Source organism: Cyprinus carpio, chromosome B1 (assembly GCF_018340385.1).
Source record: "Cyprinus carpio isolate SPL01 chromosome B1, ASM1834038v1, whole genome shotgun sequence".
Taxonomy (NCBI): domain Eukaryota; kingdom Metazoa; phylum Chordata; class Actinopteri; order Cypriniformes; family Cyprinidae; genus Cyprinus; species Cyprinus carpio.
The window spans coordinates 12,823,680-12,890,066 of NC_056597.1; the positions used below are offsets into that span (position 1 = coordinate 12,823,680).

At 36.8% G+C, this 66,387-nt stretch overlaps 2 protein-coding genes and 3 pseudogenes across 3 annotated transcripts; 4 read left to right on the plus strand and 1 right to left on the minus strand.

Moving 5' to 3' along the window:
* Nucleotides 1-6,849: 6,849 nt before the first annotated feature.
* LOC122136049 lies at nucleotides 6,850-13,692 on the plus strand (annotated as a pseudogene).
* A 606-nt stretch (nucleotides 13,693-14,298) lies between these two features.
* On the minus strand, nucleotides 14,299-17,924 carry LOC109055604. The gene is made up of 4 exons (XM_042717584.1): nucleotides 17,750-17,924; nucleotides 17,268-17,372; nucleotides 16,803-16,913; nucleotides 14,299-16,605 (listed from the first exon to the last, which is right to left on the minus strand). Exons 1-4 carry the CDS (start codon nucleotides 17,922-17,924, stop codon nucleotides 14,456-14,458), a joined length of 2,541 nt encoding a protein of 846 aa, XP_042573518.1. The 3' UTR covers nucleotides 14,299-14,455.
* A 9,735-nt stretch (nucleotides 17,925-27,659) lies between these two features.
* LOC122136050 lies at nucleotides 27,660-30,327 on the plus strand (annotated as a pseudogene).
* Nucleotides 30,328-33,006: 2,679 nt separating this feature from the next.
* LOC109060912 lies at nucleotides 33,007-41,213 on the plus strand. Of its 2 annotated transcripts, XM_019078063.2 has the most exons (7): nucleotides 33,007-33,286; nucleotides 34,701-35,269; nucleotides 37,229-37,306; nucleotides 37,397-37,486; nucleotides 37,599-37,703; nucleotides 39,134-39,305; nucleotides 39,386-39,719. In XM_019078063.2, the coding sequence occupies exons 1-7, from the start codon at nucleotides 33,043-33,045 to the stop codon at nucleotides 39,571-39,573; spliced, it is 1,446 nt and encodes a 481-aa protein (XP_018933608.2). In that variant the 5' UTR covers nucleotides 33,007-33,042; the 3' UTR covers nucleotides 39,574-39,719. The 2 variants fall into 2 exon arrangements, with proteins under 2 accessions (XP_018933608.2, XP_018933609.2); XM_019078064.2 differs by lacking the exons at nucleotides 39,134-39,305; nucleotides 39,386-39,719 and adding an exon at nucleotides 41,081-41,213 and having other exon boundaries at nucleotides 33,008-33,286.
* A 529-nt stretch (nucleotides 41,214-41,742) lies between these two features.
* On the plus strand, nucleotides 41,743-47,326 carry LOC122135868 (annotated as a pseudogene).
* The last annotated feature ends 19,061 nt before the right edge of the window (nucleotides 47,327-66,387 follow it).

Sequence of the window (66,387 nt, forward strand, 5' to 3'; positions counted from 1 at the left end):
TTTTAAGAACATGTTTTTACTCATTAACTATTTGTTAACACTTTTACCTATTGAAAATACATTAAGGACTAAAAACATGAAAAATCTAAACCCCTTATAAATATAAATATACATGTTTCTCTAAAAGGTGTGTCTTTAAGCAACAACACAAATCTGTATGTATGTATACAGTGGTATATATACACAAAAAATTACTAGAACACTAGTATTTTCACCAGCTAAAATGGTTTTAAGTCAGTTATTTCTATCTTTTGCTGTAATTATAATGTATAATACAACAATAAATTCTGATAAGATATTGAATTCATCCACAATATATGTTAACAGTATATAAATATAATTATTCCTCTTGAATGCATCCCTGGCAATCTCAAAATATGTATGCTCTCAATCTTAACCTGTAATGAAAGAAGTCAATAATATTATTGACTAGAACAACCTTACTGAACTTTTCAACGACCTCCGCGTTCGATAAACCGGTAGGGGTCGTATTCGGATTGTAACTTTGTTTCCAAATATTTCGAATACCTGGGCTGGACACATACAGGCATAACGCAAATTAAAATAAAGCAAATGTAGAATATTTTGAGTTGTAAATGGTCAAAGGTGTTTTTGACACAATAAAACTATCTGACATGGCTACATAGACGGAAAAAGTTAGTCTAAACTCATTTTTATTCAGCTCTAGTTTTTATAATGTAAACATATTTGGATGTAGATATTTCACAAGCGATGATGGCTATTGTAGTCTGCTGGCATTCATAATTTTTGTGTGTGTGTGGAGATGTATCAGTAATTTAAAGCAGCCATCTCTTATTATATGTATATCATCCATTGGTGTTTACAATCAATTTGGCATGAGGGTCCTGATTTGCATGACAACTTCTGAACACTGTCAGATCAGACCCATTCTATGTATCTATACTTGTCACATCAGAGACTACAACACATATATCCAGAATTAAGTGGGATACTTACAAAGTCGAGGAACAGAAGCGAGATTGAAAATTGGTATGTAGGGACGTCTTATATGATATTATATTATGAGTATAATGCAAGATCCCAACTATATTTAATGTACAGTAATCATTTTTGAGTGATAGTATTCTGTGTATACTATACTATATATATATACTATATATATACTCCATACATACATACATATATATGGTGTGTGGTGTGTGTGTGTGTAGTGTGACCCTAGGGACCACAACACCAGTCATAATCCCTGGGGTAATATTTTGTAGCATAGCCAACAATACACTGGAGCGGTCAAAAATATTGATTTTTCTTTTATATGACCAAAAATCATTGGGAGATAAATTAAGTAAGATCATTCTCCATGAAGATATTTTGTAGATTCTCCTACCGTAAATATATCAAAAACTTATTTGAGTAATATGTAAAGCTATAGGACTTCAGTTTGGACCACTTTAAAAGTAGCGATTTTCTCAATATTTTTTTTTTTTTTGAACCTTAGATTACATATTTTCAAATAGCTGTATATTGGCCAAATGTTGTCCTATCCTAACAAAGAGACAAATAGCACCCTCGGATAGACTACAAATTGAAAACAACTTTTTATGAAGTTTGTTACTGTGCTCCCACAGAGCGACTCTTCTCCCAGGTGATCTTTTAGGTTTCCTCATTTCCTTTGCTTCTGTGAAATTCTTCTTTGCACTACTTAACTAAAAGTAAATGAGTTGTTCACCAGTTAATTCAGATGATCATGAACGTCAATCAGTGCCCTGGGGATGTGGCCCTTCTCGCACGATGGTTGTCCAGGGTGCCAGGCATTTATTTCAGTTGGGGGTAGCGGAAACACCCATGTGACCATTACTAGAAGTGCTGTACTGGCAAAGATCCGTGAGGTGTGTGAAGCAGTGGCTGAATCAGAAGGAAGAGATTTCACACCCACGGTGAGTTTGTGTACAAGCAGAGGCATAAAACAGCACTACCATGAAAGATGTGCATTTCTTTGGAATACATATAGACAAAGTCATTTTTTAAAATGATGGCACATAATTAATATTCCCACTTTACCCCTCAGTGCCCATCAGAAAGAAGAGCTGCTGCATGCGTGGTCTGGGGCAGAGCCACAGGTGAGGTATCAGGGGCCAAGTTCCGCACAGTCACTGAATCAGATCTACAAGCAGAATGGCCTTGTGGACCATGGACTTCATGAGCAGCGCACCATACACCACTTCAATAATGTATGCCGTTCAAATGGGAGGGACACAACCTTTATCATGTCAGGGGACTGCGGCCATTAAAGCAAAACGCCACACCGACACTTTCAGTCTGCCCGAGAGAACACTGGGACGAGTGTGTCACACAACTGCAGGTGAAGCAAGAGGGAGATAAGTCAGTATCTGTTACTATGACATTGCACAAGGCATATTACCTCAGAATTGCTCAAGTCAAGTCAAATTCGAGCTTTATTGTCATTCCGCGACATTGTGGTGGACATATAGGGGAATGAATGTCGTGTCTCGCAGGAACAACTGCAACTGCATACAATGAACATAAAATATAAAAATAACAACACTAGATTGTAAGAACCGCAATTTTTAGACCTACATAGGCTACTTTCCTGAGCCTGTAATCTAAACTATACATATAGACAACCCCGATTTCCAAAAAAAGTTGGGACAACTGTACAAATTGTGAATAAAAACAAGAATGCAATTGAGTGTAAGTTTTTAAATTTCACTATTTTAATTCAGAAATACAACCACAGATGAACATAACAAATGTTTAAATTGAGAAAATGTATAATTTTAAGGGAAAAATAAGTTTACAATTTTCTAAATTTCATGCATTAACCACCACTTTAAAAAAAAGGTGGGACAAGGCCATGGTTTACCCACTGTGTGGCATCACCTCTTTCTTTTTATCACAGTCTGCAAATGTCTGGGGACTAAGGTAGATAATTTGCTCAGTTTAGGACATTTATGCATGTGGTCCCATTCTTGTCCTAAACAACAGGCTTCTATTTGCTCAACTGGTCCTTAGGTCTTCTTTGTCGCATGCTTCCTCTTTATGAAGCGCCAAATGTTTTCTAATGGTGAAAACTGGACTGCAGGCTGGCCATTTCACAGACCCCCAGATTCCTTCGTCTACGCAGGCCAGGATGTTTGTAATATTGTGCAGGTATGTGGTCTGGGGCATTTGTCTGGGTTGAAAAGTGCAAGGTCTTTTTCCCTGAAAGAGACGACGTCGGGATGGGAGCATATTTTTGTTTCTAGAACTCTCTTGGAGATACCTTTCAGCATTGAGGGTGCCTTTCCAGATGTGTAGCTACCACATGCCACCACACGCACTCATGCAACCCCATACCATCAGAGATGGCAGGCTTCTGAACTGAGCTCTGGATAACACTTGGGTTGTCCTTGTCCTCTTTAATCCGGAGGACAATGGCGTCCCAGTTTTCCCCAAAAAGAACTTCAAATTTTGATTCGTCTGGGCCCAGAACAGTTTTTCCCCTTCCACGTTGCCACAGTCCATTTTTATGCGCCTTGGCCCAGAGAAAACGCCTGCGCGTTCTTGATCATGTTGTAGATATGGCTTCTTTTTTGACCTATAGAGTTTTAGAGCCGCAACGGTGAATGGCACGGTGGGATTGTGGTTCACTGACAATGTTTTCTAGAAGTTTCCCCTGAGCCCATGTGGTGATTTTCCATTACAGTAGCATTCCCTGGGAGAATGATGCAGTGCCGTCTAAGGGCCCGAAGATCCCGGGCTCCAGTATGGTTTCCCGGCCTTGACCTTGACTGCAGAAAAAAAGCAAAGATTGTTCGCAGATTCATTTGAATCTTTTGGTATGATACTTATGCACTGTAGATGAATTCTAACTTCACAACATCTTTGGCAAGTTTCTCTGAGAAACATCCTTGCTGATATTGCTTCCACTATTTTTTCGCCGCAGCCCATTTTGGGGAAGTGGTTGATCTCTGCCCATCTTTACCTCTGGAGCAGACACTGACACTCTGAGAGTACTCTTTTATACCCAATCATGTTGCCAATTGACCTAATAAGTTGCAAATTGGTCCTCCAGCTTGTTCCTTATATGTACATTTGTTAACTTTTCCGGCCTCTTATGTGCTACCTGTCCCAACTTTAATTGGAATGTGTAGCGCCTCATGAAATCCAAAATGATCCAATATTTGGCAATGTACATTTCAAAATGTCTCACTTTTCAACATTTGATATGTTATCTATTAGTCTAAAATTGTGAATTAAAATATAATTTTCAAGAGATTTTTTTAAATTATTCCATTCCTTTTTACCTCACAATGTTGTACAGTGTCCCCAACTTTTTTGGAATCGGGTTTGTATAAATAGTTGACTATACACACATAACCTATAGACAGACTATACAAGGACTTTTTACATAAGAACTGTACATGATTTTGTCAAAAGAGGCATTTACGGTTAAAAACAAGTAGTGCACTATGATTTGTGGTGCTTTTTCACAATAAAAACATTTGTTTTATCTTATAGGTCCTTGTAGACCGTGGAGTGTTTATAAGAAAGTGTCTGGTGCGTATAAAGAGGAAAGTTTTTTTTTGCTTCAGGTGGTTTTGTCCAGCCCACTCAACCTGTGTGTAGCACACTCAGAATTGCACAAGTTTCTTGAAGGTTTTTTTAGACAGTTTTTCATGTGTGTGTTATCAGGTAAGTGGGTGTGGTGCGATGGGGGAAAGAGGATCCTGGTTTCAGGAGCTAGGGCTGTGGATGAGGTTTCAGAGGGGGGTGAGGTGATTGGATTAGAGGGCTCTCACAGCCTGGGGGAAAAAGCTGTTGAGCAGTCTTGCAGTGTGGGCCCTGATGCTCCGGGATTGTCTTCCTGATGCCAAGAGCTGGAAGAGAATGCGGGCGGGAGTGGTGGGGTCCTTTACCGATAACTGGGTAGCTTTAACTGAGCATCGGTGCAAGGAAAATGGTCCAGGTAAGGTCCTTCTGTTATGGGTGCAGCCCCAGGAATTTGGTGCTGCTGGACTCTCGCCACCTAAAGATTAATAGCTGTCGATGGTCATTGGGGGGAGTTCAACAGGATTTTCCTCCTGAAGTCCATCACAACGCTCCTTTGTCTTACTCACATTTAGGTTACAATTTGTTTGCACTAACACCATTCCACCAGTTGTGCCACTTTCCTTTTCTGTAGGGTGTTTCATCATTGTTGACTACCACAGACCTACCACAGTTGTTTCCCATCACAAACCTGATGATGGTGCTTAGAGCTGAACTTGGCATTGCAGTCGTGGGTCAGCAGCGTGAAGAGCAGCGGGCTGAGCGCACAGCCTTGTGGGGCCCTGTGCTCAGGTGTGGTTAGTGCTGGAGGTGTTGTGGCCGACACGACACTACTGACTGAGGTCTTCCGTTTAGAAAGTCCAGCATCCAAGTACAGAGGGAGGTATTTATGCCCAGCAGGTTTTAATTTGTTGATGAGCTGTTGTGGAATTACTGTGTTTAATGCTGAGCTGAAGTCGATGAACAGCATTCTAACATAGGAGTCTTTATTTTCTAAGTGGGTAAGAGCAAGGTGGAGGGTGGAGGAAATGGCATCGTCCGTGGAATGGTTTGGACAGTATGCAAACTGGAGCTGGTCAAGTGTGTTGGGGAGATTGGATTCATCGTTTGTGCATGACTAACCTTTCAAAGCACTCTCATCATGATTGAGGTCAGTGCTATGGGACGATAGTCATTCAGCCAGACAAAGGTGACTTCTTTGGTACTGGGTGTTGGTTGTGGACTTGAGACGTGGGGACAACTGCTTGGCTTAGTGGAGAACAAGAACATGTTTTTTTAAGAACATGTTTTTAACTCATTAACTATTTGTTACACTTTTACCTATTGAAAATACATTAAGGACATAAAAACATGAAAAAATCTAAACCCCTATTAATATAAATATACAGGTTTCTCTAAAAGGTGTGTTCCTTTAAGCAACAACACAAATCTGTATGTATGTATACAGGGATATATACACAAAAAATTACTAGAACACTAGTATTTTCACCAGCTAAAATGGTTTTAAGTCAGTTATTTCTATCTTTTGCTGTAGTGTGTCAGTAGGAATTATCAGTTTACATTTCGAAACATTCATTTTGCCATTAATTGTTATAATCCAGTGAGATTTTTGTTTGCACAAGGAGTCTGATCTCTGATCTATCTGATCTCACCATCATCCAGTCTGTCTGAAATGACATGAAGAAACAGAACAAACTTAGACAGACTAAATCCAGAAGAATTGTGGCAATTTATCCAAGAAGCTTCAGAAACCTACCTGTAAATCTACAGTACTGTTAAAAGATTTAGGCACTTGTGTAAAAATGCTGTAAAATAATGATGATGCCAAAAATAATGTCATAAAACGTCTATTAAATAAATTAAATCAACATTTGGTGTGACTGTGTTTAAAGCAGCTTCTGCTCTAGGTTGCCACAGTTCTTCTGGATTTAGTCTGTCTCAGTTTGTTCTGTTTCTTCATTTCATTTCAGCCAGACTGGATGATGATAAGATCAGATATCTGTGTGAACCACTGGCTGTTGTCAAACAAAAATCTTACTAGATTATTACAATTAATGGCAAATTAAATGTTTGGAAATGCAAACTGATATTTCCTACTAAAACACTAAAACAAAAGATAGAAACAACTGACTTAAAACTATTTTTAGCTGGTGAAAATACTAGTGTTCTAATAATTTTGGCCACCACTGTATGTGTGTGTGTATATAATTTGTAGGGATGAAAGACATATTAATATATAATATATTAATATATAATAAGAAATGTTTTTGCTAATTGTTGTGACCCGTTTCCTTAAAAGGTGTATCTTTAAATGAAAACAAAACAACAACAAAAAATAAAATGTTTATCATTAATGTTATGTTAAGCATTCATTTTAATTCATGTTTTTCCCCCCAGGATTTTTACAGCCACAGTAACTGGGTTGAATTAGGTAACGAAAGTCCATATGCCAACCTCATCAGACCGGATCTCAACATTGAGAAGATTGCAGGTACATAAAGCCAGTGGGTGTGATTTATGAGAGAGACTCATATGTGGAAAAAAAGAGACTAAATTTTATTAGTGTTGACATGGCCAATGTTCATGTGTAATAGCTCTTAATAATCGATGTTTTTAATGAAAACTGGAGATAAGTGAACAGATGACTTGGTGCTTAACTGATAACAGGTTACACACTCTGGAGTACATATCATATTATGTGAGATTTAATCTATGGTTGACTGTTTCCTAAATGGCAAATAAGGTCAATTGAGTGCACTGATTGTGATTTGCCCGAATGTGTATGTGTTAATGTGCAGACATTGCAATGGAAACATGCAGTGACTGTGCAGTGGTACCTGTCCAAACCAGCTGCTTCCTGCCATTCTGAATGGGAAGTACCTCACTTCAGGATATATGGGCTTGTTCTCCCCTGAAAAACCTCAAGGTGAGGAGACCTACCAAGAGACACGGATGAGCAAACATACTGCAAAAAAATTCAAGTTGAACTCAAAATGTATTAGTAACTGCTTAGTTACTTAACTTTACAGTCTTGGTTTTGCAAAACCTTAAATAAGAGTCACTGCTCTTATTAGTCTTTTATGTGTGTATAAAAGGAAAATGTAGCCATGGTGGGGAGACTGATCTCAGCAGTAGCCACAATCCTCGAGGTGGGATCAGTAAAGATGAGAGCCATTCCTATAATGCTAATCTACACAAACATGCTGTAAACCTGGCATCTGAAGCCACAATGGAGCTGCTAGAGGACATCCCGTGGAGCAATAGAAACAATAACTACCTTCGGTATGGAGATAGATTCCTCATATCTTAAGACAAACCTTCTTAAACTTTTAAGAGATTTTATAACTTGCAAAGGTGGGAGTTGTTCTCTTAACAACCTGTTCTCTACACCACTGTTCAAATGCTTCAGGACAGTAAGATTTTTTATATTTTTGAAAGCTATTAATATTTTTAATCAGAAAAGATGCTTTAGATTGATCAAATATAACAGTAGACATTTATATTGTTACAAATATATTTCTATTTCTAATAAATGCTGTTCTTTTCTATTTATCAAAGAAACCTGAAAAAAACAGTTTCAACATTTTTTAACAGCACTGTTTTCAACTGTAATAATAAGAAGAAATGCTTCTTGAGCAGAAGATACATTAAAAAGTCTTATTGCCCACAAACTTCTTAATGGTTTATGTAAATAGAATTTTTTTTTTTCTGTCCAAAATCTGGTTTTGAATCCATTAACCAAAATGTTTCTCTCTTTTTCCTCCTCCATCAGGCTGATGGGCATTGCGCGATCTGCAGTGCTGGCTTTTGTGATTGACACTTAAAGGCAGTATTGCAGACGACATTGCAGAGGCCAAGAGAGTCGCTTCAACATATTATTGACAGTAAAAAAGGAACTCAAGATGAACCATCTGAATACATTCTGGTGCCATTTAATGATCCAGGTGAGTGCAAAAAACATATATGGCATATAGCACATAAAAATATTTGGTAAAAATAATCCATTTTAATTATACTGAATTGTTTTTATTGATGCAATTTATAATATATGTTTATTTATTACCAACATTTGTTCATTATCGTGTTTTTCACCCCCTCAATGTTCCTGTGAAACAAAACAACAACAACAACAACAACAAAAAAAAAACATGGAGTGCTGCCTTAGTATTTGACCAAAAGTTGGTATCTTAGGAGACATAAGCAAAATGAAGCACAATAAAGGCTTTGTGATATGGGGACTTAATATACTGCCTTTGTAGGTAGCTCACTAGGATTTGAAATAGGGCAATGATGTACTTTTTCATTCGTATTATGGCAAAAGTGATCAGATATAGTCTAAATGAATATAAATTAAAAATATTTACAAACACAATATGTATATATTTTGCATGAATTTGTAGAGTTTGGACCACTAATAAGAACCACAGACCCAGATGTTTTGAAGTCAGAGATCTCCAAGATCAGCCCTAATGGAGGAGGAGATATCCCAGAAATGAGCCTATCAGCACTTCAGGTACTGTGTTATGTGGCCTTTCAGACAATCATCTCAATCGTCATTTGTGAATACTACCTATATAGTTCCTAGTTAGCACTAAGAAATATTAGATTACTGAACAAGGAGTCAACCTTCTGTTTCTCCCACAGTTGGCTCTGACAGCAGCTCCTTCCTCTTCATATATATATGTGGTTCACGGATGCTCCACCTAAGGACACACACCTGGAGACAACCATAACTGCCCTCACTAGAAGCACCAAGTCTACGGTAAATCTATCCATCCTTGTTTTCACATGCAGTCCTTGCCATCAAAATGTTCACCAGCCCTCCATCAGTTTCCCACTTTTCCATCTCTTGGCCTTTCTTTTCAGGTATCTTTCTTACTGACACCACAAAGCAGGAGCAGAAGGGCATTGAGTGCGTCGTCACAGTTTCAGATGTATTATGACATGGCCTTGGCCTCTGGTGGTCAAGCCATTGAGGTCTCCAAGTCCAGCATCTCTCAAGCCACTGACATCATTGTCGACACCTCTACTTCAGCCCTGGTATGATCAGCATCTTATAGTTTTTTCACAATTGTAAACATCTCACAAAAAAAACAGTTAATGCTAGCTCACTGACATTGCAAAATACAAAAAAAACTGCATCTTCAAATAACTTTCTATTATGTCTTTTTGTTTGCATACTCTTTCTTTATCTATCAGGTGACAATTCTTCAGTGCTCTAGGGATCCAGGACGTATAGAGAATTTCCCTTTCTTACTGGACAGGTCTGTGTCCAACACTACCATCTACATCACAGGAACTGGCCTCACGTTCAACCTGCGCAGCCCCACAGGTAAATTCAGAGACACCTTGAACTAAATAAATTAAATATATTTTTTTCTAACCAAAATACATTTTCATGATTAAAAGAAAATAAAGAAATAAAAACTAAATAAAAAATGTACAACTATAATAACCCCAACAAGAACTGATTGTATTATATTGTGTTCAGCTTCAATATAAGATATCAAAGTAAGTTCCTTGGAATACACTTGCTTCCAGGAGTGACTCAATCTAACACTGTTGTCAACGGAATTCTGGGAAACAATTCAGAGAGTGGGAAACCTGCAACGAATCCAATTAAATGGAACAGAGACAGGCCTGTGGCACATTGACATGACGACAACACGGCCCTACACCATAAAAGTGATGGGTGAGCCGTCATGTACTTATATGATAAATCAATGCAAAGCCAAACACTAGTTACTGCCAACCAGTTATGAGAAGTTTGTAATATAGTAATATCAATAATAATAATAATAATAATAATAATAATAATAATAACAACAACATTTATATCAATAATAATAGTAACAGTAATAGCAGTAGTAATAATAATAGTAATAACAATAGTAATACTAAATATGGTGGTGATGATGATAATATTTTGTATTGACAGCAATAGTAATATCAATAACAATATAATAACATTAATAACAACAACATTAATAATAATAATAATAATAACAATAGTAATGCTAAAGATGGCGATGATGATAATATTTTGTGATGACGGCAACAGAAACATTTGAATGGATGGTTAGCATTAGCTTGAGTATTTCAGAGTTCCTCCACCTTCCCCAGCTCCACCTGTATAGATCTGCTACATATACTATTTGTGCAGCAGCAGTACGTCTTAAATACAGCACCGTATCGACAGCAATATCAGCAATAATTTAAAACAACAGCAGTAACCAACAACAGCAGCAGCAGCATAGCAGATCTATTCTGCCAAGACCAAATACAATAACACTGTCATATCCATTACCATGATAAAATCTTAAGAGGGTTGTCGTGATAGAAATGTATATTTGTTCTTTATTCTTGTAATATTAAGAGGAAAATGGTTAACGTGGAGTATTGATAAAAAAACATTGTAATTAATAATTAATTAATTAAAAACTATTTAATTAATAATTTTGATATAGTAATAAAAATGCTGTGGCACGCTGAGATGTGTTTTTAGTATTCAGACCCTTTTTTTTGCCTTTCTAATTTTAAACTGTGTTTTACAGGTCAGAGTGCGATTACATTCATCTACGACTTTGTGGAGGAATTCAAAGGACCCCATCCTGGATTTGCTGCCATTGACGGGCGGGGCCGTCAACAGGTTTAAAACCGTCGCCCTGTTCAACTATTAAACAATTCTTATTGAATGATGTGAATGGAAGTGTACAGATATTTTGCTCTCTATTTAGGCTCACCGGCTAAGCTGCTGCTAACACTGACTGGAGAGAAAGGTCCAGAGGCTCTAGAGCTGCAGGAGGTTACTCTCATGGAGGTGTCTGGGGTCAAAGTGTCTAAAGGAACCACTGAGAAAATGGCTAATGGAGATTACCTGGTTACTGTCAACGACGTGCCAGAAGGAGAGTTTGTAGTAATGCTGAAGGGAAAAGATAAGACCTTCACCAGCCTGTTCCAGAGGCAGACCACCACACTGATGTCTCAGTCTAAAGTCATCATCAAGGTACAGACTGCATTCTTAGTGCATTCTTCTTATTAAAACTTGAAATTAAAAATTGATTATATTTGTGGACTGTATTATTTAGCTGATTTAAGTGTTGTGCTGTTAGCTTAGCAACATGCTGACATAAACATCTACTGAAATAACTAACTCGTTGGTCGAGTCTCTTGTATGAAAATCAGTCACTTGTTCCCATGACCATTATACTTCCTTTAGAAGGCACTAGGCAGCTCGCTAGTTGTTTAAACAAATCTAATTTGAATTCTAATGCTATTTTCTCTCCATCTACAGGCAATAGCAGACAGCTCCATGCTACCAGGACAAGAATTTAAACTCAGTTTTACTGTTACAAACCAATGGAACTAGTGGTTACATACACAATTCGTGCAAGGAATGACAAAAACATCCCTATGAAACATCCATCAACGTAATTTCTTCACTTAGTTCTCAAATCACTCAGTAATGATTGACATACAAGCTTTAAACTGCTTTTCTTATCAAGAACAAAACTCAGTGCTACAATTCTGTTTCTTTGCCCTCACAGGCTCAGTCTGAGTGGCGGCAGTGCTCAGGGGACAGTGTCTCTCACTCCGCCTAGTAATACGGTCTCAGGCACAGATGTAACGCTAACCATCGAGGCAGAAAGCCCAGGAGGAAGTGATTCTAACTATGCTGTCCTTCGACTTTCTGTTCTCTCCAAGGTAAAGTCAAGAGGTTTCAGAACGACTGATCAAGCATTCTGCTCTTGTGAAATTTCTGTGGAAAAGAATGTGGGATTGGAAAGAGGCATATTTATATGTGAAATGTTATTTCAGTAATTTCAGATTCTCTGCTGATTTCGCACTAGTGGTGTCCCAGCATAAGAAAATGGACAGTTCAGATTTCTACATGATTTCTATGATCTTCACACAAAACAAATTGTTTGACTTATGTTTAATATATAATACCATTCAAAAGTTTGGGGTCAGTATGATTTTTATTGTAGAAATGAATTATTTCATATAGCAATGATGCATTAAATTGAGCACCATTGTGAAGTGAATGCTTTTACTTAGTTACAAAGGATTTCAGTTTGACATAAATACTGTTCTTTGCTGAATTTCTATTCATCAAAGAATCCTGAAAGAAAATGTATCATGGTTTTTCACAAAATATTAAGCAGCTTGACTGTTTTCAACATTCCAACGTAATTATAATGTTCCTTGAGCCAATTCTATTCTATTTTTAAATAGAAAACAGTTATTTTTAATTATAACAACATTTCACAATGCTATTGTTTTTACTGTCATTTTAATGAAATCTATATACCACATAATTCAACACCAAGCTGTTGTTTCAACTCACCGTTTACTGTTTCATCCAGGTTACTGACTTCACACCTCCAAAATGTGAAATTGTAGATGTACAGGGTAATTGTTACTCCTCCTCTTGCAACTCATCAAACTGGGAACTGTCTGTCAACATCACAGACGGTAATGGCACAGGCATCGAGAGCATTTCCATCCAGCAAGGCAGTGGAAACTTCACCCAGAGGAAAGTGGAAGACGGTGTGATCATGGTGATGGGTCTGTATGAGACCTCATGTTGTTCACCTTCTGTGACTTTGTCTGCAGTTGACAAGGTAGGGAATGTGGGAAGGTGCAGTTACACCATGAAGTCCAGCGCAGGCTCGCGCCTTATCAGCATGTCCCTCCCTCTGTGGGCATCTCTGCTTTTATACAGTTTCCTACGTGACGCCTTCCCTCTGTAGTGAGGAGTTCATCCAGCCAAATACACAGTCATCCCATTCTTTTAAGGCAATATAAACGTAAAGCATTCTTAGAGGTCTGAAATTGCAAAGCATTTCACCCCAAACATTCCTTTACTGGTATTTCCAGCTATGGAGGACTACCATTGAAGAGCTATGCTGCTTATACAGTTATTTTTATTACTTCAAAAGTTATGATTGTCATTTTTGTCACATTCTAGTTTAGTGTAGTATTTGTATGATCAGTACTAACGAATGTTGCAAACACAAATGTTTTCCAATCCACAATATTACATTTTCTGGCCAAATATAAAAAAATATGTTTATTTTAGTATATTTTGTGTAACCATATAAGGTGACAAATATTTTGAATATCAAATGTTAACATAAATTGGAATTTGTACTCAAATATGTCTTTGAGTCTTTTTTTAAGCGAGCTACAACATTCAACGTGCTTGTATGTTTGCCTAAATTTTATTATTTATTTATTTATAATTCTTCACCGTGTATTTCTGCTCCTGTTTTTCTTTTCATCTCTATGGCAATTCATGTAAGTTATTTCAATCTTGAGGTTTATAAATGGTGTGTTAGACAATCTGTGGTATCAGACACTGCCCCCCAGTGGCTGATATGATTTCTTTCTTGTCTGCATCACACTAGTTCATATGAATACATAGAATATGCCTAATACTAATTCAAGATAAACTGTGGAGCAAACAAACTCAGTTTACATAGTATCATTTAACAAAATGACACCTAAGTGTTTTATTGATATTTATAGTAGGATGGACAATTGAAAAACTATTAAAATATATACATTAAAAAATAAAGATGCAGTATATAAGTTTCACACTGACAAAAGAATAGAAAAATCTTCACATTTTATTACTTCACATTTAAAATGTGCTTCATTAAAGCACTTTAAAAAAAGTAAGCATTTGTTTTTTTTGTTGTTTTTTTTGCTTTGCTTGGTATGAGAAAAAGAGCAATGCACAAAATTGATGCAGTAAGCAGTTATTTTTTTACTTTTCTATTTTAAATTGCTTCTTCATAAATTAATTTACATTCGGACCTAATACTGTTTCATTGTTTCATTTTCTGTAACAGAATATTTATCATTAGATCAACTAAATGCTTAATATTGAACAATACATTTTTATTTTTATTTTTTTTTATGTAACATGTTGTGTGTTGACATGTTTCTTGAGATGGGCCGACTGAGTAAAGCGTTTCCCACATTCCTTGCACTCAAACGGTCTTTCCCCTGTGTGGATGAGCTTGTGTCTTTTAAAATTGCCTAGATCCACAAATCCCTTTTCACAGTGGGGGCAGATGTACCGTTTCTCTCCTCTATGCCCCTGCATATGCATATTCAGAGCGACTCTATGTTTAAACTTCTTCCCACACAGAGTGCACGAGAATGGCTTCTCTCCGGTGTGCATTCGCATATGGGTAGCCCGGTCTGCTTTGGCCAAAAACCTCTTTCCACAAACTTTACAAGGAAATGGCCTTTCTCCAGAGTGAATAAGCTGATGTTTAGTAAGGGTAAAGTGGTATACAAAACTCTTCCCACACTCCTCACACTGATACCGCTTCTCCTCTGCATGGACCTTCACATGCCGGTTAAGACCTCGGACACTAGGAAACGCCTTTCCACACTGGGAACAGGTATAAGGTCTTTCGCCAGTATGAAGTCTCATGTGGTTCTCCAAGGCTGATGCATTGCTGAGGACCCTTCCACACTGGGGACACTCTGTATTTCTCTGCAGTGTTTTGCCCCAAGGTTTTGGTAATACTTGACTTCTGTTATTTGAGCCAGAATTTGGTGTTTCACAAATCAAGTCATTCTGCATCTGATCCACCCTCTTATCCTTTACTATAGGTGTGCCATCCTCACCTGCAGGATCTATCTGTCTAGATTTGCAGCATATCTTTCTCTGTTTTCTAAGTCTAGACTGGAGTGTGGGCCTGTCATCTTCTGAAAGGTCTTTGTCATTTCTCTCTGTGCAACATGGTGAGAATGGTACATCTGCTTCGAAGTTGTCAACTGAAGACGTAGAGGTATCTACAGAGGGAATGGGTACTCGCACTAAAACAACGTTGGCGGAAGCGGCAGCGGCAGCTTGTTGCTCCTTCAGTGTTAACAGAGGAGCAAACTTCCCAGATTGCTGAGAATGGTGCATGGGTACCTGCTCCGGGGCATCTTGTGCCGTTATCACGATAGGCGAATGCAAATGCAAAGTATCAAGAGATTCAAGCAAACCTGGCGTATTATCAGGTGGAGGAAAAAACTGGTCTGGAGAAGAGGAGAACTGATCGGATTGTGGTGGGTATTGAGATTGCGTGAGTGGAGGTTGAGGTGGGTTTAAGGAGACTGATCCCTGAACTGCGTTAACTGGAATATGTGGAGAAGAAAATGGAACATTCGTTGGCAGATAAGAAGGTGGCGTCGCCTGAACTGGATTGTGTGGCAGAACCAAAGGGAACTGGAATGATGGACTTGAATTCACGGAATGTGCTGGCATTACCTGTGGTGATGCAAAAACATGAGACTGAGGAGGAACAAGACTGGATGAGGGAATCCGATCCTGGACTGGTGGAAGAGTATTTGGAGCTGCTGCGACAAGAACGTGTCCTGATGGCATGACAGTGTGTACTTGTGGAGTCATCTCTTGGACTGGTGTTTTGATGGATTGTGGGGGAAAGAATGAGGGTTGTGGAAGTTGAGAGGAACATTGGGTTAATAGCTCAGTGGCATGGTTTAGCGAGGCAATGGTTGAAAGAGTTTTCTCAGTATGTGAAACCAATGCCTGAGCTCGCTGTTTGGAGGAATGAGGCTCTGCAACTAAGACTTGGCTTGGAGGTACAGGAGTTAGGTAGGTGTTTTGACAGATATTTGACCCCTCTTTCTGAGGGACTACTGTCTGGTTTGATGTTTGAGGATTTGGGTTTGGTCGACGATGAACTAATGAAGCTGTAGGCTTGGTTTGAGGTACTGATAGAGCGCCAGACAGTTCAATCATTGGCACAGACGAGTTAACATTGGAAGCAGGAGTCTGGGTTGAATTGAGAAGCACTGAAGAAGTTGACGTCTGTGCTGGTGCACTGGCATTCTGTCTTATGTTTTGGGAAGACAAGCCTTCAGTGTTTTTCAATGTTCTTTCAGATGTACCTCGGCTGGGTTGTATAGTCTGATTGGGTTTTTGACCACTGGAATCCACTCTGCGACTACAAGAGGAAGGAATCACTGATGGTGGTGGTGACTTTCTTCTATGGTTGTTATTGGGCCTGGTTATTGTTTGCAATGCTGGTGGGATCACAACTGTGAATAGAGAGGTAAAGATGCAAGAAATGAACTTAAGGAAGATAAAATTTTAATATAAAATTCGCAGCTAAATTAGTAAATGCATATACACACCAACAGTTGAGTCTCTATTGTGGACTTGTGAAAGAACTACATGGCATATATGAGAATTTTTTTCCTCATTGTTCAGTTGAATTTGTGAGTGACTATTGTGCCCCTTTTCACGGTGTCCTTATTTGGCTCTCTGTGCACCAGTATGGGCTCAGCACCCTCTTGCTTTAGCAGAAAGTATCCTGGTGCATAGCTGTTGCATTCAGTCTCTGAGGCTGAAGACACAGAACATAAAATATAATGTATAAAGACGGCTATAGCATTTAAAAATACTATCCACTCCAAAAAGATCAACAATAAACATAAGATTTAAACTCAATCCTAACTGACCTCACCTCACATAGCATTTTCAATCAAGCCTCTAAATATAGAAAACCCTTACAAAGAGGAAATATGACATCAGTCTGTGAACTCTGCTGTTGCTCGCCACATAATTGATGTGCAAAACAAAAAAATGGTGAGGAAGGGAGGAGGGGAAGAGTAAACACTTTCTCTTCTATCATATGACCCGTCATTTCTTACCTCTTTTTTGATGAGGAGCAATGCAAGCTGTCTGTTCCCATCCTCACTGGCACATAGGTCTGTGAGTTTATCACTAGTTATGTCTCCCACATTAAGACTATTTCCCATAAACTGATGAGGGCTGCATCCCCGGTCAACCAAAATGGGCTTTTCTGACAAAAACAACAACAACAAAAACTGTAAACATCTTATGTTTTTAGGAGGGTATACATTACAAATGACAGATTATGAGATCAAATTTATATAAATACACATATGTTAAATATATTTGTAAAAAAAAAAAAAAATTCCATCAGAGAAAGAGGCCCCTTAATTGATTTTTATGTATTTACCCTCTGACTTTGTCTAAGCCGTTAAAAGTCGTTCTAATTTTCCAGGAAGTGTTTAATGCACGCCATGACCCAGGAACACACTGTTGTAAGAAAAAGACCTACCACACTGCACGCCAATATCACGATGTTTGGAGACGTTTCCAGTCCTCTGGCTCCCGGCTTCAGAAAACCTCTTTGTGCTCTGGCTGGATGTTCACCTGTTTTCGTGTTGACTTTCTCTTGTCTCAACTGCACCAATTCAGCTTTCAACCGCTGCAAAGTGCCATCATAAAGTTTTGTCGCTTCCCTGACAGCAGTCTGTAAAATTGTTTCCATGATGTGCGCGAACTGGGTCTGAAACCCGTCATAATCGTCCGCGCTCGCATCCGGCATTGTTTTAAGTTAACTTTATGGGAGAAACCGTTATGATCCCTTTCACATAGTCAACGAGAGTCAAAATGATGCGTCCAGAGGAGGGCGGTATACTTCCGCACTATGGCAAGCCGTTGTAACATTTAATCTATAAACTGCACTAGTATCTAACGTTACTAGTACTTATTTTTTAGATACTAGTATCTGTTTCATTAAGTACTAGTACTTATTCATTAACTACTAGTGCTTATTTTTTAGGTACTAGTGTTTATTCTTTAGCTACTAGTGTCTTTTGTAAAGTTACTAGTAGGCTACTTATTCATTAGATACTAGTACTTAATCATTAGATACTAGTACTTATTCATTAGATACTAGTGCTTATTTATTAGGTACTAGTACTTATTGATTAGATACTAGTACTTATTTATTAGATACTACTACTTAATTCAGTAGTGATTAGTAACTTTTATATTGTTACTATTAACAAATAAATTTTTTTGCTATTGAATTCTACGGGGATCCGTCATTGAGATATCAACTATTCAGTTTTGACTAGTATGTATTCCACTAGTGACTAGTACTTCATTTTTATGTACTAGTAGTTATTCATTGGGTACTAGTATGTATTTTTTAGAAATTAGTACTCATTCATTAGATACTAGTATCTGTTAAATAGACATTAGTACTTATTCATTAGATACTAGTACTTATTATTAGATACTAGTACTTGTCCATTAGATAATAATAATAACAACCTTTATTTAACCAATAAAGACTCTCTGAGATTAAAAATCTCTTTCACGGGAGTGACCTGGCCAAGATGAGCAGCAATACAATAAGTTTCATCACAGACTTACACAATACAAACAAACTAACGTCTGTCTGCCTGTTATTCAGCTACTAGGCTACATCTACAGTGAAAGCTGAATTTCCTGGAACTTCATCAGTGAGTCTCACTTGTGGAGTTTCTGCGTGAGGGCACCCTCCGTCTACGAGTATGAATGAAAAATAAATTACATTAATTGAGTACTCATTATTGCTCACAAAACCCTAATTTGAGTAAAAATTGCTAAAATAATTACGAACTTTGAGGTAAACATTTGCAAATACATAAGTTTTTCTCCAGGGTAAAGAAGTGTGCATTTTTTTTTTATTGCAGCTATATTTATTATTATATTTATTCTTAAATACCCCATTTTGTATATTATAGTGAAATAGTGTTATTACAAAAGTAATATTCCTTATTTTATTTAATGTTTTTATTTAGAAATAATAACCATAATCATTATAAGTTTTATTAATATATAAAAAACAAAAATTTTGGCCAAATTGTGTAGCCCTACAAGTACAGGAAACCTGGTGTTTTATTTATTTATATTTTATTATTATTATTATTATTATTATTATTATTATTATTATTATTATTATTTTAAATTAATACATTTTGGCCTTTTTTTCAAATAAAGAAAATGTTTGTCTGAAAACCACAAGGTTTGGATTTTGGGTGCCCGATACAGATCATTAATGTAAAAACATTCAGTGTCTGCAGCACCAGTGTGCCCTGTACAGTCTGTAGCACCAGTGTGTCCTGTACAGGACATTAATGTAAAAACATTCAGTGTTTGTAGCACCAGTGTGCCCTGTACTGGATACTAATGTAAAACATTCAGTATCTGTAGCACCAGTGTTTCCTGTACAGGATATTAATGTAAAAACATTCAGTGTCTGCAACACCAGTGTGCCCTGTACAGTCTGTAGCACCACTGTGTCCTGTACAGAATGTTAATGTAAAAACATTCAATGTCTGCAGCACCAGTGTGCCCTGTACAGATGTTAATGTAAAAAAACATTCAATGTCTGCAGCACCAGTGTGCCCTGTACAGAATGTTAATGTGTAACATTCAATGTCTTCAGCACTAGTGTGCCCTGTACAGAATGTTAATGTAAAAACATTCAGTGTCTGTAGCACCAGTGTGCCCTGTACAGAATGTTAATGTAAAAACATTCAATGTCTGTAGCACCAGTGCTATATGAAAAAAAAAGTTAACATACAGCCCTGGTATCATATTTATTGATTTTAATGGAGGACAAAAAGGAAAATAACAGCTAATAAAATTGGTGTCTTATCTCCATCCTGCCACTAGAGGTCACTCGATGACCAACGAACACATTAGGCTACTATGTTTACGAAATTAGTGTTTACAAAACTGACAAAAATAAGTTTTCTATGTGCTTGTGTACAAATAATTGTTTCTTTTCTATTTTATTTTTCGTTTTCTCAAAAAAGTACATCCATCTCCTTGTTTCAGTTTTCCTATTTAATCTCTCTCCTATAGATGTTGCTGGCTCATTAATATTCACATATGATTACCATACTGGGCAGAAATGCAAATTTAAAAAGTACTAGTATCTATTAAGTTTCAGGATATCTCTAGTCACTCTTGGAATAAGTTCTAGTATCTAATGATTAAGTACTAGTATCTAATGAATAAGTACTAGTAACTTTACAAAAGACACTCGTACCTAAAGAATAAACACTAGTACCTAAAGAATAAGCTCTAGTACCTAAATAATAAGCACTAGTACCTAATGAATAAGTACTAGTACCATGAAAAAAGATACTAGTACGGCTTATAGATTAAATGTAACAATGGCTTTTCCATAATCCGCAACTGAATGTTAAAAAGTTTTATTTTTAGGATGCAAGTAAAGATAGTAAAAAAAAGGCCTAAGATTGCCTAAATTGATAATGCACTGAGTTCAAAAATAATCAACACAACTTTCAATTACATGCATTAAAAAAAAACAAAAAAAAACACAGAATAACATTTTCCAAATTATAGGCTATAAAACAGGCAGCTATTTATTTTAGCACATTGCTTTTAACTATGCCATCATAACATTAGAAGTGAACTAGCAGTTACTGTAGGAAAGTAGCCTACATTAGAAAAGGGAAGTACATTCAAATTGCATCCTTTCCAATGGCAGGCTTATAGAGAAGAGGTTCTTTTTTTCTTTTTTTTAATGCATGTAATTAATTTTTTATTGATATTTTTGGAACTCAGTGCATATACTGAGTTATAGCTCTGCTACTTCTGCTGTAATAAAATAAGTAAACCACTGATCTATATAATAACCTATGATCTATATATAATGTTCTCTATTATAGATCAGTGAAATTTAAATTATGAAGTCATTTTATGTTTTGTACATCTTCAGTTGTATTGTTGCTTTAAATAGTGTAGTTTTTGTTAGTTTTTATATTTTTTGCTAATTGGGGAAATATATACGTAGTAAATGTTTTGAGAAAGGTAAACTGCTGTACTGCGTAAACGACGATTTCTTTTTTGGTGAACTGTCCCTATAAATTTGTCCCTAACTTCTATCCGTATGTTAGCTTATAATGTCTCTAATATAGACAGTTGAAATTTTTAAATATATGAGTCAGTTTAATGTGTAATTTCATTTGTATTGTGCTTTAAACTAGATGAGTTTTTATTTGTTTTTCTTTTTGTAATGGGGAACTAATATTACTTAAATTTAAATGATTTGAGTAAAAGTAAACAGGGAGGAGAGATCGCAGGCAATCGGGGAGGACGTCAAGAGATATGCGTAATGGCGTTACATTTTAACATACTATACAAAATAATTAAATCAGAATACTACTCCTGCTCACTCACGCAAAAGAACTCCACGCTAAGCTCGCCGTTCTGCAAGATTCACGATGGGCAGTGCACGCCCCAGATGTTAGACGATTACATCTGCAGACAGTCTGCGGACGTCAGCACGTTTAGTTGAGTCTGCCCGCGTCCAGAAAACGGTGACAGTGCTAAAAGTCACGCTAAGAACGGGCTCAATTGTCCTCATTGGAATCCAATGGGTCGCTGGATCCATTTCTTTTTACTGTCCCGCGTAGTACGAGAACATGTTTGGGGATCCGCGGCTGATTCTCCGCGATAATGGTTCTGTTACATGTTTAAAGTGACACCAATAAGATAGCATAAAAAACCGGTTCGGTTAGCGTTCAACTAACAGTAGTAACACAAAGAAACAGTCCTCGACTAGCTTTTGCTAGTCAAGTGTATGGAGTAGCGCAGATTTGATTTAAAACTGTAAAGATGTTAGTTCGGAAAACACACAAAACAATATGATGTGACAATTCGGTTTTGGAGCTGGCGGCCTTTAGCCTTGTTATATAAACAAACAAAGTAGCTAAAACTATTCTCGGGTCGTTTAAGGAGTCTTTGTGTTTTTTTTTGTTTAAAAAAAATTAAAAAAAAATCCGTTTACTCGTCATGTGATTGTCCGAAGTCAGACACTCGTTTCCGACCACAGGCTGTCTGGGGTCATGGGAGACGTTTTTTAAAGCTGCCATATTTGAGGTAACCCGTCTCGGTGAGGGACAGTTTAGTGCAGGAGGTGTCCGCCGCAGGCACGAGAGCAGGTGAGAGACTCTGAAGAAGAGACTCCAGTGGAGCGAGACCAGAGGACAAAAAATCAAGAGCCGATTGTGTGAGGAGTCTGAGGGTGTGCAGATGTGTGACAAAGCCCGTGGGTTTTAAGAGGAAAAAAGAAGAAATGGCACCACAGGTCAGGTTTTGTGCACAAATCGCAATTTCACCTGATGCTCAGTGTTCTTGTAGTTACTATTTGTAATTTTCTACAAAAGTAAATTGGAATGAATTTATAATCTATAGGAACATCATATTTGATATTTGGTAAACCGTAGTGATTTTCTTTGCTCGTAATTATTGGGGATCAGAGAAGGAACTTTATTTGTGAAACCCATGCAAACGAGACATCTTTGAAGACTTAAGACCCTGGATTAGGTTAAAAATAAAAATGGGTTTTGCTAGTGTTGGTGGGGGTCAGCGATTCAGTACAATGCAACAACAATCACACTGTGAAAATACCAAATCTGGTTATCAAAATCTTAAATTAATTAAACCCCCCACAATACAAAATAAATAAAACACATTGCAAATATCTTGTGTTGCTTCTCGTATTTAACTAACTTTATACATTTGTTCCCCGATAATGACTATCTATAAACAGTATTCTTTAAAGATGATTATATTTTACTTATTATATAGATATATATATTCTATAATAACTATATATATATATATATATATATTGTATCCATATATGTTACATTTTCACTTTTTAAACAAGTAGAGCAGGTTCAGCATGGGAGCTTTAGTAACACTCAATGAGATCGCAGTGAACTTAACAAACATTGCAAGAACTGATAAAAAGGCCAGATGAATGCGTTGATGGACCAATGCATAAATATTCTATGTAAATACCCTCAGGCTGGCGAGCAAAGAAAACGACGTGACAAAAATACATAAAAACCATGTTAGGTCTGTCAGCTGCTTTTTTTTTAATTGAACCACCAACATCAGAATTGTAGTAGCATTTTGCAAAGCACATTCACAACACACTCACCACTTTGAGGATGATCAGGACCCTAAATGAGGAAGAGTCACAAAAGTAAAAAATAACAAAATAAAAACCATAGGTTAACCAGTTAGTCTGACATGCAAAAAATCCAACCTGCAACATAACATAGAAAAGAATTAAGACACCATGTCATTCCAGATTTATTTGACTGTTGTGGGCCTCAATCCCTTTAAAGACCATTAAAAGGATGTGTGTGTAATCAATGCCACTCACAGTTGCATTCACCATTGACCACATGTAGAAAATGCGCGCAGCCTCAAACAGGAGAGAAAGTTCCGGATGGGGAGATGGGGAAGCTGTGAGTTGGAGTCTGACACACTATTGAAAAAGAGAGATTAGAAAGTCCAAAACCAGCACCAGTATTACAGCAGAGGTGCGTAGCCTACGAAATAAACCACCTTTTTGATCACCTCAAAGCCTTGTTCGTACTTGCCAGCGTTCTCAAAAAGCTGTGTCTGAAACTTGAAAAAGAATGCTGTTTAAGATAAAAGGCATTATTTTCCAAATGCTGTGTTTATTTGATCTTAATGTGAACAGTTCCATCTGTGGTTACGGGGGTATTTAATTTTGTTTTGAAAATCAGTCGGTCTTTCTGATTGACGCATCGCATGACTTCTCTAAATCATTAAACCTGCATTAAACTCTGCCCCTTTCTTAAAATCAGCTGGACGCTCCACTCCAGTGAAACAAACCGATATAGAACCAATACCCCATCACTACCATTTACTTTTTTGTTAATCTGTTTCATCACAATCTTACAGAATATTTTAACATTATGTCCACATTCTGTCACATTGTGGCTCTCTGCCAGTCTGCAAGCACAGAGGTAAGGAAACTGGACCGACTATAAGTAAAAGAGGAGACCCTTTTAGACACTGCCTTGCTATAATAAAGAGCTTCAGGATGGGTGGACGTTTGGATACTGAAAGGGTGATTTTTTTATTTTTCATCTATATTTTTTAAACATCTGATTACTGCTTTAACCCTCTCACATTAGACTGTGTTTGAAAGATTTTTTCTCCATGTTTGGTTTTCCAGGAGCTGAGAAGGTTCAGATTTCTCAGCTCACAGTTACAGTGAGCAGGGAGCTGCCGCAGATTCAGGATGAGGGCGCTCTTGGACTTGAATCAGATCCACTGACACTGAAGACTTATGCAGATATTTGCAGACTGTCCAGTGCCTGACGTACCGAACACGTTCGGTGAACAGACGAGCTAGGGCAAGATACCAGTGGTGCCAGAACTGGACATGGGAGACTGGACGGTTCCAGAGAAAGAACTGAAGAACCTGTTGGGTAATTCAGTATATGATCAAAAACGATCCTGAACCAAGAAGGTGGGAGACGTCACAGATCTGTCCATTAAGATAAAGAGGAGGAAACGGAGTATCATTTACCTGTGCATTGTCAGCCCAGAGACGAAGACGTTGATAGAAGACCATGCACTGTTTACTTATTAATGCAGATGGCCACTTGCAAAGACCTAAATTTCCTTAACAGAAATTAGATAGTGGGGTGGCAGGAGATTACTGGACATAGAGGACATTAACTGTATGGCTGGGGGACACAGTAGTGGGCAGTCTATAAGGGACATGCATTGAATCACTCTCTGAAACCTAATGTTGGACAAGCATTAGGAGACAGCAGGGATTCTGCAAAAACTTCCCAGTTTCCACCGAGTTCGGTTCAGGTGCCTGCTTACACATGTGAACCAGTGCTGGTAAGAACTTCACTATGGCCTGCAACCTTAAACGTGCACCAAGTGTCAACAAGCGGGGAGGTCTCCCCTGTGCAAGCCACTGTAGGGAAAGGGTACTCGTCCTTCAGTGACCTGGGGCAGGGCACCAATGCAGTCAGACGGGAGGACAAGCCCTTACACATGCACGCTGTGTTCGGGACCAAATTCAGCCGACTGTGGGAACCTCAAGCTGCATTCAGCGTATTCACACACCAGGAGAAACCACACAAGTGCACTTTTGTGCACTAAGAGCTTTACCCGGGCCGACATCTTGAAAGTCCATCATACGTAATCCCTACAGGAGAAAAGACCCGTACTCTGTGGGCATCTGTGGACTGAGCTTCACAGCGACAGGATCATCTCAGGTCACAATCAGCGCAAACATAGTGCTGACCAGGACAATCCATAAGAAAACACAATTCACCACACAACTTACTCAGAGCTGTTTTGACTGAACTGATAGAGGTTCATAAATACACAGATTGTTGGAGAGCCATACAATACAGGTGTTTTCCATAAAATCCTAACATTGTTGCTGTAGAAGCTCCCATGATCGTTATGTCTTCTGTTAATTAAAATTTTCTTTTTTGAAAGGGAGAGTTAAACCAAAAACGAATATTTCATTATTTACTTTCCCGTAGGATAGTTTAAGTCCTGTATGTCATTCTATTCTGTGGAACCTAAATTTCATTTTTTGTTTTTTTTGTCTATATAATCTGGTGGTTTTCCAACATTTCTTCAGATTGCCTCCTTTTGGGTTAAGCCCAGAAGACATGTAGTAAAAACAGGTTCAGAGGAAACATGATTGACAGAATATTCATTTTCTACTAGAACTATGACGGCGCTATGCTATTGGATATGTGGTGCACTTTGGCCTCACTTAATAGTTTGAATATTGTTTACTTGTGATTGCAGAGTGTTCAGAGATGGTCACTTTTATTTGCCAAGTAGAGCCTTATTGTATACTCACCACTCCATTTTGAAAAAATATATTACTTTGGTTTATTTAATAAACCTACCAAATATATTTGCTCAGATATGGCAATGTGCAATCACCTTCAGCAATATCAGTCTATTTTCAGCTCTCTGCTTTAGCCCATACATAATCAAATGTCATTTTAAAAATTTCAGCTGTTGAGTGATTAAATCATCCAGCTTGGATTATTCCAAATGGCTTAATTGTTATTTTTCATTATTGGATTAATCAGACACTCCATAATGGAAGGAACAATTCACAACTGGTAACTGGAATTGCTAGAAAAAAAAAATAAAAAAGGAAAATGCAAATACAAGGTGCTAATGTGGTTCACGATGTTGTGTATTGAGAATTATAACACGCCGTTGACAGACTTGGAACTAGCAAACGGTGTGTTACTGAAAACAATTACCCCCCGTTAGAATGTATGTCAAACCAACAGAATTCCAGCATTTCACAGTCCAGTGGTATAACACCTATAAAACACTTGAGTAATGCTAAATTAATGGAATAATAAGTAGTGAAGCGATGCGTTTTTTGTACGGAAACAAATATCCATATTTAAAAACGTTCGAAACAATTTTCTCTAACTTCCTGCAAACTCATTTTCATTTTTGTGTGGCGCTAACTCATTTAATACTACAGTTTTAGTAACCTTTCACAAATACATCACCAATGACTGTGGATTAGAACCGCGGTCAATTTTAATATATCACAGGATTCTATTAATAGTTTTCAATCATGATTTTGGATTCGTTTTTATTGTTTTTTCATTTTAATTTTAGGTTGTAATAGATGTTTTTGTCAGTTTTAGGCTATTGTTTAATGTATCGGTTTTTTTAACAATAAGTATTTCAGTTTTAGTCAGTTTTAGTATATAAAGTTAAAACAAATATTATACGTTTATCTTTTAATAGGTAATACTTTTCAGTTGAACGTTTAGTATACAAAATGTTTCTAATTTGTTTAGCACACTTGTTTTTTTTTTTTTTTTTTTTTTTTTGTAAAATGCTTTGTCTGCCGTCTTCTATAAGTCTGCTAATAAATAGTTATTTAAGTGTCCAAAGTAATGTGGTTTTTTTGTTTAGAAAAACTATTAATATTATGCCACGAACAAAGTAAAACAGTTCTAGTCCATAACAAAGGGCCACCAGTACAACCCGGGGACGTCACCCACACAACAACATAATTGTCAGTGTGGTGAGCTCTTTCGTTCATGCATAGTGAAATTCACACATGCAGAACATAAACTCGGTCGCATGATACATCCAGTCATCTGGACATTATGCGACAGCTGCCGCGTCTAAAGGACATCTATTTGGCTCGCGCTCATACTGTCAGGCAGCCGTAACGAGCTCGGAGGTAACTAACACTGAGGATTTATCACGGGGTTTGATTGATGGCCATGCAAGTGTGAAGTGCAGAATTTACGTGAAATTAAGTTGTGTGAAAGAGTACGCTCAATAGAAAAAATAACAATATTGAGGTAGAACTCAACATGGTTGGTCATTAATGGGTGATTATCGTCGTTCAGAGTCCGTGTACGTGATAAGAGCGAGCTCGAGTAGATCGACACAGATGACGGACACGCTGGTCCTCTCCTTCCAGACCTCGTGGCTGTCCGCGTCATGGAACTTCCTGAAGACCACCATGTACGATATCACCCTGCAGTGTAGGAGAGCTTCCTTGAGCAGATGATCGAGGGCAGGCGATAGGCTAGGTTTGTAAAACGGAGGCTTGATAGTGTCGGAGTCCAAACTGAGAGGACGGGAGAGGTTTAAGAGGGTGAGGTGTGGGTACTTGTGGTCGGACAGCGGTGTCCAGGAGGAGGATACTACACCGAGGCCCCGAAGCTCAGAGCAGTGAGTAGAAACAAGACTTTCCAAAAGCACCGTCGCCAGTTAGACACAAATAACAACGTGCAGTATGTTGTAGTTTCATACATTTATACAAAATGGTTATGCCATTTTCAATAATAATTTAATGAACCAACAAGTGTCAAATGGTTTAAAAAGTACAGAAGTCATTTCCCTGTCATTTTCAGCAAAAGTTTCTGAACATCCAGTGTATTATATTTGTCATATTTTATAAGAACTTCATGAACTTCACTCAAAGTAATGAGGATCTAAAGCAGTTGTTCTCAGCGTTTATGAGTTTAAGTCCCCCATTGCAGTAATTAACAGAAAAATATGATTTCAGTTTACATAATGATTTTATAGAGCTATATTTTATTTTAATATATTAATAATAATTTTATGAATGTAAATACTTTTAAGTAATCTTGTGGCCCCCTTGGAAGTTTGCTGAGCCTGATCTAAAGCAGGGTTTTAACAAACCTACAAACGTCTAATGTTCTAGGAATTTTTTTCAAGGTATTATAGGCCTATTTCCTATATTTGTGAGGGAAAATACTAAATTTGAAATATAGACACAGGTGTATGATAGCCATGCTTTTGTGTTAATTGTATTTTTAATATATATTTGAATAATTTAATATATTCAGATCTCTATTTGAGTGTCACAACATCATTGACTCATGTTTCACATTACATCATCATGAAATTATTATATTCAGTAAAATAATTAACACTGGTTAAGTCCAACAATTTTATGTGGGCATTGAATGCTATTCTTCTTCTTCTTGAAAGGTTTGGGACCACCCACATTGTTGTAAAAGCAGGAAAAATGCCTCTGACAATAGCTGGAGGTGCAGTCCCAACAAGGGAAGCGGCAAGTCATGAAACGCCATTCAGCAGCTCCAGAAACTAAACAAAATGTGTGTTATGGTATTGTTTAAACTGGTAATATCCAGTGGCCCAGAAGGACCAAGTAAGCATTTGGACACTGTTTTGGGTGCCAAAGGGCATTGAGTACGAACTTGAGGGGAACTGATACCATAACAAAATTACAGTTAATTTTGATAAATTTATGCCATAAAATTCAGGCATTTTAAACTGGCTTAGATGTCCAGGATACCTTTAAGCCATATTAATGGGCCATTGTAGTTTTGCTGAGATGTTATGTTAAAAATACATTAGTATAATTTTCTCTTCAGTACGTAGGAAGTTTCTAATGCACAATGTGTTTCATGCATGACAGGTTTGATCAAGTGTTGTGAAAACCTAAACCTGGAGGAGAAGTGAAAGAGGAAAGCAGGGCAGAGGCTAGAAAACCCGCAAGCATCGTCTAGTGATACATCCTCATATACACAACACCAAAAAGATCCTCCTGGCAGTGTTGAAGAGACCAATGGAACATCCGCAATACAGAGTCTGACCACAAAACCGGGTGGCAGATCTTGCACTGAAAAAGACCTTTGGATGAGGATGAGGTCGAACAACAGAAAACTCCAAAAATGGTTTGACCCTAAACCAGACCTTGTAGCCTGGTCAGCGGTTTCACAAGCCAGAACCAGCCCAGGACCTCAGTATCTTCAGAGTCTCCGGGTTTGAGGACCGCAAGTGGGCAGCCTGCATGGACTCGGGGCCTGTTAACAAGAGGAAGTTGTAGTGATGCTTCCACCAGACTGGGAAGATATGGACAAGGATCAGGCCTCAGGTGGTTTTCTGCTCAAACCAGAGCTACAAGGAAAGCACAGTTAGATCTTCAGCCTGGAGATCCTCTCACCACTAGGCCTCAAAGACAGGAGCGAGTTTCCTATCCTGTGCCTCCCGTCAAGGTTTCAGAGCCTTGCACCAAAAACTGTGCAGCATCTCAGATCACCCGTTAGGAAAAACACAAAAATTGATCTACATCCCAGTTCGGTTGTGACGGATCACGGCGCTGTTGAAGTGGACCGGGTGCAATCCATCTATAAAGCCCTTCCTGCTCCAAAACCCCTCTAATGTCTGTCAGTATCCTGAGGGAGCCACTACAGGTGAAAGAAGTTTCAGTACCCATACACCCAGGAAGAAGTCTGCCGCAGATGGTCAGTGTGAGGGTTCAAGGGGACACACGGCACCATTCGGCAAAGACAATGCACAATTGCAGCCAGTGTGGAAAAGGCTTCTCTGATCTGTGCCACCTCAGAGCTCACCAGCAGATTCACACAGGTGAGAGGCAGTTCTGCTGTACCATCTGTGGACGCAGTTTCACCAAACTGAGTAACCTGAAAGCCACACGCAGGGTTCACACTGGCGAGAGAGACCTTACATCTGCACGGGCCTGCGGGAAAAGGTTTACCCAGAAATGCAACTTGAAGAGGCATCAGAGAATTCACTCTGAGTTCACTCACTCTAATGTATGACGAGGACGTGGAGGGGTGATAGTGGTCGAATCTGGTACTTTACACATTAACAGATTAATTGATGTTTTGTTGACTGGTTAATTTATTGTTTTAATATCATGCATTGTATTAAAAGGCTAAACCTCATTTTCGAGAACCTTATGCTCCGACAAATTTCTTCTGTAGTGATGTGACTGGATCACTCAGGGGAAAATACCAATTTTATCACGATGAATAGTCAAAAAATGTTAAAACAGAGCACTTTTCCATTCTCTCTGGATATGGAACAGGCTATTTCTCACAAATAAATGTCCACATTTTACCCTAAAATCAAAGAAGAGAAAAATAGAAGAGGATATATATATATATATATATATATTATATATATATATATATATATATATATATATATATATATATCATAAAATGCCAACACACACACACACTATGCATGCATTACAGTTATGTAAATGCAAAACAACAACCATTAATAATAGTGATAAATTATAATGGGCCTAAAAGTATACTTTCTGTATGCAAAATAATATTTCCATCCTTTTGATTTTGGGGTTGAAAAATACGACCTGGACAGTTTCACCCATGCTTTTGAAATTTTCTGTATTTGTATGGGTTTGGTGGTTCCTCTGGTTATCAGAATGGAGTTTTACAAGCCTTTACAACACAATTGCTCAAGTATAAACTGGTAAATTAGATCCCTTTTGATTTGTTTGTATATTCAGATGCTTAGCATTAGCTCTTTGAATTGGTGCATATATAATGGTGCATTACTGTTTTTTCCTTTTCTTTTAAGATATGCAGTAAACTGTTTGCAAAACTAATTTATGTGCAAATGCTGCTGTGGGCTAAAATAGTTATATGTTTATATTTAGGTGTCAGTGGTTAAAGGTTCAAACCTATGCAGGAGGGCCAATGAAAGCACCTGCTAAACTTCAAATGACTATTTCAAAATGTAGTGACATTAAAATTCACATGGTTCCAGTGGGGGTTTTTTTAGAGCAGTAAAGCATGAGTACTGATGTACAGCTGGTGCATTCAAGCTACTTAAAGCCCTGGCACAGAGCTTCTGTATTCGCTTAATCTCTTTGGTTGACTCGGGCGAAAATCCCAACGAGACTAAGAACCACTGTGTTCGTGATTTTATTACAACACTGTGCGAAAACTCTTCCAGTAATGCATGCAAATTGTAAGGACACGATTATTGGTGAATCAGGTACACCAGAGTAAGCCATGTACATTACAGGCTCTATGACTGTAATTAAAATTACTTTTATTCTTTTTCTGTGAAAATGAAAAATATAAATGATGAAATTGCATTGAAAATGGACCAAATGGCATGACGTTAATGTCTACTTTTTTGTCATATGTTGTTTTGTAAAGTTAATGTCGGCAAAATTAAATACTTCTGCATCTGTTTGGTATGTACATGGGTCATGTGATATTCTCATGTGGTCTTTTTGATAACTGACATGTTCTCCTTCTTTATTGCACTAATACTGATACTAATACTGATATGTGACCCTGGACGACAAAACCAGTCTTATGTTGCATGGATATATTTGTAGCAATAGTTAACAATACATTGTATGGGTCAAATTATCATTTTGTTTTTTATGCCAAAAATCATTAGGATATTAAGTAAAAATCATGTTCCATGAAGATATTTTGTAAATTTCCTACCATAAATAAATCTAAACTTAATTTTTGATTAGTAATATGCATTGCTAAGAACTTCATTTGGACAACTTTAAAGACGATTTTTTTTCAAAATTGTGATTTATTTAATTTTTTTTTTTTTTTTTTTTTTTGCACCCTCAGATTCCAGAGGTTCAAATAGGAAATAGGAAATTAATGGGAATTAATATTTAATTAATATATAATTTTATTTTAAAACTGCAAATCAGCATCAGTCCTTGGTAATCTCTAAATAAATACATATTCAAATGATAAAATAGGTCTAAGGAAACTTAACATACTCTTATTAACACATAGGGAATACACAATTTGAATAACAACACAAGGATCATAACGTCAGTTCTGTGCGTTTATTAAAAGCTAAACGTTGCTCCTTCAGCTCACTACTTGCACACTTAGCACACTATCTGTGGCATCTTCCAGTCCACTGGAGGGCAGTCACATATGAAAACAACAAACATTTTCTGCATCCGCTCGAGATGACACTGTCAACTTCAACGATCATATTACCACAATAACATCGTCTTTTTTCGCGTTGTTCCGTGTGTTTTTTGTGAGGGATTCGCTGTGCGAGGGTCGTTTTCATAAGGTACTTATACTGTCTAAATAATGTGGCTTTTGTTATTTACTTTTTACATTAAAGGCCCGAAGAGAGAGTCACTACCGAGCTTATTTACCATAGAAAACCAAGTGAAAACATTCCTGTGCATATATAGACGTATTTCTAATAACATAGCATTTGCAGAGATAATCAGATTGTGTGTTGCATCATGCACGTGGTGCACAAAACAACAACAACCAAAACGCCCACCTGCTGAGAGTCTTGATGAAAATACCAGATTTTGAACAAGTTGAGACGGGTATGGGTTGGTCGTCTGATGCCAGTAATATCACAGCTGTCTGATTCTGTCTTTATGTCTTTTTAGGGTGTCTAGTCATTGTCTGCATCAAGGCCTCCTCGAGGAGACGGGACGACGGTCAGAAGCCCTGTTCCTCACATTCCAGTCTCAGCTCTCCGTTGTCATGGAGACCGTCCTCAAGTCAGCCATGTTGATAACCAGGCTGGTGGAGGACAGCTTCCTCAAGGAAGTGGGTCAACGAAAACAGGAGGTGGAGGTCTTGAAACGAAGGTTGCAGTTGTCTGAGAGTAAACTGAGGGAGAGGGAGCGGGAATGGGAACGGGGGAGGAAGACACGGTGCCTGGACTGTGCACGGACAGGAGAGTCCAGCAGCAGAGATGAGAGCCAGCCAGTAGAGACAGTCCGGGGTGAGCTTCAACTTCTGCTGTTATTCATAACTTAAACTATTCAAATCCATCCATCCATCCTTTCCCGATATATCTTATCCTACAGTATGTAGGGAGGACTGAAGCCTATTCCAGCATCTCTGAGTCAGACCCAAATGCAGGCTATTAAAAACCATTTTACTTTAAAAACCGTCAACTGTAATAAAATAAAATAAATGTATTAGATGTAAACATGTAACTGAAATAAAACAAGTTGAAATGCTAAAACTACTCACACTGAAATAAAAATAATTTTAGGCGAAGGTAAATATAAAAATAAAAAAAAATCCCAATAAAAATAACAAAGCTAATTAAAAGTATTTAAAAAATGCTAGTATATAAATAATACTGAAATAACACTGGTTACAGTATACGTATCTAAAACTGGACAATAACAAGACACTAGAATTAAATAGGCTAAATCTGAAATACATAGATTTAAATAAATATAATACTAAACATCTTATTTTACATTTAAATTTGACCTATTATTAATAATAATAATAATAATAATAATATATATATATATATATATATATATATATATATATATATATAAAATAACCATATTTATCTTTTCTATTACTAATCCACACTCATACAGACATTCTTTACAACATTATGAATCTATCTATCTATCTATCTATCTATCTATCTATCTATCTATCTATCTATCTATCTATCTATCTATCTATCTATCTATCTATCTATCTATCTATCTATCTATCTATCTCAGGACCTTTTAAAACTATTTCTTATTGTTAGTCTTAGTAATACTACTCTTATTATCATGGTTGTATTCCTGCCCTTGGAAGTTCACCAAAGCATGTCCTTTAAAATGTCTGAAGAATCTCAAAATATAAATTTTCAATTTAATAGATATTTGCAAGCTACAACAGTGTGCAGTTCTTTCTCCATTCTCAAAAGCAAATGATTATAGGTGTTTTTTTTTTTTTGTTTTTTTTTTTAATTTTAACATCATCTCAAAGTTGAATAAATAAGCTTTCCATTGATGTATGGTTTGTGAGGATACAATTATTTGAAAATCTGGACTCTGAGGGTGCAAAAAATACAAAATATTGAGAAAATCACCTTTAAAATTATCCAAGTTCTTAGCAATGCATATTACTAATCAAAAATTAGGTTTTGATATATTTACGGTAGAAAAATTTACAAAATATCTTCATGGAACATGATCTTTACTTAATATCCTTATGATTTTTGGCATAAAAGAAAAATTGATAATTCTGACCCATGCAATGTTTTTTTGGCTATTGCTAAAAATATACCCCAGCGACTTAAGACTGGTTTTGTGGTCCAGGGTCCCATATGTTCTTCATATGTTCAAATACTTTTTGTGCTGTTCCTTAATTTTGTTTCCTTTCTTCTGGTGCAGGAGCAGACAGCCTTTGTTTAGGCCTAAGCCTGAGAGATCAATCTACCAATCAACCTACACTAACTGAAGATGTGTGGAGTGCCAGACAACGCCTGGAGACTAACAAACAAACTACAGCACACACACACTCTATGGAGAAGAATGATGTACACAGACAGAATGCAAAAGAGATTGTCACACCTAACTCCAACGCACAGATTCATCAGGATTTTCTACAGAGGATTCTGGGCAATTCAGTCATTCACAGTGAGTCCACTAGTGACTTCAAACCCACAGTGAGCAATTTAGACAAATCCAACAAAAACTTTACTCTCGATAAGGAAATGGACTCAAACCCCTCAAGACTTTTACAAAGTCCTAAGGCTCAGGATGCGCACAAGGACTTGCCGGCGTCTTCGCCAAACAGCAGAGTGAAAACCGAAACGGAGCTGGATCTTCTACCTGTCAAGGAGGAGGAAGAGATGGTTCCGGTGTGGGACAGCGTCAACAGAGATGACGGATGCCATGCAGAAATGGCTGATCCGAGTCAGGGAGAGCTCAGAGGACCTTGTGATCAGGAGGAGATACAGGTAGAAAGCTTTCCAGGTCTAAACTCTCTCGACATCCCAGACGCAACCTCATATTTCACACCTTATTCAGTCAGCACATTGGTACATCAAGGTATTAGGGCACAACATAGTCATTTATGCACAACAGAGCTGATGCTGTCTAGCATTCCAGAGAGGTCACATTCATTTGTCCAACCAGAAAATGGACAAAGTTATCCTGGTTCAAAAGGTTCTGTCCTCTATTCTCACATTGATGTTTGTCCAAGCGAGAAAGCAATCAGCCATGCACAGTACCCACAGCGTTTCTCTCAGGACAAACATGGGACGCCTGAACAAATCCATGCAGAAAGATCCCACCATTGCACCCAGTGTGGGAAAAAGTTTGTGAGAGCATGCGACCTCAAGGCTCATTCGCTGATCCACAAGGGCAAGAAGCCTCTGAGCTGTTCGCAGTGCGATCAGACGTTCGCGTACAACTTCGAGCTCAAGGCTCACCAGCGAAAACCAATCAGGGGAGCGACCTCACGTCTGTCCGCACTGCGGCAAGGCCTTCGCTCGAATGAGCAACTTCAGGCAGCATCAGAACATTCACACTCGGAGAGAAACTCTTCAGCTGCGCTCAATGCGGGATGAGATTCAATCGAGCCACCAACCTGCGAGTTCATCTCAGGCGACACAGCTACGCGGGGAAGACTTACAATTGCCCTTATTTGTGGAAAGAGCTTTCTGAATCCCAGGCAAATGAAAGCTCATTTACTGAAAGTCCATGGAAGAGGAGGGAAATAAACATAACTAATATGTTTGGAAATTCAGTTTGAACTGATTGGATCAATTCATGTTTAGATGTTATAAATGGTCTGCTCTGTTAAAACTCAAGAAGATACTACTGTCCCATAGTTGCCACCTTAGAGACAACTAAACAAGATGTGTACAAACTGTTATGCATGGAATATTTTCATTATGGAAAGATGAGGAAACTTATTTAGGTTTTATTCCTGATTTTCATCAACAGGAGTTAATTTGCTGTTGTATGATCAGTGTGTAATAGCTGGTATATATTATGTATTTAATGTTTTTATATATTCCTTCCAAACAACAGTAAAGACAGAGTATGTATGTAGCACATCCTTTTTCCTGAGAATGTCTTACTTTACACTTTATATTTTGACTTAAAAGGTACCCTGGCCTTCACTTAAATTGTGATGTGTCCCTGTAGCTTCAACTTTCATGGCATTTTTTGTTGGAAAAAGTAAATGAACCATCAGATGTAGCAAATGGTAGCACCTCTCTTTCTTGTTTCTGACAATCAGCCCCACATCATCAAGTCACTAAAGTTAGTCCAAAATCCTCTAGATCCATTTCAGTCTTCCATTCAGACTTTTCAGTGTTTTTTTTTGGATTGATGAACACTCTTGTTGGACAATACACGACCTCCTGCTCAGCCATTTCCACAAGATGTGATCTCCAGCAGCATTGTGTCTTGATGCCTGCCTCTCCTGGAGTGATTGTAGTCGGACAACTATTATTCCCCACATACAGGTCATTATCTGATGGATTTGTATACTTTTTTCCAACAAAAGCAGTAAATGCTAGTAAGACATTAAATTGGGAATATTTAATTTGATATTTGTTATTGGATAAGTTTTATTATTCCTTCTGACTAATGCAAGACTGCAGATATTTCTGACAAACATTCAGCACACCATATGAAATATAATTTTAAATGAATATTGTCTCTCTTTTTGCAGACTCTATCTTTGTCTGTTATGATAATAAACAAGCATGTGTTATTTGCATGTGATAGTATACATAACCTGAGAATTAACTCTATTTTAATTCAAAGCAGTCAGTCTACCACAAAACATGTTTTTTTAAGCAGAATATTACGGAAGCATAGAAATGGTTCTAAATGCATCCAAACTGATACAAAATTAACAATGGAAATTGTGGTTTACTAATTTGTTGTTGTGTTTGTTGTAGATGGGCCAAAGGTTTGCAGAGCACATTTCCACGGAACAAGGAAATTTACAGCCCATAAACAAGCAGAGGACGTTCAGTGTAAGCAGTTATACAAAGTGAATTTCATTTAAAGGCTTTTGAACGATCATCAAGTGACCAGTATTACTTTGTTTCTTGTGTTTTCACCAGGTTGTGGCCAGGGAGGTCCTGACCCAGTTTCAGGTGTGGCAGAGGGCCTGCTATAGCAGGAACATCGAGTGGGGTCCGATTATAGCGAAGGTTCAGTCCTCTTCATTTTTCCGTCTGATGAGATGATCCATTTTGATTACCTGAAATGAATGAAGATAAAGTCATGTTTACAGAGAGTGTATTGTGGTTTACTTTTACACAGATAATTTCTGCATTGCCGCAGTTTTATGGACGGGAGGCAGAGGTGATCGTACGATGCACTAAGATGCTACACAACCGCAGGGATTACCTTCGAAGGAGAGCAAAGGTTAGAGTTCACAGGCTCAAAGATTTCATCTCTTAATTGCTTGTATGATGATGAATCATACATGAATTCCTCTTATTTCTGATGCAATTGTGTGAATAAAGGTAATTCCTTAGGGGTTATATTGCTTAGATGTTATGGAAGAAAGCTAATTGGAAAAAAGAAACATTTAAAATTGACATTATATATGTATAACTTAACAATTAGAATAATAGATAAATAGACAAATAGATTATTTTAAACAAATGTATTAGCTTAGGTGTTTTGAAAATCTGTCCTGCTAGCATAGGATGGTCTACCCATATAATGTTTAAGGGATAGTTCACCCAAAAATGAAAATTATGTTGTTAATTTCTCACTCTCATGTAATTACAAACCCGTAAGACCTTCGTTCTTCTTCAGAACACAAATTAAGATTTTTTTTTTTGATGAAATCCAAGAGCTTTCTTCTGACCCTGCATAGACAGAAACACAACTGACACGACATGAGTGAGAGTTCACCCAGAATTTTCATTTTTGGGTGAACTATCCCTTTAAAACATTGTATGGGTAGACAATCCTGCTGTGCTAGTAGGACAGATTTTTGTTTATGTTTATGCTTGCTTGGTTGACAGTGAAAAATGTAATTACTAGAATGAGACTGCAATTAACAATTTAAAAAATGATCAGAGAAATGATCAACAGATCATTTGATTTAATGGATTGAACAGATTAAAGAAAATGTTTTGTGTATATGTATATATATGTATATATTGAAAAAAAAAAAAAAAAAACTTCCAAAAAGTGTAAAATATAAAAAAGGCAAATATAATTGAATGAATTTAGGTTATTAAATACATTACATGCACAAAAAAAATAAATAAAAAAACTTCACATTATAAAAAAAAAAAACAAAAAAAAAAAACAAGCAAAAGGACCAATTCAAATCATGTTTCAATTAAATATTGTCAACATTATTGCATTGCCTATCTGTTGGAACTGAAGAGGGTTTTGCTGCAGACTGTAGCACGATGATCCACTACAATAATCTAATCCACTACATAATATTTTAGCTGGCATAGGGGATGATTTTAACGTGAATGCGTAATAGGGGATTTTGGTGACACACTGGATGTCTTTAATGCACGTGCATAATAATGAGGATTATTTGTTATCATACTCCATGACAAGGATGGACTCAACACCAACAAGTGAAACAGTAAGTGAATGAGTACAATATGTGTTGTTGTTATATTGTTCGTGTATTACATTAGCCCTTTTGGAATTGACTTATTGTTTTCCTAACATCATGCTGGGTATTGCAAATGTAAGAATATTTATAATAGATTTTAATATTAATAGAGCTGAGTAAATAATTGTTAGTGAATTTTATTATTCAAAATGTTGATGTTAAAGAAGTTAATCATTGTTTAATTGTAAATATCCTTTTTTAGACGCATATTACTGTCCTTAGAACTGGAGAAAGCCCCTGTATCTCTAAGTGCACTCAGTGTTGTGACAAGTATCACTGCCCTTTTTGTGAGACCTGGGTCTACAAGCCAAGAGAGTCAGGGAGTGTTGTTAACCACGTCCAGAATCATCTGAAGTTGGCTGTCCATCAGGATGGTGTGTATAGTGCTTCCAAATTCATTAAAATGTTTTTTTGTCAAGGCATGTTAATTCACTCTTCTTGTACTTTTTTTCAGATTTCACAATTGTCAAGTGTAACTTAAAATGCAGGGAATATGCGCATTTTCATTGCTGCTACTGTCCTGCCACCGTTCTTCGAAGAGGCCAGTTAAAAACACATCTCACAAATTGCAAGCAGAAGTTCAATGCTGAAGAAGAATTTGAAGGAACCTACTCATTTGAGGATAGTCCTGAACATGAGTAGTGTATTTATTTATTTTTTAGTTCTGATACTGTTGATTCACTAGTTCATACATTTAGTTCCCTGTTAGCAACAGGTAACACTCAGAACTGTAGTATTTGGTGGATTATGAAACTATGTTGTGGAAATAAACATTTACTAAGAATGCATCCAGGCTTCTTCTTTCAGAACTGTGAAGTGCTTTGTAAGGAATAAAACTAATTTTTCATTTTACCACTACTGAGATACCACATGATATTAATAGTTTAACTTTGAAATGGTCTTAACCATAGACTTCTTTAAATCCCAGTCCTGTAGTTTAGTTTTTTTCCTAATACAAGGGAAACAGACACATGTAACATATGTAATGTGAGAACAGTCTCCTGGAGTTAAAACATAATACACTACATATTAAAAATTAACTTGTGAAAGTTCTTATAAACAGTCACTACTCAAAATATTTGTTATTTGTTAGGATGAATTAAAAATGAGCTTGACATATAGAACTGCAAACAGTTCTTGAAAATCCTCTACAAAAAAAATAAAAATAAATGTTTTTTAATGTGTTTGCGCATACTTATTAAAAGATACTCCATCATACTAACAGTCTGCAGCGTTAAGAGTTGTTCTGTTGTGCTCGGAAGATGGGTGACAACAAAAAAGAAAAAGAAAGAAAGAAAATCTGGCTCAAAAGTTTGGGGTCACTAAAATTTTTATTTATTTAATTATTTATTTTTGAAGGAAGGTAATACTTTTATTCAATAAGGACACATTAATTTTATTTAAAGGGACAGTAAAGTTATTTATAAATGTATCAGTTTCCACAAAAAAACAGCACAACTGTTTTCAACATTTATAATAATAATAAATATTTCTTAAGCACAAAATTATCATATTAGAATGATTTTTGAAGAATATTGTGACACTGAAGACTGGAGTAATGGCTGCTGAAAATTCAGTTTTGCCATCACAGGAATAAAATACATTCAGTAAAGACAGACTGCCTCAACTTTTTTATTTCATTACTCATGTAAATAGGCAAATGGTGCTTATTATCACCATGCCAAACATTGTTGGAAAGTCAGCAGGCCATTAACTATGGGTCTATTAACCCCCACCACTGTGAAACACTGCCTGACTTGTTGTGATCTTTTATTGCATATGTAAATGAAGAAGACAACTGAAAATCTGCTATTGTGAAGCTGCTTTACTTGTTGGCCAGACAGACTCCTCAGTGGGCAGAAAAAAAACTACAACGCTGACCGGCTTTTATACTAATAAATATGGATTTATTTTTTTATTTTTTATTCATTTTACATCAGCTCCACATATAACCTGAAAATCTATAGACTGCAGACAAAACATGGTGGTGCTCCTACACTTTAGTGTATTTGTTATTTAAGCTTTTAACAGCTTTTTGTGTTTAGGCCATATCTCAGTTTATTTTGCGAAGCCTCACAATTTCCAGTTTCAAATGCTGAGCTTTAAAATGATGTGAAACATCTTTTTAAGATTTTCTTTTCTCCTGCAGGAAACTGCTGTGGAAAGAAGTCTCTTACCTATGGGCCAGCGATATCTTGTACAGCTTCAAAGAAGTGATGTTCAGAATGTAAAGTTGTGAATAAAATATAGTTAAACGTGACATTGTCCTCTGCTGTTTTTTTTGTGTGCACTATTATGTTTTCTTTTTTTTTTAAGGAATATAGTCAGGCAGACTTTGTAACATTGATGGGAGCTCTCATGTGTGGGGTGGGTTTGAAGAAAGGATCGAGAAGAAAGCGAGATTAAAATTAATAGAATCTTAAAGTAGATGGAGTGCATTTTTAAGTTTAATTTTCCTGCACAAAACAAAATGGGTTGTTTACTGTTTATATGTTTGTACACATGAAAACAAGAAGGTTTTGTTAAGACACATGCCAACAATACTACAGTTAAAATGCAGTTTGTCCGCAATGTTGTGGGACACGGTCCCGGTGATATTTGTTGTCCCGTCGGCCCGTTATGCGGTGACGCTTCACATTCCCACAGCGACTGAGGGATTCAGAGCTCGTCTCAAACGGGCAAAATTTATATTTCATCGAAGGTAAGCTTCTCTTTTATGAAATATTTGTTTACCTTTGAGTGTATAGGCTATGTGTTCTACTAGTGGTGCTCGTTTCCAGGATTGGCAATCGCCATCAGTAAATGATTCCCGCTTCAGACTATTGATGAGGTGAGAAGTTGTAGCTTTTCTAGTAACTTAACAGTGCAGGTTATCTATGAAAACAACGTGACCATTTTATCTTGGTTAGTTTACAGAAAGCGTGGCATATTAGATCAGAACAAATATTTTTTTTATGCATTTTTGGGGGAGAAATCAGTTTTCGTGCTTAGCCTGCTTGCTTTAGCAGACATGTCCCTTTAAACGAGAGAAATGCCCTCCATCCACGTTTTTTTTTTTTCTTTTCAGAGGCATCACGTGTCATGTCCTTTTAAAACCTGCACAGTCAGCTTGCCGTAAAAATCTTTCTTTCACTCCCAGTTTTGATTTCAGTGTTGGTATTGTTAATAACTATCAACCGTAATTAAACCAGGTAACGTTAAGTAAAAAAAAAAAAAAAATAATAATAATAATAATAATAAAAAAATGTTTGTTGCAAATTTTTAAAGTGTCCACAAAATGCATGTATTTTGTAAACATCTTAAGATTTTCTGCTTGTTCGTGGTGACAAATAGATGATCAGTAACTATCCTGAAGTCATTTGATCACTGACATAAATGCTGGGCTTGTCTGTATTTTTAAATGTTCATATGTTTTGAAAGAATCAGAAGCACCTAAACATAATACACAAAGTGTTCAGATGCAAAAGCCACTAAGTGCCGTCTGAAATTTTCTTCTAAAATTAGTATTTTTCTCAGGCTCCTATGTTTATGTTCTGTTATTTCTCTTTAATGTAAAAAAAAAAAAAAGAACCTAATCATTGCCATTAAAGTAAAAAAGACTAAACCTACACATAGGAGCCTGATAAAAATGCTCATCTAAGAAGAAAATTTCAAATGCCACTTAGAGGCTTTTGCATCTGAACTCTTCAAATAGACTTTTGCTAGGTTTTTAAAAATTGTATTTAATGTTATTTATTAAATATAATTTTCACTTAATGTTAGGTTTTCCTAAAAATTACGTTGCTAATGATGCATATTTGGAATAATAGCTACCATTTTATAGTAGTACTCTATTAAAACTCTGAATTCATACACATTTTACAATTTGTATGAAATGGCATATTGTGCAAAACATGAATGTGGATGATTTATTTGATGCTTCAAAGAATGTCTTAAAGTAGGCAGCCAGATGATATAAAATAACACTAAACTCAGCAGTTCACAGAAACCGTCTCAAAACAATCTCAAAATATATCAACTAACGTGAGTTTCGGTGACTAAGAAGCATAACTTAGTTGTAACGGATCATGAACATTTCTATCTTCTATATCTTAATATGTCTCCTCTTTTGAAAGGTAACCTGAAATTGGTTTTCAACTTGACTCAATAAGAAGGCTTTGGCCGCTGGCAGTAAGTCTGCCCTTTCGGTGTAAGAAATCACCAGCGACCCACAATGGAAGTGGAGGATGCCTTATCGGCTAAGTTCAGGGTCCTAATTCAAGGGCTCATGGTGACAACGACCTCAGAGATAGTCAAAATATTCAGCAAAGTGCTGCTGGAGACCAGAATGGAGATCACCCAGAGCTGGAGGGAGATCGACTTGTTGAAGCAGCAGTTGGAGGAATGTGAGCAGCAAAAGACAGAAGCCATCATTAGGGCCCAGAGGAGCGAATTCAAAAGAGAAGATGAAGAGGTGGAAGTGTCACATGTGAATTCTCAGCCTGATGTACAGAGCTCTGACACTATCACACCGGAGGCAGTGGTGAGTGGACAGGCACGTGTCCTGTGCTCATTGCTTTCACTTGTTTTCAGTGCAGTGCAAATCTGCATAGAATCAATGTTGTTATTTTTGTGCGGTTTTCCACATATATGCAGAAGTACAACATTTTGTTAAATAATTTAAAATGAATAGCAGTGATTGTCAATCTGTCATTTTACTGACATACTGTTGAAAATGTATTATCTTCTGTAGAATCATTTGTGCTCTTTCATTAATCATTTTCACCATGTTTTGTGTATTACAGGGGCCTAAAAAAAGAGCAGAGAATGTCTCAGAACCAGAGGTGACACAGTCAGGCACACCAGGTACTACTATTTTTGGATAATTTTTTAATGATAATAAATAGCAATAGACATACATCTCAGGGAAGTGCCACTACAAAATAAAAATAAAGATTATATAAAAAACTGGAAATGTTATAAACTGTGAAGTTATTTCTAAGTTACTAGAGTTTGTTCTCACTGACATATGAATCGCTAAGATGATACAGAATTAAAGTGACAACACTTTATTGTTATTTTAATTTAATGGTATTTTTCAAAACATTTTGCAGTGACATCCTCACATAATCTGGGGTAAAACTATTTAAAATATTTTTTGTTAATTGAAATAAAGCTGAAATAAATATGAATATGAGTAAAAAATCTTAAACTAAATGAAAATGAAATGCTGAAGTACTAAAATTACTAAAACAAATAAATTAAAGTTAAGTATGAAAGTATAAAACAATCTAAAACTAATAAAAATGGCTTGAAAAATGGTTGAAACTTTAAAAGAAAACTGAAAATAAAAACTAATTCAAAATATAAAAAATATACTATAATAATATATAAATAATATTAATATTTTTCATCAACTTGTTGTGCTGAGTTCACTGAGTTTAAACAGTACTAATTTGCATTTTTTTATTTTTTTTGTGTTGATTCATTAGGTCGAAAGGTTCAGAAAATCTGTGTTATTGCTGAAAACAGCCATAAGACCAAATGCCAAGAGACGAAATGCACACAACATGTGATAAAACAGAAAATAGTTTGTCCCACCAATGCGCCACGAGTGAGAGGCCGGAAATCATCAAGCAAGACCATATCACAGACCACATCTAAAATCATTGAAAATGGACCATCTACAAGTGTGGACATATTAACAAAAACCCCAAAATCAGAGGTGATGAAAAAAAGGAAATTAATCAAAACGCCAAAGTACGCTAATGATGTAAGTGTTGCTCGTGGTCTTCGAGACCGACAGCAGCTCAGCATGCAGAGGCACTGTCTGTGTTGTTCATCGGATGAGTGCGACCTCCAGTCTAGCCCCTCCAGAGCCCTGCACCAGGTCCCTAGTGTGTATATCTGTCGTAAATGTAAAAGGAGGTTTAAAACGGACCTCCTGTTCAAGAGTCACAATTGCCCAATGCCTAAGAATTGCAACAGGTGTGGGCAGCTGTTCACTACTCTTCAGGGGCTCACCGCACACAGTCAGGAAGTTCAACCTCAGGTCAGCTGCAGTCAGTGTGAGCGAAGGTTTGCCACTCAGTGTGCTTTAACCATGCATAAACGGATCCACACAAACCTTATTGTTCCCAAGGATATTAAAGCTAAAAGGTTTGAGGTTCGTCTCCAAAGAATCTCAGACTCCCAGCTGGAGGCTGCTTTGTCCTCAAAAAGTTCTCTCTTGAACAATAACTCTTCAAAACAGGATATTTTGAGCAAAATGCATAATATGGCTACAGCAGATACAAGTCCTGGATCTGCAAGCAAACACAGTGCAGTGAACGTACCTGAGACCAGCGAGACACAACTATCATCCCAAAGTGCAGCAGAAAGCCTGGACTCAAGGCCAGGAACCCTGTCGGAGTCCAGTGTTGGACAGTCAAGTGTCAGGAAGGTCTATGCTGTCATGTCCACCGCCTCATGCCAAATTCAGATTAGTGAGGATGCAAATGGATCAGAGGCACCCGCTGTGAATGAAACTGAAAAAGTAAACAACGGAAAAACATGCCAGTTCAAGTGATGAGTCAGGACTCCGTTCTCCTCCAAGAAAGCGGAAGATGTCAGGTAATATTACAAAAATGGAAAAATGTTCATTGCACAACATACAATAAGTGACTGGATTCAGTATTTGATTAGTGCTATTGTTGTGCAGATCATCTTGTTATATTTGAAAGTTCTGAGCGATGTTTTTCCTCTAGACTGTTCTCATGATGCATACAATGGCGTGTTTCCTGTTGAAAATATTCTGAGATGGAGAAACAATAAGGTAGGAATGAAGTGTGTCATTTATGCATCAACCCATTAGCCTTCAAATCATTTTGAGAAAAAACAACAACATTATGCTTTACTCTTATATTCATTTAATTTTCAAAGGGAAGAAATGAAAGTTCGGGTCAAAGTGGATGCCTTGCACATTGTGGTAAGTCTTCGACCATCAAAGAGAACTGCCAGCACCATTCAGCTTGTTTCATTGAAGTGAAATTAAAACCATCTTAAAATAAACCTGTTATAAATGTCACATTTGGATGTAGTTTTATATAGTGAGTTGTATATACAGTAATATAGTGATGTTTCTGACTATCAGTATCAGCTCTCTCTGTTAAAATGAGAGCTGCAGTTAATTTTTCCCCACTAAGTTTGTGCATTCATTTTCACAATAAATACAAAAAATTACCAGTAAAAACATTTGGTATAAGTATTTTTAAGTGAGGATAGATCCTCTCGATACAAGTGCCAGTATTTGCACTTAACGCAATAACATCAGCGTTTCTTAATCATTGAGATGAGCATGTTACTTACATAATTATTATCAGTATTTATTTATTTATTGTTTTTTAAAGACTGGGAGAGGTTTTAAAAGATTATTGTACATTTACTATTCTATTAATTTAGACACATTGCAACTGTGGAAGCTCCCAAAACTAAACTCAATTCATTATTTTTAAATACCAGACAGGTTTAAGCCATGCTTTAAAAAAAATTAAAAAAAAAAAAAATTCCCTGATGTTTAATTTCCTGTTTACAATTTATTTATTTTTCTTAGTGGTGCAAAGTTTCAGAACACGTGGGAACCAGCAGAAAGCTTTCCAGGCTATTTGGATGACAAGAACGAAGAGCCGAAGAAAACGTAGAACAGACAAAAATGATATTATGTTGATTATGCTTTTAAGACGTTCTCTGTTTACACAATAAGAATGTATGCTTTGCAATGAAGTTAATTTAACAATTTTTTTTTCTAACCATTCCATTTTTCCTGTAATATACTTTGGTTGGTTTTTAACCGGTTCCTTACAGCTACCGTAGATAGATGCATTCTTGTTAAATAGGTGATGTTGCATTTTAATACATAATTTTAAGCATCAGAGATGGAAATCTTAGTTATAGCTTGTCTTATTGTGATCAGCAAATAATTATTATTAATGTGTTACTTTAGATATTTAGTATTTCAATGGATGCCTCCTATTTACCTTTATGCAATCTTTTAATTTTTTTATTTTCATTTGTTTTTTTGGAGATTCAGTTACAGGTTTTGGGGAAAATTGTTGGATTTTGTTTTGTTGTTTTTTTTTACTCCGCAATTTAATTAATGCTATTAATTGGCTAAATTATTTGTGGGTTAATGACTTACACAGTTTATTACTTAATCACCCATTATTGTTCATTGCCTCTTCCTGTTTTTAACTTTTATGTTAGTATACCAAAGAATATAGTAATGATCATGGCATGTTTTGGGAGTTTATGTTAGTGTTTACAGCTGATATTAAGTATGCCGTCTTACAGTTGAATGTAGGCTGGTTATAAAAAAAAGTGGTAAATGTATTGGAAAACCCCACAAAATGAAATAAACAGTTTTCAGATCTTATCTTGACATACCTTTTCAACAGCATGAAAATATTTGCTAGTATTGTTGCTAGTATCGCTGCATAACGTGTAAACATTTTGAGTTAGAAAAATTTTACTTGGTGGTGTTCAGCTTGACACACAAAAGTGTGCATAACATTTCTGAAGATCACTATTATTTGCTGGACTTGTGTGGAGACATTTGTTGTTATGGAATTCTTTAATTTTGTTAATTTTGCATTGATTGTATTAATCTCATTTAAGAACATATTACACTGTTGAATGTATCTGTTTAAACATACAGTGATCAAGGTATCGTCCATAAGGACATTGAGTTCATGTAACTTCTGCATGTAACTGCTTTAGGCTGAAAAACGGGTAAACTGTGTACCAGGGACGGGCAGTTTTGAGAGTAACCAGGCATCTGTGTTCAGTACCATGTAATATGGGGCGATGTGCACTGAGCAACATGATTGGCTCAAATGTCTTAATCTGTCCTTCAGTGTATCTTTTTACCAGTGTTGGGCAGTAAACCATAGACTGTATAAAAACATGGACGTAGCGTCCGTGACGTCACCCGTAGATTCCTGAAGAGCGTTTTGAAGCGCAAAGTGGGCGGGGCGGGGTGTTTGCCATTTTGGCAGTGCGTCACCGCCTGTCTTTCCCGGATAATCGAAAATGGGCAAAAAGACGGGAGCTGGTTGCTGAAGCCACACCCACCTAGTGCGACGGCGGTGTCAGCAGCGAGCGGCAACCTCCCGCTCTCTCTCGTGAAGCCAATAAGGAAGTGACTTAAACTGCAATTCATCGACTGGCCGCTTGAGGCTGGCTGCAAAAGGGAGTCAGTCCCATAGACTCCCCATGTTAAAATGCCCAATTTTACAGCAGAAAAAAACATGTTTACAGCCTGGTGCAAAAAATGATTTTGGTCTATATTGCTAATTTTTCCCTTCATGACAACTGTGAGGGGGGTGAATTTTTTTTATAACTCATCCGTTTAAATTATATTAAGCCTTAAAGTTCTGCATAATTAAGGGCGTGGCCACTTGAGTGACATGTGGATTGCCGCTGCTGACAATGCCGTCGCGCTAGGTGGGCGTGGCTTCAGCAACCAGCTCCCGCCTTTTTGCCCATTTTCGATTTTCCGGGAGAGTCGCGCGGTGACACGCTGCCAGGATGGCGACGGTCCGCTCTGCACACTTTTGAGCTTCAAAACCGCTATTGAGGAGTCTATGGGTGACGTCACGGACACTACGTCCATATTTTTTTACAGTCTATGGTCAGCAGCAGCAATCCACCTGCCACAGGCTTAATATAATTTAAACGGAAGAGTTATAAAAAAATTCACACCCATCACAGTTGTCATGAAAGGCAAAATTTGCGATATAGACCAAAATCATTTTTTGAACCAGGCTGTAAATATTTTTTTTTTTTCTGCTGTAAAGTTGGGCATTTTAACATGGGGAGTCTATGGGACTGAAAACATGGACGTAGTATCCGTGACGTCACCCGTAGACTCCTTTAGAGCATTTTTGAAGCTCAAAGTGTGCAGAGCGGGCCGTTGACATCTTGGCAGCGCGTCACCGTGCGACTCTAGGCCAGTTTATACTTCTGCGTCAGGTGCGTGTAGTAGGTACGCTATGCCGTACCCTGACGCGCACCTCCTCAAAAATGTAACTACGCGTCGCGACGACGCGGACTGCAAGATCTGTGATTGGTCGGCTTGGTAGTATCACGTTTCCTCCTACGCATTTCCGGAATGATCTTCTGCACTCCAGACCGCCCGCCATTTTTAAATTCCGAAATTCAGTGAAGAGCCAACATGGAAATGGACCAAGTGACCGAGCGATTAATTGAAGAAGTGAGGAAATACCATAGACAGTAAAAGAAATGGACACAGCGACCCCATTGGAACTCAATTGAGACAAGTGAAGCCCGTTTTTAGCGATTTTTAGCACTTCCGTTTCTGACGCGCAGACTCAAACTAAGCTTGATGACGTCAGCAACCTGCCTGACAGATGTAAATCTTCTAGTAGCTGTGCGTGCAAACTGCCATCGTTAATCTTGCAGAAACAGCGAGCTTGAGCGGGGAGTTCTTTGGCGTGAGTGAGCAGGAGTAAGTATTCTGATTAATTATTTTGTATAGTATTTTAAAATGTAACGCCAGTACGCCCTATCTCTTGACGTCTCCCCGATTGCCTGCGAGCTTCTCCTCCTGTCTGTACGGTAATTTCTCTACTGTGCGACAGAGAGTCGAGTGGTTATGATGCAATCGTTAGCCTATTTTTACAAAAACTGTTTCTACGGGGCCATAATGTAACATAGAAGGTAATGGAGCCCTTTATACATTGTCGTGTATCTTTAGAAATAAATAATGGACAAATGGAGTCTTTAAACGCCAAAGATGTAAAGTTATTCGCTGTCAAAGTGACGCCAAAATGAATGGGAGTCAATGGGATGCTAACGCAAGTGAAGTTCTGCTACAAGATGGCGGCACGCGGCCGACTTCAACTTCCGGTCGACTTCCTTCCCCCCTGGGAAATACAGCCATCTGTATGACTCCTCTTCGGGAGATTACAAAGACTGCCAAATGGCAGCGAATTCAAAGCCATTGTTCATAGAAGCCCGCGAGGATCGAGGAATGTAAACACAGTGGAACCCGCTCGCGTCAACTAGCGTTTTGGCGTTGTAACTGCGGAGCAAAACAGACATACGCAGAAGTATAAATGCTCACGACGGCGGCGCCTACATGCGTAGCCTACGACGTACACTACGGCGTACACTCGACGCAGAAGTATAAATTGGCCTTCTCTCGGATAATTGAAAATGGGCAAAAACGCTGGTTGCAGAAGCCACGCCCACCTAGCTTGATGGCAGTGTCAGCAGCGGCAATCCATAGACATATAAATAGCTAGACGCCTCATTGGCCGCTCGACCGCACGTCAACGTCGCCGCCATATTAGAGCGGGCAACTCTCCATAACTCTCACTTCGGGACAGAGGAAAACATACCTGATTCGTCGGCAGCTTGGGCATCTACAAACCGTCGCACATTAATAAAAACAGATCTCGGGGTATTATCTTTCACAGGTAAGACTCAACATTTGTTTCTGCATGTTTTTTGGTCTTTTTTAGCTTTATGTTGACAGCTTAAGGCTGGTTCACACGGCAGGATAATAAGGCCGATTTTAGCCCCGATTCACCCCTTCCGACAATCTTAGGATGCTCCGATTATCGTAAAATAATCTGATCAAATATTCCTGCCGTGTGTGGCGTGTTAAGACTGATTTCCTCTGCTCGGAAGGACGTCGGGACCGCTCCGATCTCAAATCGGGGATATCCAACATGTTGGATTTATTTGGCCCGATTTCTTCTCGTGTGTGGTGTCCCCCGAGGACAAACGATCACGCAGCCTGTGGACTGTGGCGTGTAGCCAATCAGAAAGCGAGGTGACGAGGCGGTGAGGAAGTACCAGGAAACAAAATCAAAACAGCCCGCGGCATGGCGCACCAGAAAGTCCGGTAACGATACTTATTGTGTGGTTGACGGACTGTTTATCAGTTTGGACCAGTGCAGCGCGAACCGATCGTGATCATGCGCCGCTGTTACTACACAGCGCTAATGAGATCCAGTAAAGAAAGTAGAGGTCGACCGATATATCGGTCGGCAGATATATCGGCCGATATTTGTCATTTTTTAATATATCGGCATCGGCCGATATCCGTGTTTAGTAGCGCCGATTTAAATTCAGGCACGTCGGCGGGCAGCCCCGTGTTATTGGTGCGGTAGAAAGTGCAGCTGCCGCATGTGAAGGACCCCAAGCCAAAACTTTTGGAAGATTCAACAACAGTCCTGGGAGATAAAGGTAGTCAGAGAATTTCACTCTGTAAATGGGGTGGAGAAGGTGGCAGCTCTCACAAACACTGCAGCGTGATTGAGGGCTCCGTTACTCCGCCCCGCTCACAGACAGCACCGTGCTCGGAGAGACAGCTGTCCTGGAGCAGCACAGAACGGTGAATGACATTTGTTCGGAAGTATGGTTTGATGCAGACAATAGCCAGGTTTCCATCCAACTCATTTGCATTTAGGGATGTCAATATTTGATAATTTCCATGATCGATCGTCGTTTAAATTAACAATCAACGAATAAGATTAATGCTGCAAAATGCGTCTGCAGCGGTATTATTATTATGTGCAAAAGCCACTCGAAAAAAAAGAGCTTTCTCACCCGAATTAAAGGGGTTTTAGTCTGAATAAAATGCTAGGTAGCAGGACTGTAAAATGAATATGTGATTATGATCATTTGATAAAATGAAGGGAGCGCGCTGTACATTTGAGATCATTTTACTTTGTTGACTGTTTTCCGTCAAGGAGAGGAGTGAGCGCGCCTCTTTAAATGGTTTCGTGGTGCTCGTTGTTGTATTTTAAAACGCAATTGCAATGTTTTCAATTTACACTATAGTATTAAAAATAAAATGATCCCAAACGTAACTGTGGCGCTCGTGGCTGTGCTGCACAGTCAGTGAACCGCTTTTTCACATTAAACATTTAATGCGAGTATTAATGACCAGTACTTTATTTGATCCTGTTCTGCAAAATGTTCGATTTTGAATTTTTGCATTCCGGTAGGCCTATTTGTTTTAAAAAATCCTGCATTTACAGTGCATTAGATCGTGACAGTGCGTGCAGACGAGGACGAGCGCGCGCGGGTTTGGCTAGATGTATTTGGAGGTTATTGCTCACGTCTCGTTCTGCACATATCCGAATGTTTCCATATTCGCAATGTATCTGAATGTTAAACTATAATATATTTTATTTTTTTTTAAATGTAAACTAGACGGAAAAGATCATCCTCTTTCACATGAGCAAAAAACGTCCTTGGCATAAGAGAAGAGTGGACCGGGATACTACGGTCTATTTAAACTGACCAGTGTAACCTTTTATATGTTTTGGTTGACTGTACTTAATCTTAATAATGAACAGACTGCGATGTAAGTTTGAAGTTAGTATGCACTTTAGATGTTCTGTGTCATTTATACCAAACACATATGTTGCTGGTTGCTAGTGTGTTTGCAGCACTATTATTTATTTTTTATATATTTAATTTTTTATATTTTTCAGTTTAATTGATTTCTATTTATAAAATTTTCTTTTATTTAAATGTATATTTAAGTTTACATTTATGTTCCAACAAACTTGAAAAATTCTGCTTGATAAATGCTCTAAAACTTTTATATGTAAATGATTGACTTTTTATATATATATATATATATATATATATATATATATATATATATATATATATATATATATTACCTGTTTTATATATTTAATACTTGGTCAGTTTATTGATTTGTTTGGTTAACTTTAGATATTTTTTTTTTATTTGTAATACCGTGCAGTGCACAAAAATTAAGATTCGAGAGATGGTTCAAGTCAGTGCTCAATAAATGATGATAAGTATAGAAATGTTGTGCATCCACTTATTATTAGTGTGACATTTTAGCATGCAAATGAGGGGGAAAACTTCAAGATATCAGCTCTAAAAATCGGCAGCACATATCGGCCATCGGCTGACCCTGACCTCTAAACATCGGCATCGGCTATAGAAAAACCCATATCGGTCGATCTCTAAAAGAAAGCATTTGAATTCGCCACAGAAGTAATAACATCGCTGCGAGATCTAGAGAGAAACATTCACATTTATCCGTTATTCACGGATCAAACAGCGCATGGAAACCAGGAATGAATGAACTAAACTTATCAAGTGTCTACAGATCAGCAACATTCGTCCGCCATGATTGTTTACTCTGAAGTCACGTTTGATCTCGAGGGATTTTGCGAGATTTCCCGTCTGACATGGGAATGCTCGGGAGTCAAGTCGGTTCGTGTGTGATGTGTTGATTTTGCCGTGTGGCTGCACACCACACACTGTACGACCAAAACTGTTAGACCCGTGATTTTTTATCGCCGTGTGTGGGGTCTCTCAGGTTTGGAAAATCGGCCGACAATTTTAAAATCGTCCCGTGTGAACCAGGCCTTAATTAGCCATCAGACTATTAATAGCCAGCGATATCGCAAGTAAGCTGTGAAAGCTGAGACTTTATAAGAAATCAAAGTTTAAATGAATTCGTATTAAGTTTTAACTTACAATTTAGTTTATGATATAAACTACAATATGTTATAACAATATGCACTTTGACAAGTCTCAGACTGCCAAGATTAGGGATGGAGCTAAAGCATCTCTCTTTAATTTCACGAACGTTATTTCAAAGATTAAGTTTATCATCACTTGATTATAATGATTCCATAGCTTATCATAAAACTGTGAACTGATTTTATATATATATATATATATATATATATATATATATATATATTTTATTTTTTTTTTGTTTTTTTTTTCCTTTCCTTTTTAGTCAATTGCAAACAGGACAATGAAAGTCTTAAGGAAAGCTGAAGAAAGCTGTTCTCTGCATTTCCAAGAGACAAGACTATATTTCCACAGCCCAAGGTTGTATTTGTACTAGTTAAAGCCCAGAGTAGCCCTGAATGAATGGCCCTGGTCATATTCAAACCTCTCTCTCTCTCTCTCTCTCTCTCTCTCTCTCTCCCTCCCTCCCTCCCTGGAATAGACTTCCAGGAGCATTTTTTTTACCTTTGTAAGGGTAATTTTTTTATAATAATATAATTACAGTACCTTATTAAATGTTTCTGTCTTTTTTTTTTTTTTTTAAATATTTGGAGGTGGATGTTGCACACTGGTGGAGGACGAGGAGATTCTCCCTTCTATGTAAAGCGCTTTGAGTGCCCAGAAAAGTGCTATATAAATGTAAGGAATTATTATTATTTAAATATAACCAGTTTCTTCAGTCAATCACAATACTATAGACTGCATTTAAAATGATTTACACAGGATGTTTAATGCTGATCATGTACTGTATGTGTATTTACACAAAAACTACATAATGTAAATAGCCTAGAAATGAAAACAAAGGAACTCATAGTGAGTCAAGCTGCAATATCATGACAAAATCATTGTTTATTATTGCCCTTGATGTTGTAATAATGATTATTAATTTTGATTAATAGAACGTTTTTTTGAGGGGAGCATCTCATATTCTGGTCTGTGTTAAACATAACTATACTTTGACATTTTGTTGTACAACGTAAACCTCACACACTCACACCCCAGACATTCCTATATGAATTAACATATGGAAAAATAAACAACTATTTCAAAATTTGTATTTTCTGCATGGGTGTGTGTAATTTGCATTGTAGAACAAAATGTCAAGCATCGTTAAGCATTGTATTATTTTTCTCATTAATAAAATATAGGAAAATCTTGAGAGAAGTGGTGTAGAGTCTTTATTAGTCAGGTTTTGTCATCACAACTAAACCACTCTATTCCCAGGGAAAGCTAGAAATGAAAACTGAAATAAAATGTTTCTTGAGCTGAGATTGATTCAGAGAATTTTGTATTTTATATATATACATATATGTATATGTGTATATATGTATATGTGTATATGTGTGTGTGTGTGTGTGTGTGTGTGTGTTAATTTATGTTTTATTGTTTTGACTTGATTAATTAAACACAATTTGGAATTTATGTATTATATTTTTTGTGTTGTTTAATTAGTTGTGTTTTTTTTTGTTTTGTAATTATTATACATATACTTTTATAAAACTACATATCACGATTATTTATTTTACTTTATAATTTACTTTTAATTTATTCTTCATTTTTGTCTATTCTGTATTATTCCACCCTTGATATTACATATTCTTCTTGCTATTATTCATCTGTTGTTATTAATTTATTTATTATGGTATTATACATACATGTACTTTGTGCTATTATAAATCTATTATATCACTTATGTTATTGTACTGTTGTACTCACTTTTTATATTAATCAATTTACTACGAGCTGTACAACTTTTTTTTTTTTTTTTTTTTTACATATCACTTTTACTATATTTTTACTGTGCGCTGTATCAGTGCATAATATTTTACCACTGTAACTAAGTTTTACTGGATCCATAAAGGCATAAGTTGCATTTGTTATTGTTTGTTGTGGAGTTTATCTGTATGGAGTGCTATCAAAATAGAAAGCAAATTACCAGTGTGTTACTTTTTGATTTGTATTCGCTGGTTGTATTCAATTTTCTCAATGATGGTAAATTATTAGTGTTTAAAGATGTATTATTTCGATTTTTTTCCCAGTATTTCAAAGGGAATGAGCTGTGTTCTGACCTGAAGCACAAGAAAAGCTCAAATGTTGGGGTTGAACACAGAGAAAGCAAATAAAACAACTTAATTTAATTTAATGTACAATCAAATTAAATTACATGTATATGTCACAGTTATACTACATTAACATTAGAATTGTAAACCGAAAAAATCAACGAAATCAACAAGTGAGACAAGTGCGAGCTTACACGATTTCTTACGAAAATTACTAATTTTCCAAACCTATCTAAATAACTGGAGGCAAAGTTATTTTTAACTGCATGTAGATCACAAACCTCTGAAATCGGTTGATAAATGTAAACGTTATCGTGTTTTTATCCAGAAAAAAACGCAGCTCCCCCGTTTACTTCCATTTATTTTTAAGGCAGTCTTGCCCTCACAAACATGGCGGACGCGTTGACGTATCGCAGCAACGGCTCAAAGCGGCCAATGAGGCGTCTAGGTATTTATACGTCTATGGCGGCAATCCACCTGTAACTCACGTGGCCACGCCCTTAATTATGCAGAACTTTAAGGGATATAATATAATTTAAACGGATGAGTTATAAAAAAAATAAAATAAATTCACCCCCCTCATAGTTGTCATAAAGGGCAAAATTAGCTATATAGACCAAAATCATTTTTTGAACCGGGCTGTAAACATGTTTTTTTTCTGCTGTGAAGTCGGGCACTTTAACATGGGGAGTCTATGGGGCTGACTCCCTTTTTGCAGCCAGCCTCTAGCAGCCTGTCAATGAATTGCAGTTTTAGTCACTAACTTGTTGGCTTCACGAGAGAGAGCGGGAGGTTGCCGCTCGGTTATAACAGAGATTTGTGAAATTGCCATGAACTGAGATGTCTTTTAGAGATTATAAATGCAGCGCTCTTTCTGGCATTCTGCCAAACCATGCATGCAGCAGCCGCTTTAGTTAAAAATAACAGTCTTCTGTGAATGATGACGCTTTAATAACAATTATTTATCGGGAGCGTGTATACTGGGATTTCATAAATTTCATGGAGAAAAAAGTAACTTAACTAGTAATGTAACTAATTAACTAATCAGTAATTTAATTACATTTTCAGATTAACTTGCCCAACACTGCTTTTTACAAAGGTCTGTAATAGCTCAACTTAATGTTAAAATAGGGATCTGACTGCTTTTACATTACAGAAAAATCTATTTGTTAATTTCCATTCCAAAAGGACAGCATTTGATAATAGCAAATACAGAGCGTTATAGATGTGTCTATTTATTATTATTATTATTTATTTTTTTATTTTGGGGTGCTGAGATATTATTTATGAAAACAAAGTTAATAATTTCTACTTAGAATATCTGCCTTTGCAGAGGTAATGGAAATACATTAAAGTCTAAAACTACTGGTTTTACTTTTACAGGAAGTTTATTTTTTCTTTTTCATTTTTCAGAACTAAAGCAGATACTGGACTACTTATAGGCTACACCAACAATGGGAGTATTGTTAACTGCTATAACAAGTAAGATCTAAATCTAAATGTCCCAAAAGTCTATAAATAGTGTTATTATGCCACTGTTTCAGTAAATCTGTAATATGATTCAGATCAATCAATTGCAGATTCTAAATTCTAGTAAATACAAAAATAATTGCAGATGATGAGTTTTTAAATAATATTTATTTGAAATTACACCTAATTAAATGATACACCAGAAAATAGCATACTTTAGAAAGCATACTTTTAATGTTTTAGAAGGTTTCTGAACTGGTAATTGACAATAAATTTGTAAATATTGTTGAAATTGTCTTTTTTTTTCTTTTTTTCTGTCGGTCAGTTCTCCTCGTTTCACCCCTGAAGCATTTAGAAGCAGTAGAGTTGAAAGAAGTTAAACTTGGAGAGACAGTGGCACTGATGTGTAACCTGTCTGTCTACTTTGAGATCCACTGGCTGAAGATCAGTGAGGGGCGGCTGATGGCTCTGATGGTAACAAGTCTGAAACACACTGGACAACTGTCTGTTGTCTGGAATTATGATAAAACTCATTTTGAGGGCTTTATGGAGATGCAGACGACTGGACTGAGAATTCTCCACGTCTCCACCAGCGATCTCGCCACATACTATTGTGCAACATCATATCAAAAACGCTTGGACTTTGATAAAGGAGTGCAACTATACAGTAAGTGTGACATTTCATTTATTTATTTATTCTGCATATATAATTTTCATTATTTTTAGTCTGATTGCTCTACTTATTTCTTTTTGTGGTCTTTTTAGCCAACCAACAAGGTAAGCCAAAAAATAAAATAAATAAAAAAACGCTTTGATCAAAATCAATGTTTGTAAGTCTATTAAAACACTAATTTATAGCCTAAATACATATCCCTGTTGTTTGAATGAAATAAATACAAGTATAAAATTACTTTTGTGTGCAAAATGCTCTTTTCCATCTCTTAATAAAAACTAGGGTTGTCTGCATGTCTTGATGGACCCTCTCTACATTACCAAGTTTTTGCAGCAGTACTGAGTTTTGGCCTTCTGGGAATGTTGCTTGCCGTTTTTGTGGTTCATATGAAGACCAGGACAAAAGATGTCAAAAATGATGAGAAGTAGGGGAGCCAAAACAATTCAGCATATAAGCATTTCAAAGGCAGTATTTTCATTTAATAGGCTTACTCAATGTTTTTATGTGCTACAAATAAAAGTTGCTTTGAGATCTTTTTGTACATGTATTTATTTTGTTGATCAAATTTACCTTTGAATTAAAAAAGATTTTTAAACTCCAACAACCCCTTCCTCAACTCCACCCTCCCTATAACATTCAAAGCATTTTAATAAAAAAAAAAAAAAAAAAAAAAAAAGGGAAACATTTTATTCCAAAACGTTTTATTCTAAAGTTGGAAATAATTGAACAAATAAATGCAGTTGCCTAATGAACACACAAGAGTTCCTGTTCTACAGAATGGCCAGTTTTAAATAGTTGAAACCATTTGCGTTGCTTTGATATGCCTTGAATTTCAAATATGAAAATGACATTACAAAAATAGCTCCAATTACTTTATAAGCATTTTAACCCTCTGATGCATGAATTATTATTTCACAAAGTAATATTTTTTACATGTTGGTTTTACTTTGAAACAAGAGTATACAAAGTAAGTCAATGGAGGTCATTCACTGGTCTGAAAAACATGTTTTTAAAACGATTACTAACAGCAAATGGTATGAATACACATAAGAACATTAAATAACAACAAGCTATGTCATGACGGCACAGGAAAGTGAAGTATAACAAAAAAAGAAAAAAAAAAGTGCTTGTATGGGGCAGTGTGGGTGGTGGGCTATTTATATACTTGTGAGCACTAATACAAGCACACAAAAGCACACAACACCCTCCCATCACACACATTTAAATGCAATCATGCACACATATATCTGCACTCATATATTCAGCAGGCTATACATGCTTGCACTTTTATGACCTAACAAATATAGACTGTAAGCACTGAAATAAAAACCTAAAGACTATTTAATATTTCTGTTCAACAAAAACATTCAAGTGCAAATTATATCATAATTTTAATGAAACAAAATAAGGCAGAATCTATAGGCCCATAGGCAGAATTATACCCTTTGGTGCATGACGTCCACTGTAGTGGACAGATATATTTTCTGTCACAGAAAAAAATGTACTAGAAAAATATTGTTAAAAAACTATTTCTGACATGAAAAATATTTTTTGTAGCTGTTTGGTTTTCTGAGAATAAAAGGTTTTAACACTTATCCCTGAGGCACATGGTGCATCCCCTTTTCCTGCTGCCATTTTGAATATATTATGTAATATCTAAAAAAAAAAAAAAAAAAAAAAGATACGTAGACAACAATTAAATGGAATTGTAGGCAACACTTTGGGGGTTTGCCAGTTGGTGGTTGGGACATGATGCTACGTCTTAAATGGTTCAAATGGCTTCCAAATATCTGTCCACTGCAGTGACCACTATGCATTAGAGGATATATGCATTTCATTACATTAAAAGCATACGGAAATTACTTGGATGTTTATTCTCATTTGAACATTCCTGGAGCCCTGTAATCTCACTATAGCAACAAAACAAACATCCTTTCCCCTTCAAAGCTGAATTTCATCAGGACCCAGCTAAGATACTCATTTAATTTATTTGGAAAAAAGGAAAAACAAACAAACAAAAACATTATTTGCTAATCTTTCTATATCTTTTCATGCAGTTAAAAAAAAAGAAAATAAAACTTGTAGTGCCCACACAACAAAGGAAACCGTTAAATATGTTTTTTATAAATTGTAGCAAGTATGACCAGGAAATTAATTAATTATAGAATTACAAGCTGGAGAAAGCCTGTAGCTGCATAATATATATACAGTCGAGGCCAAAAATATTGGCCCCCTTGGTAAATATGATCAAAAAAGGCTGTGAAAATTCATCTGCATTGTTAATCCTTTTGGTCTTTTATTTTAAAAAAATCACTAAAATGTATCCTTTCATTGGATAATAAGAATTTAAAATGGGGGGAAATATCATTATAAAATAAATGTTTTTCTCTAATACACATTGGCCACAATTAATGGCCCCCTTTTATCCAATACTTTTTGAAACCTCCATTTGCCAGTTTAACAGCTCTAAATTTTCTCCTATAATGCCTGATGAGGTTAGAGAACACCTGACAAGAGATCAGAGACCATTCCTTCATCCAGAATCACTCCAGACCCTTCAGATTCCCAGCTCCATATTGGTGCTTCTCCTCTTCAGTTCACTCCTCTCATTTTCCGTAGGGTTCAGGTCAGAGGACTGGAATGGCTATAGCAGAAGCTTGGTTTTGAGCTCAGTGACCAATTTCTGTGTTGTTTTTGAGGTTTGTGTTTGGATTATTGTACGGTAGGAAGATCCAAACATGGCCCATTATAAGATTTCTAACAGAGTCAGTCACTTTTTGATTTTTTATCTGTTGGTATTTGATAGAATCCATGATGCCACATATCTAAACAAGATGTCCAGGACCTCCAGCAGAAATATAGGCCCACAACATCAAAAATACAGCTGTATATTTCTTGTACACATGGGTACATTTTTTCTCTGTGTTCACCCAAACCCATCGTGAGGGTTTGCTGCTAAAAAGCTAATTTTTAGTTTCATCTGATCATAGAAGCCAATTCCCCAATTTAAAGTTCCAGTCATGGCTGATAACTGAATATGCTTTTAGTTCGGACATGCCTTTGTTTTTGAATGACTAGGGAGAATTTTTCTTGTAAACCCTCCCAAACAACATGTGTTGACGTAGGTTCTGTTTGACAATTTTTTTAAAGGTTTTCTGAACCAGAGACTCAACTATTTTCTGCAATTCTCCAGCTGTGACCCTTGGAGAGTCTTTAGCGACTCAAACTCTCCGTCTCAACTTCTCACCGCACATTAGGATGATTTAAACACACGTCCTCTTCCAGGCAGTTTTGTAACATTTTTGTGTTGGTTGGAAATTCTTAATTATTGCCCTGATGGTGGAAATGGGAATGTTTCACTGCTCTAGCTCTTTTCTTAAAGCCACTTCACCTAATTTGTGAAGCTCAGCTATACTTTTGCTGCACATCTCAAAAAATATATTCGTTGGTTTTCCTCATTGTGATGGATGATTAAGGGAATTTGGGCTTTGTTTTCCCTCCTCTTTATATTTCTGTGAAACAGGAAGCCAGAGCTAGGTGAGTTCATGTTTATAATCATGCTGGAGTGCTCAAAACTCTTTATAAAACACTGTGAAACAGGGTTGTTAGAAAATGTACACTTATGAATGTGAAATTTTATTTCTGTGAAAATAAATATATTAATAACAAAAAACTGCGTTATTTACATTTCCATAATTAGAATATCCAAAAAACATACATTTCGAAATGCAAATTAAAATTAAAGAGTACCTTATCTTTTATAAACAAAGAGACATCATACCATAATTTTTTAACATGACTACAGTGCCAAAAGATGTGGGGTAGCCGCTGCCATGTTGGTCCGGGCCACACTTTCCGTAGAATTACGTCACCTCCATGGGGGCGAGTGGAGCTCCAAAAGTATTAGAGATAATATTATATCTATTTAATGAGATTTGGGAAGAAGGAAACATGCCAAAAATATTTGGACGAGTGCATTAATATTGCCTTTTAAAAAACCTGGAAAGGATCCTAACAACGCCGGCAATTACAGACCCATCGCCCTAACATCCCACCTGCAAGTGGATGGAGAAGATCTTGGTAAGAAGACTTAATTATTTCCTTGAACACAGAGGTTTATTTGCACCATACCAAAGTGGTTTCAGAAAAGGACGTTCTACAATGGATGCTGTTGTGAAAGTAAGCAATGAGATAGAGAAAGCATTTAAAATGAAACAATTAATGAATATTGTATTTTTTGACATTGAAAAGGCTTATGACTCTATGTGGAGGGAAGGGTTATTAATTAAATTAAATAAAATTGGAATAAAGGTAGGTTCTATAATTGGGTTTTAGATTTTTTATCAGAAAGATGATTTAGAGTTAAAGTAGGAACAGAAGTATCTGAGGAATATGAAATTACTAATGGAATTCCACAAGGAAGCGTCATAAGTCCAGTTTTATTAAACGTTATGATTAATGATATTTTTATGAATTTAGATAGAAGAGTTGGGTCAGCTTTGTATGCAGACGATGGGGCCATTTGGGTAAGAGGACGAGATCCCATAGGTGTGATATATAAAATCAAGGAAGCAATAAGTAAAGTAGATCAATGGTCATATAATTGGGGCTTTAAGCTCTCTCCAAGTAAATCCTGTTATATGTTATTAACCAAGAAAAAAGGGATAGAAAAACAGAACTTGAAGTTATATGGCCACAATATGGAAATGGTAGAATGTTTTAAATACTTGGGTATGTAGTTAGATCAAAAAGGAACATGGAAAATACATATAGAAAAGGTGGAATCAAAATGTAAAAAAGTTATAAACTTAATGAGAGCATTAGCTGGGAAAAGACTTGGGGAGCAGATAAAACAATCAATGATGTACATTTATAGGGCGTTAATGAGGTTACGGATGCTTTGTGGTACGGAGCAGCAGCTAAAACACAATTTAATGAAAAATGGATAGAGTGTTTAAGATAAAACTTATTAATAAAACTTTGAGGATTTGTTCTGGTGCTATGAGATCAACACCAACTAAAGCAATTCAAGTAGAATTAGGAGAAGTGCCTTTAGAAATGATAATGGTTAATGTTGTGGTTTATGTTGTCTGTTTAAGTGAAAATCCTACCAATATGTTATTTTAGGAAATGTTTGGGAGTATTTACTCTTTAAAGGTAATGGCTTTGGATGGGTAACAAAGACTAAATCAGAGGAATATAGATTAAACAATATTTTTTTAACACTCCTACACCCCTGGATTAGTAATATTCGGCTTTTGTTTTTTTATTGTTTACGGCTGGTTTCCAAAAACTGAGGTAGATTTGAATATAATGGTACTAAATGGGAAGAGAGTGAGAAAGGACATATGGCAAGTCAATACATAAAAAGCAAATTTTACAGTTTTTTAGATATTTATACACAGATGGATCCCAAAGATGAAAGAAAACAGGGTAGGCATAGGAATATACCTACCAATACTGAATGTAAGTATGGGCAAAAAGTATTACCTGACAGCGTAGCTGTCAGTTTATAACGGCAGAGATGATGGCAATTATTGTAGGGTTACAGTGGGTGGAAGTAGTAAAACCAGATATAGAGTAGGTATGTTGTGGTGGGACTCTGTAGCAGCCCTGTACAGTATTCAGAATATGAGATCTAGTAGATAAGATTTAATGCTAGAAATCCACCAAAGGTTTATTTAGATTGCGGAGGCTTCAGATAGATGTGAGATTCTGCTGGGTACCTGCTCATGTAAATATATAAGATGGGGAATGAGAAACGCAGACAAAATAGCAAAGACAAATCAACCAGGGATAAATGATATTATAAAATATTTTTTTTTTTTTTTTTACCATTTGGCAAAGGAGAAGCTATAGCAATAATTAAAAAAGAAATAATGACGAAATGGCAGGACATATTGGACATGGATAATAGTGGAAGAAAATATTATAGTATACAGAAATGTATTAATGCACAGTTTTAACCAGACTGAGGTATGACCATACAGGGTTAAATAAAACATTGTTTTTGTTAGGTAAATGTAAATCAGATGAATGTATAGAATGTAAAACCACAGAAAATGCAAAAAAATCATCGGTTACATTGTAGGAACTATAGGGAAGAGAGGAATAGATAAAGCAAAAGATAATTCAGATTGGAAGGAAATGGAACCTGAAGGTGTTTGGGAACAACAGGAGAAGGGGTTAAAAAAAAATGCAGGATGCTGTCGTGGAATATTGAAGGATACAGGGGTGTATTATAGGATTTAGATAGATTTTTTTTTTTTTTAATGTAAAGTAGATTCATATCCATGCTGCATACTCCGATACAGTAGGTGGCGGTATGCACCTGATAAGCCATGGTTGCAATCCGCCAGAAGAAGAAGAAGAAGAAGAAGAAGAGCAGCTCCACAGGGGGGTTTTCAAGATGGCGGAGTGAGTGGTAGCACTTTTGCAGGCTCCGGTAAAAAGTTTATTTTTAGTCCTTGAAATTGTGATAAATTAGAGTGTAACAACCCCTATACTAAACAGATTTATTTACGTAGTGTTCAAAATTAAGGGACAAAAATAAGTTTTTTTTTTAAATCATCTTGTTATTTGGGAATCATGTCAGAAGACCACAACTACAATTTGGCTGCTCTCCACAAGGCATGTGATGATTTTGACATTGAGGGTGAAATGGAAGCAGAGCAACATTCATCCAAAGAAGACAAAATTAACAAAGAACATACGCTGAGTTAAACAGCCAAATCCAAAGAAAAAAGAGACACCCAAAGTGAAATTGAGGACGTGAACACTGGCGCTACAATTCTTCATGCAGTACAAGCTCTGACAAAAAAAAAAAAAAACATGGTACGAAGGCAGACGGAAACTTTTGAAAAGTTTCGACAGAAGTATTGAAGCTAACACAACCGCAACTAAAGAAAACCGAGAAGAAATCTGCGCGCTTCAAAAAAAAAAAGAAAAAATGAGGCCTTCAGAGAGAAAACAGCTTGTTAAAAGAAGCATGTGCAGAGCAAACATGGAATCTGAGGATAATTGGTCTCCCTGAAAAGGTTGGAGAGTAGTGGTGAGCGATACTGCAAAAAATTTGGTAATCGGAGCAGATACCAAATAACTTAATAGGGTCATTATTGCTGATGACCGATACCAATTCGATAGTTTTACTTTAAAAAAAATACTTTTGGTGTAGGGGAGAGGCAGTGAGAGCAGTATGTCATTATTTCTGAGGTGAATGAATGATCAATTCTTTAGGCAATAATTTTTTTTATTGATGTATTGAAGTTTATTAGTTTTTTAGTTGTGTTGGGTAGTTGGTTAGTGTTAGTTAACGTTTGATATATAGGGAATTTTAATAATTAATCAGGAATAGATTAAATAAACATATCTCGCGTAACAGTACATTAAAATTATTGAAGATGAAAAATAGGTCAATTGTATATATCAATAACTCATTACAAGGCACTGGTAAGTTACCTCATAATATGTCAATATTCCATTCTTCATATCAATTAACGTGAGATCTTTTACTGGGAACTTAATGCAAATCAAACAGTGGTTTGTCCAGCAAAAGGCCCGTAAGATTATACTTATCAACTTCAATAAAGTTATCACTCTTATTATTCCAGGAAAAATAGTTTCTGGCCAATGCTGCCAAAAACCATTCTCCCCGTCCTATAAAATGATAGGTTACGGAAAAGTAACAAATAAGCTTGTAGCTAAGATCAAACATTCATTGATTCGTAATGTGAGCATTTTAGACAGAAGCAATCATGAATATATTGGCTTTTAATAATTGAACTAATAATACATCAATACGACGATTCACACAGAGTAAAATATGCGTATAACAATACAAAACAGTAAAAAACAAATACAATACAAAACGAATAACAAAATGAGAGAGAGGAGAGAGAGAGAGTAGTGAGTAGTGGTGAAAGGGTGAGCGAGTTGAGAAGAGTGAGAGAGAGATAGGCAGTAGAGAATCATGCAGAATGATCGCGCAGTATGGCAAAATCAGCATACAGTAACCTTTTGAAAAGACAACAAGGAATCAGATCACCTTGAAAAGGGAATAGACAACCTTAAGCAGCGTTTAAATCTCTATAGAAAATAATACTTGCATGTGGTATCTTTGTGCCTGCTAAAAGGAGCGTGCGTCGTTTCTTTTAGAGCTGGGCGGGTTTCTCGTGGTCTTTCCGGGGCGAGCCGAGACTCGCGGCGAAGTTTCCAAGGTTCAACGAAAACGTGCAGTTTTACCAAAGAAATAATTCAGAGTTCGTCTCCCGTCGTGTAGGGAGAGGCGAATATAAGAATACCACTTAGTAAGGAAAAGCAAAACGGAGCTGCAAGCTCCCTAAGGAAGCCATCGCCGACAGACGTGTTCTCCTCGACAGTTGCCGAAACAAAAGCCACAGAAAGTTCTGTGTCATCGCTTATGAGCGAACGTGGTTCACGCCTCTGGTTGCGCGAACCCACAATGAACGTCCAGATCTGAAGCTTTAAAAAATTTCCTTTGTCTCTGGGGAGACACCCACCCGCTTATTATGGTGTTGTCCAAATCAGCACTTATTTCCTACAGTTACTGTAGAATGAATTCTTTACAGCCTTTTAAAAAATAAAAATAAAGAATAACATAAATCTCTCACTTTTTTTCTGGTTTTAAAAGCAAATGAAATAAAGTGAAATAAAGTGCACACAATTATTACTGAA

What these genes read in the sequence shown, in the direction of transcription:
- LOC109055604 (XM_042717584.1), bottom strand. Translation starts at nt 17,924, where the DNA reads ATGCCGGATGCGAGCGCGGACGATTATGACGGGTTTCAGACCCAGTTC. An exon ending in GAAAGTCAACACGAAAACAG is followed by an intron (nt 17,373 to 17,749) that starts GTGAACATCCAG and finishes TGTTTTTGTCAG; the next exon opens with AAAAGCCCATTTTGGTTGAC. An exon ending in TAAGGACACCGTGAAAAGGG is followed by an intron (nt 16,606 to 16,802) that starts GCACAATAGTCA and finishes CTCTATTCACAG; the next exon opens with TTGTGATCCCACCAGCATTG.
- LOC109060912 (XM_019078063.2), top strand. Translation starts at nt 33,043, where the DNA reads ATGGAGACCGTCCTCAAGTCAGCCATGTTGATAACCAGGCTGGTGGAG. An exon ending in ACCTTCGAAGGAGAGCAAAG is followed by an intron (nt 37,704 to 39,133) that starts GTTAGAGTTCAC and finishes ATCCTTTTTTAG; the next exon opens with ACGCATATTACTGTCCTTAG. An exon ending in GTTGGCTGTCCATCAGGATG is followed by an intron (nt 39,306 to 39,385) that starts GTGTGTATAGTG and finishes ACTTTTTTTCAG; the next exon opens with ATTTCACAATTGTCAAGTGT.